The 72,089-nt window shown below is 37.1% G+C and overlaps 3 protein-coding genes, 2 long non-coding RNA genes and 3 other non-coding genes across 8 annotated transcripts; 4 read left to right on the plus strand and 4 right to left on the minus strand.

Annotated features, from left to right (window-relative positions):
* Positions 1-23,143: 23,143 nt before the first annotated feature.
* LOC111454518 lies at positions 23,144-35,373 on the plus strand. Its single transcript, XR_002712436.1, has 6 exons — positions 23,144-23,155; positions 24,264-24,265; positions 24,556-24,563; positions 24,830-24,836; positions 34,537-34,541; positions 35,051-35,373. It is a non-coding gene; the product is annotated as an uncharacterized LOC111454518 (long non-coding RNA).
* A 788-nt stretch (positions 35,374-36,161) lies between these two features.
* On the minus strand, positions 36,162-36,815 carry LOC111454655 (probable transcription factor At1g66420). The gene has a single exon (XM_023096147.1). It carries the CDS (start codon positions 36,813-36,815, stop codon positions 36,162-36,164), a length of 654 nt encoding a protein of 217 aa, XP_022951915.1.
* Positions 36,816-37,194: 379 nt separating this feature from the next.
* LOC111454656 (STOREKEEPER protein-like) lies at positions 37,195-37,797 on the plus strand. The gene has a single exon (XM_023096148.1). The coding sequence runs from the start codon at positions 37,195-37,197 to the stop codon at positions 37,795-37,797; it is 603 nt and encodes a 200-aa protein (XP_022951916.1).
* A 1,145-nt stretch (positions 37,798-38,942) lies between these two features.
* LOC111454659 lies at positions 38,943-40,139 on the plus strand. The gene is made up of 4 exons (XM_023096150.1): positions 38,943-39,191; positions 39,254-39,417; positions 39,489-39,956; positions 40,040-40,139. Exons 1-4 carry the CDS (start codon positions 38,943-38,945, stop codon positions 40,137-40,139), a joined length of 981 nt encoding a protein of 326 aa, XP_022951918.1.
* A 25,886-nt stretch (positions 40,140-66,025) lies between these two features.
* Positions 66,026-66,478, plus strand: LOC111454433. Its single transcript, XR_002712424.1, has 2 exons — positions 66,026-66,106; positions 66,216-66,478. It is a non-coding gene; the product is annotated as an uncharacterized LOC111454433 (long non-coding RNA).
* LOC111454765 lies at positions 66,385-66,467 on the minus strand. Its single transcript, XR_002712498.1, has one exon. It is a non-coding gene; the product is annotated as a small nucleolar RNA snoR77Y (small nucleolar RNA).
* A 71-nt stretch (positions 66,479-66,549) lies between the features above and the next one.
* Positions 66,550-66,691, minus strand: LOC111454773. Its single transcript, XR_002712505.1, has one exon. It is a non-coding gene; the product is annotated as a small nucleolar RNA snoR2/U65 (small nucleolar RNA).
* A 198-nt stretch (positions 66,692-66,889) lies between these two features.
* On the minus strand, positions 66,890-66,957 carry LOC111454774. Its single transcript, XR_002712506.1, has one exon. It is a non-coding gene; the product is annotated as a small nucleolar RNA U49 (small nucleolar RNA).
* Between the last annotated feature and the right edge of the window lie 5,132 nt (positions 66,958-72,089).

A 72,089-nucleotide genomic window follows, 5' to 3' on the forward strand; every position in this document is an offset into this window, starting at 1 on the left:
CCTACTGTGAACCCGGTTATGCTATGTAATGCGGCGAGGGGATGGAGCGTCGTAGGTGTAATGCCATGGAGGTAAACCTTAAGAACCTCATGCACGCTATGGTTATGTACTTGGGGCACTCCCCCGTTATGCTACTGATGGTATGGATGCGTATATTCGATATTGTGTTCGCCACGATATCATGCAGGCCCTCCTTTGTCCGTGGCGTCCGGTATTGTATGTCATACGTACCCGACCAAGCCAGGCCCAGGGAGTTCGCTTGCGAGCTTGCCTGGTGGGCCCACAGTCACACACGTGGGCCATGTGTGGGAAATTACCATGCATCCACCCCCGCCCGGACAAGGCAAGGGCCTAAGGCCATGGGAAGGAATGGAAGACAAACCTCTCTCTCAGTTCCGTTCTTCTAGCAGTGTGCGGCATGTATGGTAACGATGTGTGACATGTATGGGTATTTCTGTGTGACATGTATGGGTATTTTCTGTGTGACATGTATGTGTGTTGCGTGCGTCATGTATGTGTATCATGTGCGACATGTAGATGTACTGTGTGCGACTGCTTGTATCCGAATGTATGAATATATGCTTAACCCCAACAGTGGGGCGACTTACTGGGTATTTTTATATAATACTCAAGCCACGTGCTACCAATATTTTTCAGGAAAGGGCAAGGCTCCCATGTACGGGTGACGGTGGAGGAGGTGAAGGGCCATGGAAATCTTGAGGAGAGCTTGTTGTGTCGTAGTGCCTGTTGGATTCTCTCGGGTTCTTAGTTTTGCGAATTGTTTCCTTTAGTCTCTGTTGATTACTTCTAGGTTAGGTTGTCGCAAATTGATTTTCCTAGGTAGGAACTGCTTAAACTGATGAATGCATTTTCGTGAACGAGACTGTTCCATGTGAACCCTTATCCTGTTGATTTGACGAGTATAAGGTAACGTCGCTAATTAGGGTGGAGAAAATTAGGGGCGTTACAGCCTCATCAAAGGACTCTGATTCTCCTTCGTCAGTCAGCAACAGATAATGTAATGAGGCTGAATATCTATCTGGTGCTCTGGTAGTTCTGGATGATCAACACCTGCTCAGGTGCAACTTGCTCCACGCCTGGTTCTTCAGCAATAGGATCAGGAGTTTCTTGAGCTTCTATTGTACCATCACTGCGTGAATTTTCCTGCCACTCAAGTTCAACTCCCACTTGCTTCGTAGTCTCAGAGTTTATCTTCTCTCTGTCCTTGTACATGACATTTTCATCAAAGGTCACATCACAGTGTCTTAGGATCTTCATATTTTTCTCATCCCAAAACCTATACCCGAACATGTCAGAGCCATAGCCTATGAAGTAGCATTTCACAGCCTTAGCATCAAGCTTATCTCTCTTCTCTAGATCAACATGAACATACGCAGTACAACCAAAGGTTCTTAAGTGAAAGTACTTGAGTTCTTTTCCTGTTCATACTTCTTCGGGCAATTTGAACTTCAAGGGTACTAATGGCCCTCTATTAATCAAATATGCTGCTGTGTTCACAGCATCAGCCCAGAATGTCTTTGGTAGTCCAGAATGAATCCTCGTGCTTCTTGCTCGCTCATTCAATGTTCTGTTCATCCTTTCTACAATGCCATTTTGTCTTGCCTTACTGGGAATTGTTCTTATTAACCTAATTCCCTCAGCTGCACAAAATGTTATAAACTCTAATTTGATGTACTCTCCTCCATTGTCAGACCTCAGGCATTTGATCTTCAAGCCGGTCTGATTTTCAACTTCAGCTTTCCACTTCTTGAAGGTGGTGAACACATCTGACTTGTGTTTCAGAAAGTAAACCCATACCTTCCTGCTGAAGTCATCGATGAAGGTGACATAGTACCTTGATCCACCAAGTGATGAAACTAGAGATGATCCCCAGACGTCTGTATGGACCATTTCCAACCGCACTTTCTTCGGTTCTCTGGCAGCCTTTGTGAAACTAACTCGTTTCTGTTTGCCCATAACGCAGCTCTCACAAAGACCCATATCAACAGATTTTAAGCCTTCTAAAGCTCCTTTCGTAGTCAGCATCTTCATTCCTTTGACGCTCATATATCCAAGTCTATTGTGCCATAGACTTGAATTGGAAGCACTCTCAGCAGCAGCAGTCATGTTTATACACTCTGTAGTAGTGTATAAGATTCCGGATTTTGTGCCACGTGCAACAACCATGGCGCCCTTCACAATCTTCCAGGAACTCTTTCCAAACTCTGCTGCATAGCCTGTGCTATTCAACTGACCAATAGAGATCAGGTTCTTCTTGAGACCAGGAATGTATCTGACATCTTGTAATGTCCATTGATTTCCTGCTGGAGTTTGTATGGAGACATCTCCCTTTCCTTCAATGTCCAAGGTTTTGTTGTCGGCAAGATACACCTTCCTGAAATTTCCTGATTTGAAATTTTGAAACAATTCCTTACTTGGAGACGAATGGAACGATGCACCTGAATCCAAAATCCAGGATTCAGCTGGGTTGTCCACACTAAGGATTAAAACGTCCTCAGCATCTTCTGTTGTATATATAGAATCATCATCATCTTCAGATTTATGATTCTGCTTCTTCTTCAGTTTTGTACAATCTGTCCGAAAGTGTCCTTTTCCCCCATAGCTCCAACACGTTACATTGGGTTTGTTTGGAGATTTTCCCCGGTTCTTTGATTTTGAACGCCCATGTTTGTTTGAGCTCTTTGATTTGCTTCTTCCCCTTCGATCAACACTGAGAGCATTGCCTGATAAATCTCCAGTTTCCCGTTTGCGAATACTTTCGCTGAGAACTACATCTCGAATTTCATCAAACTTTAGTTTATCAGATCCTCGGGAACTGCTGATTGCGGCAACAACAGTATCTCATGACTCGGGTAAGGATGACATCAAAATCAACGCTTTAATTTCATCTTCGAAATTAATTTCCACCGAACCCAGTTGACTTATGATCATATTGAATTCATTTATATGATCAGCAACACGTCCACCTTCAGACATCTGTAGATTGAACAATCTACGCATCAAATACACCTTGTTCATAGCCGACGGTTTTTCATACATATTTGACAGCGCCTTCATCAGATCTGACGTTGTCTTCTCCTTGATGATGTTAAACGCCACGTTTCTGGATAGCGTCAACCGGATCATCCCTAAGGCTTGTCGATCCTTGAGCTTCCACTGTTCCGTGGTCATGATATCCGGCTTCACCCCCAGCAGAGGTTCGTGAAGATCTTTCTGGTACAGATAATCTTCAATCTGCATCTTCCAGAAACCGAAATCGGATCCATCGAACTTCTCAATTCTAATCTTTGAACTTTCCATCTTACAGATCATGGTGAATTTTGCCTAGCTCTGATACCAATTGTTAGGATCGCACAACAACGCACACGCTTGATCTAGATGAAAACAAAGAACAGGATAGAGAAAATTGCAAGGAGAACTCTGGCTAAAAGGATTTTTATTGATGACTTCAGGTATGTACAACAAGAAAGAGTACAGAGAATTGAAAGTACATTTTCAAAGCTCTATTGGACGGGATATATATATGGTTCAGTCTACTATATATAGCTTTACCAGATTTAACCATCTACTATATATAGCTATTTACCATATATAGCTTTACCAGATATAGCTTTACCATATATGGCTTTACCAAATATAGGTTTACTGAATATAGTCGTTGACCAAGCTATAAATACAGGGAGCAGACTTCATAACCTAACACCCATGTGACAACGACGACGGCATCGGACACCTTAGGATCGTGGCACATGCATAGGGTAGTTGGTTGTTTTTTTTCCATTTCTAGTATACTGTAGAATATGATGAGATGTATTTGCATAATAAACCTTAGGGTAGAATAAATTATTCATTCTTGGTTTTGTTGCTTTTCCTGTCTTTCAATAATGTTTCCCTTTTTCCCTTGTAATCTTTTTTTTTTTTTTTTTTGAGGTAATAAAAAGGCGAGTGCGAATAGCATTCATGAATAGGGCCCATTAAATGTACAACGGGGACAGAATTTTCTCAATTACCTCATTTCAAAGTATAGTAATGACCTTAGACTAAATAGGTAAAATATTAGGGTCGTTACATCACAAACCTATCTCTTTCTACCCATAACCTAACCGTATTCTTTCATCAATCTCTCCTATCCATAGCACTCCGGTATGTAACCTAACTCTAACGTTTCATGAACGTATCTTACTCCTATCGTTACATTTCGTTTCGTGCATCCTTCTCGTACCCTATCTCAAACATATCCTTGAGCACATCGTACCATAATTATTATCATACAAACCACATATTATAACATAACATAACATGTAGGAAGCATATCGATCCACAGACAATTCACACATATCAATATATATGACACGTGCAGAACCACAGGGCACGTGTCAACATCAAATATAACCATGCCGATAGTAAGGTCACTTACTGAGTATTTCTTTAAATACTCAAGCCATGTGCTACTACATTTTTCAGGTTAAGGCAAGGCATTCCTGTACGGCTGACGACGGCATCGCAACTCAAGATCATGGCACATCCATAGGATAGTGGTATTTATTTTCTTAGACTTAGGATAGAATAGGATGTTTTAAACTTAAACGCTTATTTATTTTATTTCGGGTCTTTTGTTGTGTCGTTTTAAAGATGTTTTCGAAATACGTAAGTCCATGGCTGTGTTTTAAGATAAAGGTTATGTTTTATGGAATTTAAATGAAGTCTTCTGCATTCAATGTTTATGGTATGTATACAGTAGCGACCTTAAATTAAGTAGAAAATTTCGGGTCATTATAGTTGGTATCAGAGCCAGTCATTGGACGATGTGTCGGCCTTCTCGCTGTTCCTCGAAGGGGGGTAGACACGAGGCGGTGTGCCAGTAAGGACGCTGGGCCCCAAAGGGGGGTGGATTTGGGGGCGGTTCCACATCGATTGGATAAAGGAACGAGTGCCAGCGAGGACGCTGGGCCCTGAAGGGGGGTGGATTGTGATGTCCCACATTGGTTGGGGAGGAGAACAAATCACCATTTATAAGGGTGTGGAAACCTTCCCCTAGCAGACGCGTTTTAAAACCTTGAGGGAAAGCCCGAAAGGGAAAGCCCGAAAGGGAAAGCCCAAAGAGGACAATATCTGCTAGCGGTGGATCTGGGTCGTTACACATTGACTTAAGTTAACTAGGTAAGTGGCTTTACTATCGGCATAGTTATATTTGATGTTAACACATGCCCCGTGGTTATGTACGTGTCATATATATTGATATGTGTGAATTGTTTGTGGACCGATATGCTTATGATATGTTATGTGTAAGTTATAATATGTGAACTATATGATAATAATTACAATACGATGTGTTTAATGATATGTTTGAGATAAGATACGAGAAGGATGCACTACATTCATGAAACGTTAAAGTTAGGTTACATACTGAAGTGCTATGGATATGAGAGATTGATAAAAGAATACTGTTAGGTTATGGGTAGAAAGGGATAGGTTTGTGATAGATTGATAGAACGATAGTGTCAGGATACGTTACTGTGATGATATGACTAAGGTACATTCATGTAACGATATGACTGTGATAGGTATAAGAACGTTAAGGCTATGATAAGTTAGGGAACAATATGACCATGAGGTGTTTACGACATGATATGATTATGGTACGACATGTGTATGACGGATATATATATGTTATCATATGATATGAAAATGATATGAAACATGTTATGCTACGAAATATGTGATAAATTGAGATGTTTATGATATAATACATTGTGATGCAATATGTTATGGTATGATATGTATATGATGAACTGTTATATTAAAAGCATAGAACGTTATGTTATGTCTCTTAAATTGTGTGTATACAACATGATATGAATGACATGAAATCATAATAAATGACATAAAATATAACCCCGTTATAATTATGTATGATATGAGAATTGAAGAATGGGAAACGATATGATATGAATGATGAATGATATCTAAAATGATATGAAAGACGATATAATATGTAAAGAATGCTAACGGGGTTGTATTGAATGATAATGAAAACATTTTCATTCATATCATTTATCGTGATTTCATGCCACTTATCGTGATTTCATGTCATTCATATTATGTTGTATACACACAATTTAGGAGACAGAACGTAACGTCTCATGCTTTTAACATAACATTGCATCATATACATACATACCACATGTTGCATCACAATATATCATATCATAAACATGTCAATTTATCACATATCTCTATCATAACGTATTTCATATCATGTGACAACATATATATATATCCGTCATTTACATGTCTTATCATAATCATATCATATCATAAACACTTCGTGGTCATATCGTTCTCTAACTTATCATAGTCTCAACGTTCTTATACCTATCACAGTCATATCGTTACATGAATGTACCTTAGTCATATCATCACAGGAACATATCCTAACGCTATCGTTCTATCAATCTATCACAAACCTATCCCTTTCTACTCATAACCTAACCGTATTCTTTTATCAATCTCTCATATCCATAGCACTTCAGTATGTAACCTAACCTTAATGTTTCATGAATGTATCTTACTCATATCGTTACATTTCGTTTTGTGCATCATTCTCGCATCCTATCTCAAACATATTATTGAATACATTGTACCGTGATTATTATCATACAATTTACATATCATAACATATACATAACATATACATAACATATCATAAGCATATCGATTCATAAATAATTCACACATATCAGTATATATGACACGTGCAGAACCACGGGCACGTGTCAATATCAAATATAACCATGCTGATAGTAAGGTCACTTACCTGGTTAACTTAAGTTATTGTCACGAATATATCCTTAATGAAAGTTCGATTCTGTCCTTTGAAATCCAAGTCAACCTATGTGAGCCCATGACATCAATTTCAAGTTTAAATTCTATAAAATTATTTTTCTGATTTACATTGGTCTATTGTTAAAAGTCTTGAAATTTTATATCTATAATTATGTTTTTATTAAAAATCTTATTTGCTATGGTTATTATTATATAAAAATGTTATAGAGTTATCTCAAGTCATTCCTGCTTTACTGCTATTTACATTTCACCTTATATTTAGTTTAAGTTTTTAATTATGGAATCTTTCTTCTTTTTTTTCCTTTATCTATATTTACTCTATTATCTTTTAATTTTATTCACATGTATTCCAAATTTCTATATTTACTCTATTATCTTTTAATTTTATTCACATGTATTCCAAATTTCTAAATTTTTAGCGGATCCTCTTTCCAAATCTTTCCTTGTTTCCTTTTCTTCTCATTTGGTTAACACTTAATTTTATTCACAAATTTTCTTGCCATTTTATTTTTAATCAATTCATTTGTCTACTCTAACTATTTACTAGAATTCATATAAATGATTGACATTTAGTTTCCAACTCAAAGCTAAATACTTTTGAAAGTGATCCTAACTTTTTTTAGTGGGCATTTGAAGAGTTGGAAGTTTGTTTTGTGTAGAGATTATAAATAAGCACAAATGATATATAAAAGACAGTTTTTTTTTTTTTACGAATGAAATTAAGCTAAGCTTAGACTTTTACCTTTAGAAATTTGAGCCTCATCTTTGCCATTTCTGAGTTCAATGCAATTTTTGTGGTAGATTGCATTTAAGCCATTCAATAAGTGTTGATGAAGTTCGATTGTGGAGTGAATTAATTTTGTATAAAGTGTTAATTTTTTTTTTATGGAAAGGTTCTTGCTTTGAAAAGTTTGGATCATTGGGCTCAGGATTAGAATTGTTTTATAATCACTTTCCTAATTTTCTAAGAGAGTGAGGGTAGTTCTTAAAATCCAAATTTTGTATAAGTGTTAATTTCTTTGATGAAAAGATTCTTGCTTTTTGGATCATTGAACTCAGGCTTAGAATTGTTTTATCAATCTTTCCTAGTTTTCTAGGTGGAGTGAGGGTAGTTCTTGAATTTGCCAAAAAAAAATTTAGGCTAATTTCTCAAATTCCATATCTTTGGTGCCATTTTTAGAATCCAAGGCTATTTTTCCAACTTCAAGCTGTAGGGCTACTTTTTCTAAATTCCTTTTTTTTTTTTTTTATAAATATATATCCATTTCTTTCCCTATTTTCAACTTTCTCTTCTACAATGCCTAAATTCTCAACCAAATTAAAAATAAAAAGACATTACTTTAATCCATTAAAAATTGAATTACATAGAAATTTAGATATTTTAGAATGTATAGTAGGATAGAGTCACATAAACTTGATGATTGAGGTACAACTAGAGAAATCATAAGATGTTATATTGAAAAATCTAGGGTCGAGACTTTAGATTATTTTTCGCAGAAATTTATGAACACATATGTTGAGTATATGAGTGAAGTAGTGTGTAATTGTAAGGAGCTATAAAAAAACAATAACATTCTAAGTAAAGAGCTATAAAAAAGTAGAAAAAAAGGGATCCCAACCCATTCCTGTTCATCTTTATTAATAATAATTTGAATATATCTTTTAATAAAATTAGGAGAGGCGCCTTCAAAAAGACAAAAGATAATGGAGATAGGGAAAAAAATGGTGTCGTTCCATCGTTCATTTCCCTTCATTCAAGCTTCTCTTCTTTCTTCTCCCCTTCATCTTCATTTAATTGTTCGAGCATCTTCATGGTTTGAGCACATTAGATGAGCATCCGCTATCCGAACTTCTCTTTTTGAGCATCTCTACGATTTGAGCAACTCCACTGACGATCCATCTATTACTCAAGATTAATCTCTTAAGACATTAAAATTTCTCATTCTTTCTTATTTTTCTCTTCTTTTTTTTTTTTTTTTTTAAACCTTTCTCCATTTCGGGCTTTACTTTTGCCAATATTGACTACCATTTTTCGTCTCTCTTTTAATTCTCTCTCTATCGATCTTTTCAAGTAATGGTTCAACTTTATTGTTTTCTCCCTCATTTCATTTTCTTCATAAAAGGTGCAATAAAAATTAATTATAAAAGAAATCTGTATGCTTAGTCAACATCAGTTCAATGTATAGCATCATTAGGTCGAAGAGATTGCGAGTTGCAAAGTTAACATCTAGTTTTTTTTTTAGTATTGTTATGAGTTTCTCAACCACAATCTATAAAGATTCTTCGTTCCTTGTGATAATAAAAACATGCATGCATAAGGGGAGCTTGGACAACTGAAAAATAGACTCAAGAAACAATGAACTACTTGGAGCAGAAATATTAAGATTTACCATTATTAATCTTTTTTTTAAAAAAAAAAAAAAAAAAACTATGAACAACTTTTCCATTTCCAGTTTTTTGGCATGTTAGAATGGTTGTGTTTGTCTGATTGAATGCTATATTTTAGTTGTTGATTCACCATTTCGATTTAACCACTTGTTAGCGAGTAATTTCAAGTTTTATTACAACTTTCTTTTACTTTTAACTTGGATTGGAATTAGTTGTTGTACAGCTCTTCTCTCTAAGGGAACAAAATTAATTTTACACCAATCCCTCAATGTACCTGTAACTTTTTTTTTTTTTTTCCAAACTTGTTAGTGTACTTTGTATTCCATTCAATTTTGTTTGATCTTATTCCATCATCTCCCTTCATGTTAAATACAATTTAAACATGAAAGTGGTGATAATAATATTTTCTATTTCGTGTAGTTAATGGATAAGCATTCTAGGAAGGAAATCATTGATTTAATAGAATTTATCTCTTTTTTAAAAGGTTGAAATCATTGATTTAATAGAATTTATCTCTTTTTTAAAAGGTTGAGTTAAGAACTCTTTAAAAAACTTTTTAATTTCTTATTTTCAATAATCCAAGAATGATGGTTATTTTTAGTGATTTTTTCATTTGATTTATGTACTTCAAAGATTGTTGTTGGGAAGATCAAGTGGTGATTTTTTCATTTGATTTATGTACTTCAAAGATTGTTGTTGGGAAGATCAAGTGTGTTCTAAGACAATGAGATGTATGTAGGTTCTACTCGTCATAAGATTATGCTTTTTTTCTTCTATTTTGATCTTATGTTTGCTTAGATTTGATGAGTTATTTCTATCCAGAAGATTTGGATGGATGACTAGATTTTGTGTTTACTAATGGGATTCTATAATTGTGTGTTACATGGTAATAGCTCCGAGTTTCTATTTTAGACATTTGTGTGATACTTAAGAAAGATTAGTCATAAGGTTAGATATGTCTATTTGCCAGGAATGATTTCAATTTCTTGATGGCATTTTAGTTTACAATTTTTTTTTTTTTAATGCTTTTGAATAATCTACCTATTTTGAAATGTACTATCTTATTCTTTTTCCTTTGAAATCCGAGATTTGGAAGTGCTAGTATATGGGTTTGAATTGCACATAACCTTAAAAAAAAAAAGACCGATAATATACCAAACTTTCTAGTATCTAGGTTTAAGTTCTAAGTTTTCTCTTACCGTCGGTGACAGATTGTTCCAAAATTTGATTAGCTTGCATATGAGTATGGTTTAGAATCTTTACTATTTACCATATCAACCGGCCCTTCTTTTCTGTATTCTCCTACTTCCAAGATTTTCATTTGTCCTAATACTTAATTATTTACCTGAGAAAGCTTATTAAATTTAAATGATTGTGTGTGGCTCCTTTAAGTGGGAAGACAAAAGATTGTGATATATTCATAGTCGGAATATTTTTATAACTTCATAAAAGATTATTTTCACTTGCATATACTCATTACATAAAATAAAATCGATTTGGTTAACTAATTTGAAATATCTTGTATGGTCGTGAAGTGCATGTGAAACTCATTTTCATGTATAGAGAAAAATAACTTATTAACTATATGGATAATAATGTTTTAAAAATTACATGACACAGAAATAAATTATTGTGTCAATATATATTTTTTATTTCACTCTCATTTTTTGGATTAGGATATATATTTTAATTAATAGCATGTAATTTTAAATCTTAAATAAATAAAAAAACAAATATCCATCTAAAAAAAATGTTAAATAATTTTCTTAAAGACAACCTAGTAAAAGCTTGAATATGGGTACATATATGATACTCCCAAGCTTTTAGGTAAACACATAATTAATGGTAATACCTTATTCTTACAAATATCAAGTTTTGTTAACCGATTTTTTGGTATCTCAACTGAAACATTTTTTATGTTCACAAAGATTTGAACTCTGATCCTGCCGTCATTGGACTACCGGCTAATATAATGTCAATTAGTTTCACTTTAGGATTAATTACCCTCGCAATTTCAGCTTCAATTCTAACTCGTTTTGACCACGATAATTTTCCTAATTAACCACGATAGTAATTCAAATATTAGAACAAACCTTTTATAAATACTTAGACTATAATAATTAATTTTAGAATTGAATGAACTAAAGGAAACAATTTTTAAGGACGAACATCTTGTTTGTGATTAGAACCAAATGTAATGGCTTAAAAAAAATAATAATAATGGAAATAAATAAACAAATAAAAATAATTATAAAAAATATATATACGTCAAAAAAATAATAATAATTCATAAATAAATAACTAAAAAATGATTACTTAAAAATAAAAATAAAAAATAAAATAAATTTACCCCTCTCCGCTAACCTCTCTTCCCTCCCCCACAATTATCTCTCCTCAACTCATCCTTATGTCAGAAAGTAACCATTACTCCAAAAAAACAGAAAAAATGTTAGATTTGAGAGAAAAGTAAAATGACTTTCAACATGGAGATTCAGATAAAAAAAAACGGTTGTCGGTAGGACCAAAAACTCTGGAACGTCGGAGTTTTCATTCGCACACGACCCACAAAGGGTGCCCGACGTCGGGGTCACCACGGAAACCAAACCCAACCTTCAGCCACCTCCAAGACACCTGCAGAGAAGAAAAATAGTGAGAAAACAAAAAAGACAGTGAGAAAATCCGACGAAGCCCCGAAAAAGCCAAACCCTATGAAATCGACATTGCAACCTCCGTTTTACGCAACGAAAGTAATCTCAAAGACTTTTACACACACCAGGGGTAGATTTAGACGACTCCTACACGTTGAACACCGTCGGGCAAGGGAAACAGAACGTCGGATTTTCGAACCCTTAGATCCGGGAGTGTTAGGCCTTGACGAACCAAACAAATACCAAAAACGAAATTAGGGGGAGAAGGAGACTCGGAAACAGAGTATAAAGGAGGGAAAAAGGACGTCAAAACAATGTTATCGAGGAGAGAGAGAGGTCGCCAAAAAATTTTGTGTAACCGGGCGAAGAAGACGAAATCCGACCCAAGGACCGGACTCCCGTGACCCGAACCAAGTCCAACCCACTCCAGGCCAAACCTCAGCCGATGACACCCCCGCGACCCAATCGCCTCAGCCCAAACCAGAAAGCCCAATTATGGCCTAACCCATCAGCCACGACCCGAGAGCAAAAAACCCAGCCGACCTAAGAACCACAAGCCCAAACCAAAACCCGACGCTCACAGCCCAGCCCACCTGCAGACCTTTCATTTCAGTCCAGGCCCGATCCATCACTCGTGGTCAACCCAGACCCGCGACTACAACCGAAAACTTGCGCGCTCGACTCAATAACCCGCGCCTCGACCCGAGACTGCTGCACACGCGTCGCCCTCTAGTTGTGCCATGTGGCACGTCTGCAGCGCGACACCCCTCGGCTCTGGTGGCTTAATCGGTTCGGCGGCGGCTTATTCAGCTCGAAAAACCTGTTTTCGACCTGTTTATCACCGTTTCGACCCTCCCGGACTTAGTTTCGACCTCGTTTATGGTAAAATAGATCATTTTAAAGTTGTATTTCACAAATTCAAGTTGGAAATTAATTATGTTTGTGAAATACTAAAGAAGGTGTCGAATGATCGAATAGGAGCCAACCACCAACGGAAGCGTAGGATGTATACAAGGAGTTAGGAGCTTACGTTTATATTTTAGGGAGTACTTCGGCTAAGGCCTACCAAGTAAGTAGCTCACCTGTCGTAGGTTATGCGTTGTTTGTTGTATGTTGGCACGTGCCCGTGGATTTGCACGTGTCATTAAATTGCATGCTAGACTGTTGCGCTTAAGTACGTAATCTTGTGAACGTGAATGTATGCTATTTAGTATGATTTGATATGTAGTGCTTATGACGTTTATGATGTTCTTAAATGATTATGACATGATTGTATGAAATATTTGAATGTAAATAGCATGAAATGTATGACATGAAATACGGTAAAGTGCTTGAAATATAACCCCGTTAGGAATATATATGATACGTAGACTGAAAATGAAAAGTGACATGTTAAGCATGAAAGATGATAGTGGGGTTATATTCATTAATGATAAAAGTAGAAATATTTGGGACCTCATGCATTATATGTGCTCATGCATTTGGGGGATACCCTTATTCCATCACGAGGGTATGGACGCGTACATCTAATGGCAGGACAATGATCGTTATGTTTTGCATAGCGCTGTCGTGACGGTTACTAGTTCTAACGGGTGTCCAGCCTAAGGAGCTCCCAGAGTATGCTCACCCGACAAGGAAAGTTGCCCAGCGATGTGCGAATTGGCTGGTGAGTCCATACTCGCACGTATGGGCTGTGTGTAGAGTATATGGTACACGTCCAAATTTACCCGTTAGAACAGCACTGTAGGAAGATAGATTGAAAGATAGGTCCCATCATCTCATTGCATGTGATTGTTGCATAACCCCGATAGGGGGTCACTTACCGAGTATTCTAGAAATACTCAAGCCTCATGCTACTATAATTTTCAGATAAAGGCAAGGCACCCATGTGAGATCGACGACGGCATCGCACACCCCGAAACTGTTGCACATGCTTAGGATAGTTGTTTTCCATTTCATAGTATAGGTTAGTATAGGTTGAATTTTGTTTGCATTCAAAGTATAGGTTAGTTTAGGTTGAATTCCCGTTTGCATATTAGTATAGGTTAGAATAGGTTGAATTGTAATCTCATAATAAACCATAGGGTAGTATAAGACAGTGGTTTCAGTGTTCGTTCTTTTTCCTTTCTTTCCCTTGTATTCATTTTTCACGAGGTAATAAAAGGCCAGCGTAAGTCACATTTATGATAAGAGCCCATTTAATGTAAATTCCGCATTTCAAGGTAAGTGAATTTTACTGTAACGACCCTAAATTTCCACATACTCAGAGTCGCTACTAACGTCTCATGCTCATCTATAATGCAGAAATAAAACTCTTACATGAACATAATTTATAACGTAAACTTCAAAAACACTTTTAAAACAACTTCTTCTCCGAAAAACACAATCATGGTCTTACGTGTTTAAATATGAATTACTGAAATTTAGAGAAAACAAAAACAAATACAAAATAATTAAAAACAATGAAATGCAAAGCAACCTATTCTAACTTAAGACTAAAAATTTAAATATGAATCTACCCTATGCACGTGCCACAGTCTCTGCTCGCGATTCCGCCGTCCTCCGTACAAGTGCGCCTTGCCTTTACCTAAAAACTGATGTGGCACACGGCCTGAGTATTTCAAGGAATACTCAGTAAGTGGCCCCACTATAGGGGCCATGCAAATGCAAACACATACAATCATGATTTAGGGACCTATCTCTAATCATCTTAGGGGTGGCCTCCAGTCTCAGACAAATTGGATGTGTAGTACTTCCCTACACACGACTCACACGTGCGAGTGTGAATCCCCAGGGCGCTCGCACACCCCCTGGACCCTCTGGTCAAGCTAATCTGTAGCGACGTCCGGAGGTCAGCGGAACCCCATAGTGTCATGCACCTCATGAACACCCGCATCTGTGTGCTTTCGCACCTGTGCGCATTCGCGCTCATCATACGGTGCGCGTCCGCACTCATCATCTCTAGGAGAAGTAGCCCTATGCTTATGAACATACAATATGCATGAGGTCCCTCTAAATCTATTATAATGTCTCTTCTGACACAACCCTTGATATGAACCACGACCAAGGAATTTCCATACCTCAAGGTCCAATTACAAGGACGAGAGCCAAGAAGCTACAACAAACTTTATACAGTTATATTCAAGCTATGGTGAGCTCATCAAAGGAAATTCTAGAAGACGCTGGAGACCTCCCTTATATGTTGTGCAAAGTTGAGGTTCAAGAAAGAGATGAATTAAATGCACTTTAAGTTGCATTTAATGAACTCCGCTGAATTTATCAAATAGTCCAAGAATGACTAATAAGCACATTTTATTATTTGCATTATTTAATTATAGTTTAACTATTTGTTTGTCATATTTAAGCTAGTTTTAAATATAGGAGTTAAGGTTATATTGTAACCCACATAGGTTACTATATTCCACCATTAACTAGCCATTTAAATGAGGAGGTTATGGGTATTTCTCATTTACTAGCCCATTTAATTTGGGAGTTATGTATGACATAGGTTAAGGTTGTAAAGGCTATATAAAGCCTTCTTTTCTTTGATTAGACATCAGATTTTGGAATTAAGAATAGAATTTTATTTTAGCTTTGTTGAGAGCTAAACTTTCTTTGCAAATTCTTGTGTTTAGAACTTGCATGTAGAGTCATTCAAGTGGTATTGATCAAACCTCTTGTGGAGTGATTCGAATCACGAGTTTAGAAACGAGTTTTCTTTACTCTTGATCTTGATCATCAAGGTAATCCGTTCCATACTTTCCCTTGGGTTGATTTCCATATCATTTTGGTATCAGAGCTTTAGGCTCACGATCGGATATATGTTTCATTGCGCTTATCTCTTTTAATTTTCTTATAATTTTTTTTTTCTCCGTTTGTGTAGAATGTTCATGTTCTATCACAAAAATATATAAAAAAAAAAAAAAAAAAAATTCTTATGTTCTTTAAAGTGTTAGATCTGGATCTTATCAACACTTTGTTCTTCTTTAAGATCTTCTAAATCAATTTTCTTGTTGGTAAATTGTTTAGATTTTGCCAATCAGAAGAAAAAAAAAAACCATTGAAATAAAGAAAGCATATGATGTTAAATGTCTTTCTTTTTTCCTCTTGATTACTATATGTAACTCTCATATGTTACTACGTCTAAATTAGTCCTTAATCATTTTCTTTCTTTAATTCGTTTCTTTGTCGTTATTCGGATTGCTCCTTCAATACCCTTGTTTATGTGTTGAGTGTGCTGTCTATTCACTTTGAATTGCACTTAGCTCTATAACATAGCTTGTCTCACATCCCAATTTGTTTTTTTTGGAGTGTGATTTGTGTGTGCTCAATTGTGAGGGTGAGTTTGTAAGGGAGTGACACATTGCTTCGAGTGTTGAGTGCTAAACACGAGTGAACTACATTTACGAGTGAATACACGTGAGGGAGCGCTTGTGAGGTCCTTTTTTTTTTCTTTTACCTTTCTTTTGTAGCATGGAAAATCCAGACAACAATACTAACATTACTGATGCACGATTGAGAGAAGCACAACAACGAACTATGGAAAGACTAATTCGAGGAATAGAAGAGTTGACTGATCGAATAGGAAAATTGGAGATTCAAAATCAAGCACGACAGAGGATTCCACAACCTACGCCCTCAACCGATACATATGAAGGCGACAATTCTGATCACCACGAGGATAATCCACATGCGGTTGGTCCTGGCTTGATGCGAGGGAGAGACCATGGAAGAAGGTATCATAATTTACAACAACGAGTTCCTTATGATGATAGAATTGATCGTAACGTGGGGAGCATCAAATTAAAACTTCCCAAGTTTTATGGCAAAACCGATCCAGAGGAGTATCTTCAATGGGAGAAAACGGTGGAGTCAGTGTTCAACTGCCATAATTTTAGTGATGAAAAGAAGGTACTGTTATGCATTGCTCAATTCAAACAATATGCTCAAATTTGGTGGGATAAATTGATGTCAAGTAGGAGAAGAAATCTTGAAGCACCAATTGATTCATGGGTCGAGTTCAAAGAGTCCATGAGGAAGCGTTTTGTTCCACAATATTTTCAACGGGACATGGCGCAAAAGCTTCAAGCGTTGAAACAAGGACGCAAATCTGTGGAGGATTATTACAAGGAGATGGATACATTGATGGATCGACTTGAACTCGATGAGGACATGGAGGCTCTCATGGCGCGGTTTCTTAATGGGTTAAACATAGAGATTGCAGACAAGACTGATTTACAGCCTTATTCTAATATTGAGGAGTTGTTGCACATTGCAATTAAGATCGAGAGGCAAATCCAACGAAGGTCTCAACGGTATTCTTCTAAAACTTTTCCCAATTCTACTTCTACATGGAAAAAGGATAGTAAGAACATTGATTATAAGCATAGAAATCAAGAGATTAATGAGAAGCCTCAAGCTAAATTTGAGAAAGGGGAGAGTTCTAGAACAGGGAAAGAAAAAGTAGAAAAGCCTAATGTTCGAAATAGGGATTTAAAGTGTTGGAGATGTCAAGGGGTAGGACACTATAGTAGAGATTGCCCAAATGCAAGAATTATGACCATCAAGGAGGGAGAAATTGTTACGGATGACGAGGCACATGACGACATAAATGAGGAAACAGATGAGAGTGAGGAGTTTAGTGAAGAGGACCCTACACATATATCTTTGGTTACTCGACGAGCTCTAAACACCCACATTAAGGAGGACGGCCTAGACCAAAGGGAGAACTTGTTTCAAACTCGGTGTCTTGTTCAATCTGTACCTTGCAGTGTTGTCATTGATAGCGGTAGTTGCACCAATGTTGTGAGTTCCATTCTGGTCAAAAGACTTAATTTAAAGACACAACCACATCCAAGACCCTACAAGCTTCAATGGTTGAATGATTGTGGGGAAGTACGGGTAACTCAACAAACTCTTGTTTCTTTTACAATTGGAAAATATGTTGATGATGTTTTATGTGATGTTGTATCCATGCATGTTGGAGATTTACTACTGGGGAGGCCATGGCAATTTGATCGTCGGGTAATGTATGATGGGTATGCAAATCGATACTCCTTTACTCACAACGGTAGAAAAACTACTCTTATCCCATTGTCTCCAAAAGATGTATTTATTGATCATTGCAAACTTGAAAAGAAAAGGCAAGAGGCTGATGCAAAAGCAGAGATTGAAAAAGAATCAAATGAAAAAAAGAGCTTGAGTGAAAAGCAAGAGAGTAACACTCAGCCTAGAGAAAAAAAAGAGAGAAAAGCCAAATCAGTAAGCTTGTATGTTAGATCAAGTGAGGCTAGGAATGTTTTGCTCTCTAACCAGACTATTCTTGTACTTATGTGCAAGGGGTCTTGTTACTTTACTAACATGCTTAACCCTTCTTTGCCTAGTGATTTTGTTGTGCTTTTGCAAGAGTTTGAACATTTATTTTCCGAGGAGATGCCTAGTAGTTTGCCACCACTTAGAGGGATTGAACACAAGATTGACTTCATTCCTGGCGCGCCCATTCCAAACCGACCAGCTTATAGGACTAATCCAAAGGAGGCTGAAGAGATACAAAGGCAAGTAAGTGAACTCCTTGCTAAAGGGTATGTACGTGAAAGTTTGAGTCCTTGTTCTGTTCCAGTTATTCTTGTACCTAAGAAAGATGGATCTTGGCGTATGTGTGTTGATTGTAGGGCTATAAACAAGATAACTATAAAGTATAGGCATCCAATTCCCAGATTAGATGATATGCTTGATGAATTGCATGGATGTAGTCTTTTTACTAAGATTGATTTAAAATCGGGTTATCATCAAATTCGCATGCATATTGGGGATGAGTGGAAAACAGCTTTTAAAACCAAGTATGGTCTTTATGAATGGTTGGTTATGCCTTTTGGATTAACTAATGCACCTAGTACATTCATGAGACTAATGAATCATGTCTTACGAAAATACTTAGGTAAGTTTGTGGTTGTTTATTTTGATGACATCCTTGTTTACTCTAAATCTTTAGATGATCATATTATCCATGTACGCAATGTTTTGACTACTTTAAGAAACGAATGTTTGTATGTAAATTTAAAGAAATGTAGCTTTTGCATGGAAAAAGTTAACTTTCTTGGGTTTGTAGTTTCATCTAATGGTGTTGAGGTTGATGAAGAGAAAGTGAAGGCTATAAAAGATTGGCCTACTCCGAAAAATGTAAGTGAGGTAAGAAGTTTTCATGGTCTTGCAAGTTTCTACCGTAGGTTCATTAAAAATTTTAGTACAATTGCTTCACCCTTGAATGAACTTGTTAAGAAAAATGTATCCTTTATATGGGAAAAAGATCAAGAACTTGCTTTTAATACTTTGAAAGATAAATTGAGTTCTGCTCCCTTGCTTGCATTACCTAATTTTGAGTCTACTTTTGAAATTGAATGTGATGCTAGTGGAGTAGGGATAGGTGCTGTATTAATGCAAAATCAAAGACCTTTAATGTTCTTTAGTGAGAAGTTGACTGGTGCATCTTTGAGATATCCAACTTATGACAAAGAGCTTTATGCTTTGGTTCGTGCATTGCAAACCTGGCAACATTATCTTTGGCCTAAAGAGTTCATTATTCATACGGATCATGAAAGTTTAAAGCATTTGAGAGTACAAAATAAACTCAACAGACGACATGCTAAGTGGTTAGAATTTATTGAAACATTCCCGTATGTCATAAAATATAAACAAGGAAAGGAGAACATTGTAGCAGATGCTTTATCACGAAGGTATGTCCTCCTCAATACTTTGAATGCTAGGTTGTTGGGTTTTGAACACATAAAGGATTTGTATCAACATGACATGTTCTTTGCTCCTTTTGTTGAATCTTGTGAAAAAGGACTCATTGTGGATAATTACTTGTTGTTAGATGGATTTTTGTTCCGAAAAGGAAAACTTTGCATACCATCTTGTTCCATCCGTGAGCTACTTGTGAGGGAAGCTCATGGAGGTGGTTTAATGGCACACCATGGAGTTTCTAAAACTTATGATATGCTCTCTGAACATTTTTTTTTGGCCTAAAATGAGACATGATGTTCATAAAGTTTGTGGTCGTTGCATAGCATGTAAACAAGCTAAGTCTAGGCTTCAACCACATGGTTTATACTCCCCATTACCAGTTCCTAATGGTCCATGGATTGATATATCAATGGATTTTGTTTTAGGTTTACCTAGGACTAGGAAAGGTTATGATAGCATTTTTGTTGTGGTGGATCGATTTAGTAAAATGGCTCATTTTATTCCTTGTCACAAAACTGATGATGCAAAACATATTGCAGACCTGTTCTTTAGGGAAGTTGTACGATTACATGGCATTCCTAAAAGCATCGTTAGTGATCGTGATGTAAAATTTTTAAGCCACTTTTGGCGTGTTTTATGGGGTAAGTTAGGAACTAAGCTAGTATATTCAACTACTTGTCATCCTCAAACGGATGGACAAACTGAAGTTGTTAACAGAACCATGACTGCTATGCTTAGGGCTATTATTGATAAGAATCTTAAGACTTGGGAGGATTGTTTGCCATTTATAGAATTTGCATATAATAGGGTTGTTCATAGCACTACTAAATGCACACCTTTTGAAATTGTTTATGGCTTTAATCCTTTAACCCCTATTGACTTGTTACCCATACCGTCAAAAGAGTTTGTGAATTTTGATGCAAATGCCAAGGTTGAGTTTGTTCATAAACTGCACAAGCAAGTGAAAGAACAAATTGAGAAACAAAATTCCAAGGTTGCCACCCGAATTAATAAAGGACGTAAGATTGTTATCTTCAAGCCAGGAGATTGGGTTTGGGTGCATTTCCGAAAAGAAAGATTTCCTACTCAAAGAAAATCTAAGCTTTTACCACGAGGAGATGGACCTTTTCAAGTTCTTGAGCGCATCAACGACAATGCTTATAAAATTGATTTACCAGGTAAGTACGGTGTTAGTGCAACTTTTAATGTTGTTGATTTGAGCCCTTTTGATGTAGGTGATGGCTTGGATTCGAGGACGAATCCTTCTCAAGAGGGGGAGAATGATATGAACCACGACCAAGGAATTTCCATACCTCAAGGTCCAATTACAAGGACGAGAGCCAAGAAGCTACAACAAACTTTATACAGTTATATTCAAGCTATGGTGAGCTCATCAAAGGAAATTCTAGAAGACGCTGGAGACCTCCCTTATATGTTGTGCAAAGTTGAGGTTCAAGAAAGAGATGAATTAAATGCACTTTAAGTTGCATTTAATGAACTCCGCTGAATTTATCAAATAGTCCAAGAATGACTAATAAGCACATTTTATTATTTGCATTATTTAATTATAGTTTAACTATTTGTTTGTCATATTTAAGCTAGTTTTAAATATAGGAGTTAAGGTTATATTGTAACTCACATAGGTTACTATATTCCACCATTAACTAGCCATTTAAATGAGGAGGTTATGGGTATTTCTCATTTACTAGCCCATTTAATTTGGGAGTTATGTATGACATAGGTTAAGGTTGTAAAGGCTATATAAAGCCTTCTTTTCTTTGATTAGACATCAGATTTTGGAATTAAGAATAGAATTTTATTTTAGCTTTGTTGAGAGCTAAACTTTCTTTGCAAATTCTTGTGTTTAGAACTTGCATGTAGAGTCATTCAAGTGGTATTGATCAAACCTCTTGTGGAGTGATTCGAATCACGAGTTTAGAAACGAGTTTTCTTTACTCTTGATCTTGATCATCAAGGTAATCCGTTCCATACTTTCCCTTGGGTTGATTTCCATATCAACCCTCTAGTCTCATCTCTTTGTTACTCTAGGTAACACATACTCGTGGATATTTATATTAATATCATTTTCACGCTCTTAGGGTTGTGTCCTATGTCGATCTAACAACATGATGCAATATGACACTCATCATCATATAGCATGCTCAATATGAAAAACATCATCATATTAAGGTAAACGTCACGCAATCATCATACTCATCATATTGCCACAAAGTGCATCAAACATATCAAGTACGACATTCATCAAAATATATATATATTGAGCACATCATCAAGATATCGTAACTCACACATCATCATAACTCATACATCATCATAACTCATATACTGCATCGTACGACATAGTTCATACATCATCGTAACTCATACAATTTTTAGTCTATCCTATAGTAAGACCACTTACCTGGTTAGCTTATACGGGTTCACCAATTTATCCTTAATGAAAGTTCGATTTTTCCGTTTGTATCCAAGCCAACCTATATGAATCCATGGCATTAATTTCATGTTCAATTCTCTAACTCTTACAATTGTTCATGTGCTAAACTTCATGGGAGCATTAAAGGCTTTGCATGGATAAAGTCTTGGAACGTTATAATATACATCTAAATATATATACATATTATATATATATTCTATTTATATTAAGATTTCATTTTCTATTTTTTTATTTCAAGTTACTACTTTATTGTCTTCTGATATTCTTCCTATACTTTGCTTTTTCTCTCAATTTTTGTTCAAGACATATTCTTGACCAATTTTTAATCGAGTTTTATTAATCATATTATTGGGTATCGATTCTTACTCCCAACTCTTCCCTTTTATTTTTCTCTTTTTCTGTATTTTTTTTTTTCTTTTCATTTTGTATTCTGGCTTCTCTGTATTTTCTCTTTTATTTCTGTCTGGCTCTCTTTATTATTTTTTTTCTTCGGTATGTCTTCTCTGTACTTTCTCTTTTAGTTCTGTCCTCCCCTCTTTATTTATTTTTTTTTTTTCTTTTCTCTACATTTCTTCTTGTCTTTCTTTCCTTTTGATTTTGTTTGGGGTATTTGGCCTCCTATTTGATTTTGTTTACCGTAGTTGGCCTCTTATCTTTATATGTGTATATATATATTCTTTTTTTTTTTTTTTAATTTTGTTAACAATATTCTAGCCTTTCTCTCTCTCGCCTTCTCCCTGTATTCTTCTTTCCAAATCTTTCCTTTCTCTTATTTTCTCTTTTTTTTTTCTTCGGTTATCATTCAAATTCACAAATATCACAGATAGATTCTTCTTCTCAGATCTTTAGTCTTCTCCCTGTATTCTTCTTTCCAAATCTTTCCTTTCTCTTGTTTTCCCTTTTTTTTCTTCTGTTATACAGATATCACAGATAGATTCTTCTTCCTGGATCTTTCCTTTCTCTTTTTTTACTTGTTAATTTTTTTTTAAATCCAATCTTTTCTTTCCTATCTATTCTGTATTTACTTCTTATCTCCCATTTTTCTCTCTGTTCTGTATTTTTTTTTATTCTATTACAGATATTAGCCTGATATTAGCCTCATAATTAATTTTCTATAACCTCATAACCAAAATCAAAATAAATGGACAGGTACAGGGAAGGAGATCTGATTCTGAATAATTAGACCGGAAAAGGAAATCTGATTTTGATAGGATAAATGAAAAAGAGATATGAAATATAAACTTACCGTGATAACAAAGCAAGATCTCTCTCCAATAATTAAATCTCGAGCTCCTCTCGTTCGTTGTTGGTATTTTTTTTCTTTTTTTTTTCATTGTATGAACCACCCATGATTTGGGATTTTGACGGATGAGTTGGTTGAGGAGAGATACTTGGGAGAAGGAGGAGGGTTAGGAGAGTAGTAGAGGGAAAATGCTATTTTAATTTTTTAATGATTTAATTATTTATTTTTTTTTTGGGTCCATACATTTACGATCATTAATCTAAATCCAATAAACTAAGAACACTCTGGCTATAGTATGATTACTTGAACTATATGTAGAGACATAAGAGTGAATCAAGTTCAAGTATATAGTCAAAATGATCTATAATACAGGGATAAGGCTGAGTACTTTATTCTGGGGACACTTTGGATGCGGCCCACTTTTGTATATGATATAAACAATGTGATCACTAAATTGTAAATGTGGAGACATGTGAATGGGGGTGTCCTATGCAATGAGTATTGCATAAGATCTGACCATGAAGAAAACCACTCTCGCTTTATAATGTCGTTTACTGTTGAGACTGATTTTTTCATTCGATGACCTAGGTAACTCGATCTTAATCCTGAGCTAACTATGAACTCCTGTTTATTCGAAGTTATCCTTAGATTTGCATGGGTGAGAGTGGCCCAAGTTCGCCGACTCAATAAGCCTCCCATTTCAAGGGTAAGACTGAGCGAATAGCTGGGGACATAGGGTGTAAGATGGAACTCACTCCTACACGTTTTTAGGGATAGTACAGAGGTTGTTCCCTTAAGTACTAACTCCAAGTCTTGAACAAAGGGCCCCACCCTCTCCTTGGCCTGAGAGGGATTCGGTTTGGTGGTTGGACCACAAACCAATTATTCATTAGAGGATCAATGGGACTTAAGGAACAAGAAGTAACTTTAGGGGTCAAACGGTAAATTGACCAAACTCTAGTTACGAACAACCTGTGAAGGATCGACTTACTAATCATGGTTATATCAAATGGACAGAAATATATCTATAGTGAGGGGAGTGCAACTACTAGGCTATAATGGAGTGTCCTAGTAATTAACGAATGTTGGTTAACAAGGTTAATGAGTCTAGCGAGTTAATCTCGGATTATTGGAGTCCATGATCTGTAGGTCCATTAGGTCCCCCTGCTAGCTCATATCGGACTAAACCTTAGAACAGCGTGACGAATGAGTTCGAAGTGTTCGAATTCAAATTAGGGAATATACGCTAAATATATACGATATATTTAATTGCATTTTGTTTTAATTATGAATTAAACAAAATCAGAGAATTTGAGATATTTAAATAAGATTTAAATATTTTAGTTATGAATAGGGATTCATAATCAATATGTACCGAATTTGATTGGGATTGACATTTGATTTAATGCTAAATATTAATTAAATTGTTTAATTAATCATTTAATATTATCTTGATTTGAAATTAATTATTGAATTAAAATAAAGTCAAAATGTTGACTTCACTTAATGGAAAAATACATGTTTGAGTTAGTGGGATTGAGTTAGTGGGATATTGAGTGTCCACATGTTTAACCAAACTTGCATGTTTGCCACATACTCCCACAAATTTGAGTGGAATTTTGAGTGTCAAAATTTGGTTTAACCAAACATGCATGTTTGTCAAATAAATCCCACCAATTTAGGTGGAATTTTGAGTGTCGTAATCTCAAATTTGCACGAACATGCAAATATGATTCTATAAATAGAGTTATCAAGTTACATGGAAATTCATTCTTGAAAAAAGCTTGAGAAAGTCCCTCACAAATTCTCTTTCACATATACTCCATGCCTTCCAAACTTAGTCACTCACCAAATTCCACAATCCCATTCTAAGGTTGGAGACTAGTAGAGAAGACACTAGTGGTGATTCAAAATCGGTTCGTGAGGAAAAAGAAACTTGAACTACAAAAGGTTAGTACTCAAACTCCTTGAGTTTTAATACTTATGAACATGCTAGTTAATTTACTACAATTGATGTACTTAGAGTGCCTAAGATCCAAATTACTTCCGCATGTGTTATAATAACACTATCAAAGTGTACCTAAGATAATATATGCGGTGAAGGCAGAGAGACTAAACCAAGGAGCATGGAGATTGTTAGCTAGTGTGGCAAATGTTCGATACACGAATGGAGACATCTCCACAATCCCAATTGTGAACGAATTCTTAAATGTTTTTCTTGAAAAGTTGTCAGGACTACAACCTAGAAGGGAGGTCGATTTTAGCATCGAGCTAGAGCCTGAGACAAGCCAATCTTTAAAGCTCATTATAGGATAGCCCCTGCATAACTTAAGAAACTCAAGGAGCAGTTGCAAGAATTGTTGAAACAAGGCTTCATACGACCGAGCGTATCACCCTAGGGGGCCTAGTGTTGTTTGTGAATAAAAAGGATGGGTCTATGTGCCTATGCATAGACTACAAGGAACTGAATAGAGTCACTGTGAAGAATAAGTATCCGTTGCCGCTAATAGACGATCTATTTGACCAACTGCAAGGGCAATGGTGCTTTCAAAGATTGACTTACACTTAGGGTACCACCAGTTGAGAATCAGGGAAGAAGACATACCCAAGACGGCTTTTAGGACTTGCTATAGATATTACGAGTTTACAATAGTGTCCTTTGGACTAACAAATGCCCCCCCTATATTCATGGACTTGATGAGCAGGATATTCAAGAATTTTGTTGATACATTTGTTGTATTAGCAAAATTCTCAAAATGTGAGTTCTAGCTTCAGGAAGTTGCCTTCTTAGGCTATGTGGTGTCAAAGGAAGGTATAGAGATGGATCTAGCCAAAGTTGAGGTAATGATGAAATGGCCTTGTCCGACTACTGTGATCGAGGTACGTAGTTTTCTGGGGATAGTAGGCTATTATTGTCGCTTCATACAAGATTTTGCTAAGATCACAGCAATCCTGACCATGCTAACCCAAAAAGGACAGTCATTCATATGGGATCGTGCTTGTGAAAGGAGGTTCTTAAAGTTAAATGAGAGGCTAGTGACGTCACCCGTGCTTATTGTGCCTAACGCCACTGGAAACTTTGTAGTCTATAGCGGTGCATCAATAAAAGGACTAGGTTGCGTGCTGATGCAAAACGGGAGGATCGCTTATGCTTGCCGCCAACTAAAAGAATATGAGAAGAATTACCCAACAAATGACTTGGAATTAGTCGCTGAGTTTTCGTCCTGAAGATTTGGAAGCACTACTTGTATAGAGAAATGATCCAAATCTACACAGACCATAAGAGCCTCAGGTATTTATTCACATAGAAATAGCTCAATATGAGATAAAGGAGATGGTTAGAGTTAGTTAAAGACTATGATGTGGACATTCAAGACCATCCTGATAAGATTAATGTAGCCGTCGACGCATTAAGTAGGAAGAAGGCTCACACATGTGCTATTAACGAGGCAAACTGAGATCCAAGCTGATATGGAGAGGGCTAGAATTGCTGTGATGGTCAAGGGGGCAATGACAAGATTAGCCCAATTGACCATCTAACCCACCTTGAAGGATTGTATCATAGTTGCACAAAAGGAGGATCACTACCTCGGAGAGGTTTATGAACAATTGAGATATGCAAAGACAGGAGAATTTTTGCTAACCTCAGATGATGGCCTCGTATGGAACGATACCATGTGTCTCAGACAACGATGAACTGAAGGAGTTGTGATAGAGGCTCATCACTCACCATTTATGGTACATCCCGATAGCACCAATGTAACGACCCTAAATTTCCACATATCTAGAGTCGTCACTAACGTCTCATGCTCATCTCTAATGTAGAATATAACTCTAAGAAATGCTCATCTTTATTAACGGAAAAATTTAAACCTTCAGAATACGTTAAAACATTAGAAAACACCGCCGGACTTACGTGTTTCATACATCATACTGGAGTTCAAATAAGATAAAAACAATGACAAGTTAAATAATTTAAATAAATGAAATGCAAGCACCCTATCCTAACAAAGTCCAGGAATTTTAAATATGCAACTATCCTATGCACGCGCCACAGTCTCTAATCACGATGCCACCGTCAACCGTACATGGGAGCCTTGTCTTTACCTGAAAAACAATATGGCACACGACCCGAAAAAATACTTAGTAAGTGACCCCACTATAGGGGTCGTGCTAATGCAAACACATGCAATCATGAATTAGGAACCTATCTCTAATCATCTTAAGGGTGGCCTCCAGTCTCAGACAAATTGGATGTGCAGTACTCCCCTACACACGACTCACACTTGCGAGTGTGAATCCTTAGGGCGCTCGCACACCCCCTAGACCCTCTGGTCAAGCTAATCTGTAGCGACGTCCGGAGGTCAGCGGAACCCCATAGTGTCATGCACCTCATGAACACCCTCATTTGTGTGTATTCGCACCTGTGCGCATTCGCGCTCATCATACGGTGCGCGTTCGCACACATCATCTCTAAGGGAAGTAGCCCTATGCTTATGAACATACAATATGCATGAGGTCCCTCTAAGTCCAATTATACATCTCTTCTGACACAACCCTCTAGTCTCATCTCTTGGTTCTACTATGTAACCCGTACTCATGGATATTTACATTAATATCATTTTCATACTCTTAGGGTTGTGTCCTATGTCGATCTAACGACATGATGCAATATGGCAAACAACATCATAAGGCATGTTCAACATGGAAAACATCATCATGTTAATAACATCATCATGCATATATCATACTCATCATAGAAGACATTAAGTGCATCAAATATAACATGTACGTCATGCATCGAAACATAAATAGCGTACATTTAACAGACATCACAACACAACGTCATACTTACACATCATCATAATTCAAACAATCTTTAGACTATCATATAGTAAGGTCACTTACCTGTTTGCCCTTAGCCGGAGTACTCCTTAATTTATTTAACGTAAGCTTCCGTTCCTCAAAAACTATACCAAATGTTGCCAAGGTTTGCTTCCTATCACATCGTTCGTCACCTTTTGTTAGTATTTCACATTTTAATTAATAATCCAACTAACCGTGTAAAATACGGCTATAAACGACCTCAATAAAAATCAAATTCCATGTTTTCATTGTTTCTAAATTATATAGGATAATAAAACTTAAAACTTAAATTAAAAATACGTCAATATTATTAATATTTTAGAATAATAAAACTTAAAACTTAAATTAAAGATATGTCAATATTATTAATATTTCAAGCTGATGTATAATTCAACCTTTAATGTTATATCCTATAGATACAGATATAATAATTTCTCATATCTTTCTTCTTTCACTTTATTTCTCTTTTATGTTATATTTTAATTTTGTTTACCGTACTTACCATCTTGACATCTAAATAGTATTTGCCATCTTCAAAGGGTTCTATTTTTTTTTTCTTTTTTTTTTCTTTTTAACTCTAATTCGGGTAAGTAGTTCAATTCTACTTCCCTATATAAATTTTAAGTCATTTAAATCTAATTCTTTTTTTAAAAAAAAAGAGTTTTATTATATAATTCTTTTAAAAAAAGAGTTTTATTATATAATTCTTTTAAACGGTTTCTTCTAACGAATTTAATTCTACTCCCCTATCTCAATCATTTAATTCTCTAAATCATATATTAAATCATTTAATTCTGTTCAGCATTCTAATTCTATTCCTATATTTTTTTTGGTACTATTTCCAAATCTAATCCTCTTCTCTTTCCATGTATCTAACTCTTGTATCTAAATCGATTAATTCTCTAAATGGTTAATTGGGTTTATGGTTTAATTTTATTCCTATATTTTCTTTGGTTTTACTATTTACAAATCTAATATTCTCTTTTTTTTTCTTTCTTTTGATTATGTTTTCCAAATTTGGTATTTTTTTTCTTTTTTTTCTTCATCTTTTCATCCTGTTTTCCAATTTTTTTTTTTTTTTTTTATTTGAATAGGTTTTCTAGATCTTAGTTCTCCCTATCTTCCTCTCTTTCTTATCTATCTATTTTTTTTTTTTTCTGACCAATTTTAATAGACTTGGGCTAAGATAGATAATTTCTAATTCAGATCATTCCAATAAAGATAATTTCTAATTCAGATCATTCCAATAAAGATAATTTCTAAATTTCTAATTCAGATCTAAATAATTGTTAATATCTAAAAAGGAGAACGTAAATCTGACTACTAACCTTTTCAAATGACATCTCTTTGTCTACCCACATCTCTCCATTATTGTCTAACCATCTCTCCATCACTATTTTCTAACCATCTCTCCATGGTATGCTTCCTCCCAAAAATATTTTCCTTGTGTTTCTGTTTTGTTTGCTGAATTATTAATACTGAATGAGGGAGGTCTTTTTAGGGGAGGGGGAGAGATTAGAGGAGGGGTGATCAGTTTTTTTCTTCTTTATTTTGTTATATATATATATATATATTAAACCTAACGGGGCGTTACAACCAAGATCTGAAAACATGCTACTGGTGGCCCAATATGAAGAGGGATGTGGGAAAGTATGTGACCAAGTGTCTGACCCGTAAGCAGGTAAAGGTGCTAAGACAGAAGTCCTCGGGATTATTGCAACCCCAGAGTACTCCACAATGGAAGTGGGAAGATGTGGCGATGGACTTCATTTCATAATTACCTACGACGAGGAAGGGCTTCACAGTAATTTGGGTTATTATTGATAGACTAACTAAGTCAACGCACTTTATACCTAGTAAGATGACGTACTTAGTGAATAAGTGGGATCGATTATATCTAGAGGAGATAATGAGGCTGTATGACATGCTCGTATCAATAGTGTCAGATTGAGATATCCGTTTCACCTCAAAATTTCGGAAGAATTTATAAAGGGCACTGGGTACTCAGTATAGGTTCATCAGAGCATTTCACCCTTAAACTAATGAATCGACTAAACTGTTGAATAAGATTTTAGTAGATTTGTTGAGAGCTTCTACCTCGAACTTTGCCCGTAACTGGCAAATAGGAAATCTAGTTAGCTACTTACTTATCTTAATCATGTGTTTCCTACAAAGACAAAGCTCAAATAGGAAATCTAGTTAGGTACTTACTTTGCTGAAACTAGGGTTTTTTTCTTTTAAAATTCTCCAAGATATCTCAATTATGCCATAAAGTCATATTTAATATTAATAGAGTTGTAATCAGCTCAAAAACATAGAAAAATGAACTTAATCGACCTAAAAAACAAAATCTTAAAAACTCACCTCACCTTGGGAGAACTCCAACCACGACTTAGGCTGGCTCTTCTCACAAATTGAGACAACAATTAGGTAGCCTATTTCTCAATGAAGAAAACCCCCAAAACAATATTACTAATCTCCTTTTAAATTCTCACCAATCAACTAATCAAAACCTCTTTGTTGAGGGTTCTTTAAACCATCACTTTCTTCACCTAAAATTGTCGGGAATAAAGTCATCAAGAGTTAAATTTGAATTTTAAATCTTTGTCTCGAGGCATTATATATGGTATCAAAATGAAACATCTCATAGTACGATGGTTCAAGGACAAAGTAAGGTAAGAGTTTGTCGACACGTGACACTTGAGTTATAAGAACTACATGAATGAATTGACGCCCATCTGATAACTAAATTTACCCTACTTCATAATCCTATAATCCTAAATTCAAAAAGATAAGAGGCATAATTAGAAAATAAAATAATTATGTAGCTCTTATATTGAATGTGGGGTCAATTCATTACATTTAAAAGTAAAAGAGGATAATTAAATGGGGGGAGATAGAAAAGATATATAAATAAAATAAAACATAAAAAATTTGATAAATTTAAATTAGAATAGAAGGCCAACAATACTAAAATTAAATACAAAATTAAACCCAACGTTGAAAATATTAAAAAAATGGGAAACGAGTTTGAAATACAAGTCAACAAGACTCCAAAATGTAAAAATGAACTAATGCTCTAGAACGACCCCTTCTGTAACCGCACAGTTTTCGAACACTCCTCTACCTCCATGAACAACCTGTGAATACCAGAAAAATAAAGAGAAAAGGAGTGAGTATAAAAATACTTGTATAATGTCATATACTAGTACATATGATGTATGAGTTATGATGATGATGAGTTATGATGCATGATGATGTGTGTAATATATATATATTTCGATTTATGACGTACTTGATATGCTTAATGCAATTTATGGCGATATTATAATGACTCGAAATTTTTCACTTAATTTAAGGTCGCTACTATATACATACCATAAACATTGAATGCAGAAGACTTCATTTAAATTCCATAAAACATAACCTTTAACTTAAAAACACAGCCATGGACTTACGTGTTTCGAAAACATCTTTAAAACGACACAACAAAAGACTCGAAATAAAATAAATAAACGTTTAAGTTTAAAACATCCTATTCTATCCTAAGTCTAGGAAAACAAATACCACTAGCCTATGAATGTGCCATGATCTCGAGTTGCGATGTCGTCGTCAGCCGTACAGGAATGCCTTGCCTTAACCTGAAAAATGTAGTAGCACATGGCCTGAGTATTTAAAGAAATACTCAGTAAGTGACCCCACTATTGGGGTTAAATGCAACAATCACATGCAATGAAATGATGGGACCTATCTTTCGTTTCGTTTCGTTTCGTTCCGTTTCTTTTTCGTTTCGTTTCGTTTCGTTTCGTTTTCCCAACGGTGTAACCCTAACAGGTAATCGTGGACGTGTACCATATACTCTACACGCAGCCCATACGTGCGAGTATGGGCTCACCAGCTAGTTTGCACACCGCTGGGCCACTGTCCCTAGCCGGTGGGCATGCTCTGGGGGCCCACCGAGACCCGTTAAAACTAAAACCGTCACGGCAGCGCTATGCGAGCATAACGGTCGTTGTCCTGCCATTTGGATGCACGCGTCCGTACCCTCGTGATGGGATAGGGGTATCCCCCAAATGCATGAACACCCAATATGCATGAGGTCCCACTAGTCCTACAGTCATCATTTAATGAGCATAACCCCGCGCCACGTTTTCATGCTTACATGTCATTCTCATTCTCATTTCGTTACATATCATACATATTCCTAGCGGGGTTATGTATCATGCAATTTACCGTATTTCATGTCATACAATTCATTCAGTTACATTTCAATACCCATACAACAAGCCATAATCGTACAAGGGCCACACATCGTCACATGCATTCATATCACATCAACTAAGCAGCATAAATAACATACATTCACGTTCACATGATTTCGTACTTAAGCACAATAATCTAGCATACAATGGATCATATCATAACCAAGTCATAACGTAAATACTTCATAGTCATATCGTTCTCTAACTTACCATAGCCTTAACGTTCTTATACCTATCACAGACATATCATTACGTGACGTACCTTAGTCATATCATCACCAGAACGTATCCTAACGCCATCGTTCTATCAATCTATCACAAACCTATCCCTTTCTACCCATAACCTAACCGTATTCTTGCATCAATCTCTCGTATCCATAGCACTCCGATATGTAACCTAACCTAACGTTTCGTGGACGTATCTTACTCCTATCGTTACATTTTGTTTTGTGCATCCTTCTCGTATCCTATCTCAAACATATCCTTGAGCACATCGTACCATAATTATTATCATACAAACCACATATTATAACATAACATAACATATAGGAAGCATATCGATCCGCAGACAATTCACACATATCAATATATATGACACGTACAGAACCACAAGGTACGTGTCAACATCAAATATAACCATGCCGATAGTAAGGTCACTTACCTGGTTAGCTTAAGTCGTTGTCACGAATATATCCTTAACGAAAGTTCGATTCCATCGTTATCCTTGATGAAAGTCCATTGAACTCCAAGTTAACCTATGTGAGCCCATGACATCAGTTTCAAGTTTGAACTCTATAAAATTATTTCCCTAATTTACATTGGTCATTCTTAAATTCTGATATTTTCTGTTAGACGAAATTGATGGAGTTCCTTGCTCTCTTAGGTTTCCTGTTTTATTTCTTTTAAAATTATTTTCAACAAAATCTTTTCTCAATCTTCCATCTTCCACTGTAATTATTTTGGAGATATTATTGGCCAATTTTGTTAATCTATTCTTCCTTCCAATTTTTTTTTTCTCTTTTCCGTGTTAACAGTATTCTGGATTTCCATCTCTTCTTTCCTTTGTCTTCCTTCTGATTTAGTTAACAATTATATTCTTAGCTTTTAATTCAATCGATTCATTTGGTTAGGTTCTTTTTCTATAATTCATATAAAATTATTGACAGCTTGAATCATTGCAACAATTCAGAAGATCTGAACAGTTCAGGAGATCTAAAATATAATTGGTCGTGATTTCCTAAAACTCATACAAAATTCTTTTCATTTAATCTCTAATTCAAACCTAAATAATTGTAACCAAATTAATATTACTTAATAAAACAAGAGGAAGATTTAACATACGACTACTGGCCTCTTCAAATGATGCATCTTCTTGGCCCAACAAAATCTGCTAAAACCTTTTGTTTTTTTTTTCTATTTGTTTTGGTAGGAATGAAGAAATTCTGGGTAAATCTTCCCAGAAAAGAATTCTTGATTTATTCCTAAATTTATTTTTAGGGAAGAAGTGGTGAGAGATTGAAGGGAGGAGGGATCCGTTCACAAATGTTTTTTTTTTTTAATATATATATTTTTTTATTAGTTATTTATTTATTTATTTATTATTATTATTATTATGATTATTACTATTTTATTTTGTTTTTCCCGGTTGTTACAGATATGATGAGTATGATGATTGCATGACATTTGACTTAATATGTTGATGTTTTCTATATTAAGCATGTAATATGATGATGAGTGCCATATTGCATCATGTTGATAGACTGATATAGGATACAAACTTAAGAGCATGAAAATAATATTAATATAAATATCCAACGAACATGTGTTACTTAATATAATAAAGAGATGAGATTAGAGGGTTCATCAGAACAGATGTTAAGATAGGAATTAAAGGGATCTCATGCATATTGTATGTGCATAAGCATAGGACTACTTCCCCGAGAGATAATGAGTACAGATGTGCACAGTATGATGAGCAGGATGATCATGGGGAGCATGACACCAGGAGTTTCGCTGACCTTCGAACGTCGCTACATATAGCTAGCTTGACAAGAGAGGGTCCAGGGGGTGTACGAGTCGCCTAGGGATCCACATTCACACATGTGGGTTGTGTGTAGGGTAGTACTATACATCCATAGTATTCTGAACTGGAAGCCAATGAGATAGACATAGGTCCCAAGAACATGATTGCATATGTTTGGATTTGCATGACCCCCTATAGTGGGCTCATTTACTGAATTCTTCGAAATACTTAGGCTGTTTGTCACATCATTTTTCAGTAGAGGCAAGACGCACATGTATGGATGACGACAGCTAGCAGAGACGGTTTCCTGTTTCCAATGGGTTGGGCTGTTGGCACAGTTTCATTTTTCTTGGTATGTTTCAACCTTTGAATGAGCTAAAAAAAAAAAAAAAAAAAAAAAAAAAAAAAAAAAAAAAAATTTNTTGGGTTTTTTTTTTCTTTTTTTTCTTGGGAAGATGCTTTACTTGCGTGTAAATAATGATGTGAACAATGCCTACCATCAAGTTCTCTGAGATAGATTGACCAGTGTGCTTCCTTAATAACTTTTGACCCCAGACCCACCCTGTGCATTGGTATTTCACTTCAGCACTTCCACGATCATTACTTGCTGGATATCCTCTTTTTCTGGTGAGTCTTTCTGAACCATGTTAACAGAAGACATTACGTCTGAAACTTCTCATCTTGTTTTCTTATGCCTGTAGACTCGTATACCAGTTTGGAATGCTTTTCTGGAATCTTGTTCAGTGTACTATTAACTTGTTAGTTTCTAGAAATTCAACAGTTAATTTCACAATGATAAAACAAGATTTTATAGTTTCTGTATGGCAATATTACTCATTGAAATGTGACATTTGTGTAAAAAAAAAAAAAAAAAAAAAGTACATAAGCCGTTCAGCGTCATGATTTTCTTGAAATTAGTTGCCAACTATTTGCTTATTTTTCCACACACACGTGTTGTGTTAATTGGAATGTACGTATATTCTATCAGGCATGTAAGTGGCCTTACCGTGTAATTTTCTTAGGTTAAACTACAAAAAAAAAAAAAAAAAAAAAAAAAAAAAAAAAAAAAAAAAAACTTTGATCGTATCTGAACTTTATAATATAAATAGTTTGTATTTACATGCCATTAAATTAAATATAGATGGTTATCTCCAATATCTTATTACTTTTTTTATTTGAGAAGTGAAATTAATTGAATATAAAATTGAAAGAATAATAAGGAATTAATAGAGAAAACATAACATCAAATTTTAATTTCGTATTCCTTAAATTCTTTATTATTATTTGATTTTGTCCATAAATAAACCAATCACATCCATTGCTACCATAATTAACCCATTCATACATTCATGCCAATGCTCTATTTATGGATTCTTTTATTATACCTTCATTTCATTCTTTCTTTTTAAGGAATAAAATTATAATTCTTTTCTTTATTATTATTATTAATATCAGGAATTAATGTCAAATTTGTAACTGCCAAAGCAAATTCTATATTAATATTTTTCTTACCCATAAACTCGAATGAGTACAAGTAGAAGAAATTCGTGGACTTAATAGTTCGTAAAATTCATTTAAAATAAATGTAACATTGATGATAATAACAAAAATTTCAAAAGAATTAGAACGCCTTGATCTAACTTAAGAGCTACCCAGAAATAAAAAATTAATTAGGGTGCGAAGACTTTGTAAACAACAATTCCATAAGCTTAGCATCAAACTTGGACTTCTTAGACAAAAGCTCAATGTACATAAGCAACTGAACTTCCCACTCTTTCTTAAAATGTTCCAAACACGAAGGCGTTAAACAATCGATATCGATATCCATTTCTTCCAGATACTCCAAGAATCCTTTTGCATACTTCATCCTACCTCCATTGCTTTTGCTTCTCTTACCTCCCCATATTCTCCTTGACAACATAAACACTTCAAATTCATGGTACTCCGAGAATTTCAAATCATTCTCTTTCTTTCGACACTCGTTCTTCAGATATTCCTTTTTGAATCGGTCGATTTTGTTACTCAGTTGATGCATCGACACTTGGTTGTTGTTTAATCTCTTCTTCACGAACTCGTAGAAGGCCTTTGAATATGAAGCATTGCTTCCTCCGAATTGGTAGAGTTGTTGCAACACAATGATTTCATCTTCTTCTTCCCACTCCAATACTCTCCTTTTTATTCTTTTTTTGCTGCTATTGTTGTTGCTCTTTGATTGCTCCTCTGATTCTTCGCTACTTTCCTCTTCTATTTTGTACTCTGAATCTGAATTGTCTTCACTTGAATAAGAATTCAACGTTCTTGAATGGCGTTTAGAAGCCATAAACAAATACTTTGGAAGACTACAACCAAAACCAAAACGCATACCAATCAAATCCACATACACAAATGATATCGATCACAAATATTTGATACCTATGTCACTTACTACGTTCTATGTTTCATTATATTTATATGGAAATTTTATTTTTCTTAAACAACATGCTTAAGATAATATTTGAACAAGGAAAGTATATTAAAAAAATCCAAACTTAATTACCCATTCATAATTCATGTCAACGCTCTACTTATGGAATCTATTATTCAAACAAATTCTATACGTATATATATGTGTGTGTGTGTGTGTGTGTGTATGCATGCAGAATAACAAAAGTGAGCACAATTCTCTCTTTTGCCCTAATTTTTTGTGGGGGTAGTGAGTTATGCAAGAGGAGGAGGTGGAATGTCCCAATGAAGAAGATGGTGAAGAAGAGATGAAAGAAACAAAGAATGAGAGTGGAGCCAAGTTTCCAAAGCTATGGAGTGAAGAAGATGAGATTAGTTTGCTAAGTGGGTATTACGAGTATCAAGGAATAAAAGCCAAATCCGACATTGGTGGATTTTATGAATTCATAAAGCCTCGACTCCTCCGTAGCTGTGTGAAGCAATCTCAAGTTTCAGATAAGATTTGTCGTCTAAAGAAGAAGTTCATGGAGCATTCATCCAAATTTGAACACAATACCCACAACACTCCTCACCTCCAAACACTATTTGAACTGTCCACCAAAATTTGGGGCAGTATGGTATGTTCGAAGTTTGAGGTGTCCAATGATTTAATGTGCGAAGAATTTGATGGCTTCCTTTTCCATGAAGGAGTGGATGTTGAGTTGTTGGAGAGTGAGAGAGTGAGAAGCATGAAGAGGAAATTTGGGGAGGTCCAGCTTTGTAGAAGCAGATTCGAGTACAAGCAAGCCAAACTAGCCAAGAACATGGAAAGGCTGAAGTATGATCATTATAATAGGGCGTTGGTGAAGTTCTTTCCTTGATTTTTCTTCTATAAAATAATATCCAAAACCCTTGTATTCTTTCTTATCACTGTTATGCAAACTTTATTAATTTTGGGATTACTGTTTTGATTGCTCAATTAAATCCTCTGATCTCCATTATTCCACCACCCACATCCATTACAATCCACGAGGGGCCCAACGTCCTCGCTGGCACTCTTTCCTTCCTCCAATCAATGTGAATCGATGTAGGACTGCCCCTAAATCCACCCCCTTTGAAGCCCAACATCCTTACTGGCACACCGCCTCGTGTCTACTCCCTTCGAGGAACAGCGAGAAGGCTGGCACATCGTCCGTGTCTGGCTCTAATACCATATGTAACGACCCAAATCCACCGCTAGCAGATATTGTCCTCTTTGGACAATTCATTTCGGACTTCCGCTCAAGGCTTTAAAACGCGTCTGCTAGGGGAAAGTTTCCACACCGTTATAAATGGTGATTTGTTCTCCTCCCCAACCAACTTGGGACATCACACTTTTAATTATTATTCCAATCAAAATCTTTTGACTCTCTTTTTTTTTTCCTTAAATATTTATCTAAATTCATATATTTTTTTAAAAAAATTAATATCATAATACTTTGTAAGCTAATTATTAAAATTCATCGAACATGAAAAAATTCCTATCAAGACCTAATTTTTAAAGTTCTAAATTTCGGACCGTGACTACGAATACAAAAACAAAAGGCGAATAAAAATAGGATCGTTATATCTACTCTATTTAAATTTTTTTTGGACAAACTCCTACTAGGTGTACTCATTTGAATTCATTCCTAAAAATAATAATAATATGTAAGAAAAAAAAGTTTGTTTGAACATCCCATATGCAGGATTAGCAATATATAGAATTTGTAATCTTGCCCGATTTTATTATAAATTTGACCAAAACTATAGAGATGGTATGAGTTTGAGTGTGAATTAGTACTAAAAAAAAAGTATAATCATCCCTTAAAAAGAAAGAATGAAATGGAGGGATAATAATAGATTCCAAAGTAGAGTCTTCCCATGAATGTGTGAAAGGGTTAATTATGGTAGCAATGGATGTGATTGGTTTATTTATGGACAAAATCAAAAACTAAAAAATTATATTAAGGTCGGAAGGTGGGAAGAGGTAGAGAGAAAGATGAAAATGATTGAATTGAAATTAGGAGTTGGAGTGAGTGATTTCAACCTTGAGAAAGCTGTGTGTAATCATGGTGCGTTTATGATGGCACCAAACCAATGGATTCCTTCTTCCAAGACACTCCAACGTCCACTTCGTCTCTCCAATTCAGACACTTCCCTTTTGGTCTCTATCAACCAATCTTCTTCTTCTCTACTTACCCTTCAAATCCACTCTCCTCGCTCCCTCCCTCCTAAAGATGAAGTGGCTATATTGGTAATTTCCAACCTTCCTCTTTATCCCTTTCTCCACGTTCTTGATGGGTCTGTCTTTTGTAGGATCAAGTGGCTCGGATGTTGCGACTTACAGAGAAAGATGAAGATGAGATTAGAAGATTTCAAAATCTGCACCCCACAGCCAAACAGATTGGATTTGGTCGGATTTTTCGATCTCCATCTCTCTTCGAAGATGTGGTCAAGTCCATCCTTATGTGCAATACCTCGTAAGTAGCCCTATTTGATTTAATTTGATTTGATAATATTTTGTGTTTCTTAATTATAAACCCATGATCAGGTGGAGAAGGACGCTGGAAATGGCGGAGAAGCTATGTGAGGTACAAGCCAAAATGAGGGAAAGTAAGAAGAGGAAAAGGAAAGGGAATAATGAAAGAGGCAATTTTCCAAATGCAAGGGAGGTTTGTAGGATGGGAGTTGAAGCGTTGAAGAATCATTGCCTTGGTTATAGAGCTAATTACGTGGTTAAATTTGCTCAAAGTGTTGAGAGTGGGAGAATTAACCTCCAATCATTAGAAAAACCAGTGTCCTCTCCGGATGCATTCCCTAAAATCAAAGGGTTTGGTCCTTTTGCGACAGCCAATATATTCATGTGCCTTGGATTTTACCACCAACTCCCAATTGATACTGAAACCATAAGGCACTTAAAACAAGTGCATGGAATCCAATATTGTACCAAGAAGACAGTTGGGGAAGATGTGAAGCAAATTTACGACACCTATGCTCCTTATCAATGCTTGGCTTATTGGTACCCTCCATAAATCACTTTTTTAACCTCATTTCATGTTTTCTTATTATATTCAATTTCAAATGTTTTTTGTTTCCTCCTAGGTTGGAGCTTGTCCAGTACTATGAGACCAAATTCGGAAAGCTCAGTGAATTGTCTTCCTTTGACTATCACAAGATTAGTGGCTCCACTCTCCACCTTTGATTTTATGTTTTTCTCTATTAATTTCTTATTATTATATTATAAATGAAAGTTAGGGTTTGGATGGGCTATTTTAATTTTGAGATGTAATTTGTTTTAATCTCTTATTATACTTCAATCATCAATTTTTATATTTTATAAAGTTGAGAGGATTTGCATAAATTCTTCAAATTACAATTGATACGATTTTAAATTTTAATATTCTAACCTCTTTTTTTTTTTTCCAATTTCTTTTTGTTAAGTTTTATCAAAATTATACCATCAATTTCAAACCATCTACTAGAGGTTGTAACAATTCGAACAATTCCACTATATCAGTATTTCGTGCCATTAATCAAATTAAAATTTGAGTAGGTGGGAATTTTTTTAGTTAAAATTAGTAGATGAATGGACCAAATTAAAGGTGAAAATTTCATGAAAATGGGGATAATAATAATAATAGATTACATAAGTAGAGTGTTGGCATGATTGTATGAGTGGGTTAGCTATGGTATTAATGTATGTGATTGATTTATTTATGGACAAAATCAAATAAAATAATGATAAAGAATTTAAGGAATACGAAATTAAAATTTAATTTTAGGTTCTCTTTATTAATTCCTTATTATTCTTTCAATTTTATATTCAATTAATTTCATTTCTCAAATAAAAAAGTTATAAGATATTCATAATTAAAAACAGATAACAATCCATATTCAATTGAAAATCAAATGATTTAAGGTTTGAGGGACAATAAGGCGTGTAATACAAAATACTTGTACTTACGATCTAAGTATTCTTCAAAATTTAGTTGTGGAGTTTGCTCTAACAAATGCATTTCAAGTTCTTATTTTTGGATCATGAATAAGGCACACTATAATTTTGTTACGAGAGCATTTAATTAATTTTGAGAAATTGAAAACAAATATATCATTTACGAGATCTTATAGATATTTAGAATAAATATCTCTTTGTCCCCATTTTATAAAACTTTCTTCTCAATTGCAAAAGTCCACTGTCAAGAAAAATGCGATTATGACAAGTGGTATTAGAGCTTTGTTATCTTCTTGATGCATTAAGACCGAAACAATGTCGATGACAAAATAGACACCCAATCACAAGCCGATCGTCTTACCTTGATAGAGGAGGAAATGTTGTTCCTTAAAGAAGTCTCTGATATTGTCTGCTTTCTAGAAGCCTGAGTGACAGAAATAAATGAAAAAGTTGAGGGAATCGACGTAATGGGTAACTGTCTTTATGGGTTGCCAATCAAAGAACTGATTTTTAGAATGGACTCGCTATAAGAAAAAGTTGCTCAAATGAACAACTCAAGACTTGTTGGTAGCCCTGGCAGCTCTGTCGCGCATAAGAAGAAATGTGGAGAAGAGTTCGACGAGCTACAAAATACCATGATGATGTTGTGTTCTATGTCGATCCAACGACATGATGCAATATGACACTCATCATCATATAACATGCTCAATATGGAAAACATCATCCTATTAAGTTAAACGTCATGCAATCATCATACTCATCATATTGCCATAAAGTGATTCATCGAAATATATATATTATGCACATCATCAAGCATCATTATAAAAGTTAATTTAATGTAAGCTCTCGGTTCTCAAGAGTTGCTCCAAAAGTTGTCAGGGTTCGCTTCCTATGGCATCGTTTGTCACCTTTCGTTAGTATTTCACATTTTAATTAATAATCAAACTAACAATGTGAAATATTGCTCTAAACCGGCCTCATTTACCTTAATTGAGACCAAAAATAGGTTCAAGAGGGTCGAAACGGTAAAAGTCGGGCCAAAATTGGAGAAGTCGAGCCAAATAAGCCGAGGAGCCGTCGGAGCCGTCGGAGCATCGCCGGAAGCTGCTGGAGTCACCACGCGTCGCCAACTCGAGCCGAGCCGAGGGGATACTCACGCTGCTGGGTGCAACGTGGCGGAAGTAGGGAGAGCCACGTGGCATAGTGTCGTCGGGTCGAGCGTGGGTTGAGTCCCAGTTCGGGTCACGTTCGGGTCGCGTCTACAAGCCGGTTTACTGTGCTTCGATTCGCAGTCTGGGCTGTAGGCGAGTTGGTGGGCTATTGGGCCGAGGAGACTTGGGCCTCGGGTTTGCAGGTGGGTTTGGTCTCGAGTTCTCAGGTTTGTAGAGCGGGCGCGGGCGCGGGTCATGGTTCGGGTTTGGTTAGTGGGTCGCACGTGGGTTGCAGAGGGGGTTGGACCGAGATTTGTTTGGGCCTCGGGTCACGGATAGATCCGACTCGGATTCATCAGATCACTTCTTCCTTACCCGACTTCCTACGTGATTTTCTGGGGACATTTCTCTCTCCTCTGCGGGGTGGTTTTCGACGTCTTTTTCCATCCTTTTTCTTCCTCTTCCTCTTTCTTGCTTCTTCTCCTCTCTCCCACGAAATTTCATGGTTGATGGACGTCAGGGAAGACGGATCTCGTTTCCTTCAAATTCTAACTTTTGGGTTCTTCCTCCTCCAACGATGGTGACAACCACGACGTAGATCTGCTCTGGGTGGATGTACCACGGCCAGTGAGTGTTTTCCTGGTTGATTTGTTTGGTTTTGAAGTTGGATTTGAGGTTTGGAGGTTGTGGGTTTTGGTTCAAGTTCTTGTCGAAAAACTACGAGTTCGATTAAATGATTGATTGAATTATGGAGAACAAGAATGATGTGTATATATATAGAATACAAAAATATATTGAGAAAATCTACCTAAAAAATTTGCAAGAAAATCGGGTAATAAACCAGTAAACAAATCAAAAGTAAATCAAATCTAAACTAAATCTAATTGGAGATTTAATTAGATACTAACGGCAGCAATCTAAACAAATATGTAACGACCCGGGAAAGAAAGAAAGAAAAAAAAAATATAGTTATAATAATAATAAATAAATAAAGGAAAACAAGAAAACGAAAAAAAAAAAAAAAACTCAGTTGCCGGAAAACCCACGAGTTTTTCGGCGACCGCCGAGTTTCGCGGAACCCACGCGAAACGACGGCCACAGCACGCCCACCCTCAGCCCACGACACCCTGCAAAGTTTCAGAACAGCTGCAAAGGGAGAAAAGAGAGAAAATTTCGAGAGAGAGAGAGAGAGAGATTTCGGACAAACGTCGGCGAGTGTCCAGTTTCTCCGACGAGCCCTCAAACCACCCTCAAACCGACACCAAACGACCTGTTATCACCATAAGAGGGATCCCTAACGAAAGCACAATAACTCAGGGTGCGTTTTGTGTTATTTCGTAAGCGTCGTCGTCGGTAACCGAGGTCGAAAAATTAGGTTTCTTAATCGATTCTTAGATCTGTGGCTTTTAGGAGCTTTTAGGCTGCAAAACTCCTAGAAAGGAAAGAAGGACGACGAACAAAGAGGGAAAGGAAAGGAAGAGGACCGAAATCGGAAACGCTGCGGGAAGGAGAGAGAAAGCTCGCCGGAAAATCGGCAGAGGTCGGGTAAGGAAGACGAGATTCACGGATCCGGGTCAACCCGAACCCAGAACCCAGGAGAGCCAGCCCGTGCCTCCCTTGGCCTCTGCCTTCGGCCCAGCCCAACTACAGCGGCCCAAACCTCAAACCAGCCCAGAAGCTACGGTTCAGTTGAACCAACCCAGACCAGACCCACAGTCCAATTGAGCCGGCCTGCAAACCAAACTCCTGCGGCCCAGCCCAGTAAGCTGAGGCCCAACGATTAGTCTTGGCTCAGTAGCCTTCCACAGCCCACGACCCGAACCACGACTCGAACCGGGCTGCGACCCGCGCTTCGACCCGACACTGCCGCCCGACGTGGCTTTCTCTGCTACTGCCACGTGTCACACAGTGGCACAGGCAGTCCCTCGGCTCGACTCAGCGCAAACGGCTCGGGCTCCCTCCGGCGACGCTCCGGCAGCTCCTCTGGCGGCTCCAGCGGCTGTTCGGCTCGGCTCACCTATTTTCAGCCCAATTTCCACTGTTTCGACCCTCCCGAATCTGTTTTCGGTCCCGATTAGGGTATCCGAGGCCGTTTCAGAGCCGTATTTCACATTTATTAAATTATAGGTAAATTAATTATGAAATACTAACGGAAAGTGGTGGACGGTGTGATAGGAAACAAACCCCGGGGACGTAGGGAGCAGCTTTCACGGAACGGGAGCTTACGTTTAGCGATTTAGGGAGTACTTCGGCCAAGGCCAACCAAGTAAGTGGCCTTACTATAGGATAGGCTAAATAAATTGTATGATGCTTGATGTTATGTGCCAGTATATACATATTTTGTTGAGTGACGCTTGATATGTTTGACGCACGTTGTGGCATTATGATGAGCATGATGATTGCATGATTTTTACCTTAATATGACGATGTTTTCCATATTGAGCATGCTAGATGATGATGAGTGCCATATTGCATCATGTCGTTAGATCGACGTAGGACACAACCCTATGAGCATGAAAATGATAGTAATATAAATATCCACGAGTATGCGTTACCTAGAGCAACAAAGAGATGCGTTACCTAGAGTAACAAAGAGATGAGACTAGAGGGTTGTGTCAGAAGAGACATTATGATGGATTTAGAGGGACCTCATGCATTTTGTATGTTCATAAGCATAGGGCTACTTCCCCTAGAGATGATGGTTGCGGACGCGCACCTTACGATGAGCGCGAATGCGCACAGGTGCGAAAGCACACAGATGAGGGTGTTCATGAGGCGCATGACACTATGGGGTTCCGCTGACCTCCGGACGTCGCTACAGTTTAACTTGACCAGAGGGTCCAGGGGGTGTGCGAGCGCCCTGGGGACTCACATTCGCACGTGTGAGTCGTGTGTAGGGAAGTACTATGATTAGAGATAGGTCCCTATTCATGATTGCATGTGTTTGCATTAGCATGGCCCCAATACTCAGGCCGTGTGCCATATCGTTTTTTTTTTCAGGTAAAGGCAAGGCGCCCATGTACGGTTGACGGTGGCATCGTGATTAGAGACTGTGGCGCGTGCATAGGATAGTTGCATATTTAGTTCCTAGTCTTGGTTAGGATAAGGCGTTTGCATTTCATTCATTTATATTAATTAATTTGTAATCGTTTTATTTTATCTTTTTGAACTCCAGCACAATGTTTGAAACACGTAATCCGGCAGTGTTTTCCAATGTTTTAATGCATTCTGAAGTTTAAATTTTTTCCGCTAATAAAGATGAGCATGTTTAGATTTTTATTCTGCATTAGAGATGAGCATGAGACGTTAGTGGCGACTTTAGATATGTGGAAATTTAGGGTCGTTACAAAATACGTGATCTTTAAAACTCCTCCTTGTTTAGATGCTGTGAACTCCAAGCTTTTTTTTTCTGAACACCCATCTTGCTCCAATTATCTTTCTGTTTAGAGGTTGATCAACCAACTCCCAGATTTTGTTTTTTTCGATCACCAAAAGCTCCTCCTCTGACAGGTGCATCATCAACCAAAGCATCTTGTTGTTCATCTTCAGAATCTTTTAGTCGTTCATCTTCAGACTCTTCTAACATGCTACCAAAGATTAAATTGTTTGGTGCATTAGAAATCTTATTCACCTTCGTCAGTTCTTCCCAATTCCATTGCTCATTTCCAGCAAAAGGAACATCTCGGCTCACAATAACACAACTAATGTGTGGTTGAAAAACTTAAGCTTTTGATATAATGCTATACCCAACAAAAATGCTAGCTTCTGCCTTTTTGTCAAGCTTATCACGCTTGACCTGTGGAATGTAAGTGAAGCAAAGACACCCAAATACTCTAAGGAACTTTAAAAAAGGTTTGTAATAACCATACCAAACTTCAAATGGTGTGAGGTACTTCACAGCTTTTGTTGAAATTCGATTTTGCAAGCACACAATAGTGTTTGCTGCTTTTCCCCAAAAACGTTTTGGAAGATCCTTCTCATGAAGCATGCATTTTTTCATCTCCATTATGAATCTATTCCTCCTTTCACTGACGCCATTTTGTTGAGGAGTGTATGGTGTTGTCAATTGATGTTCAATTCCAGCCTCTTCATAAAACTTGTTAAAAGTTTCTGAGGTGTACTCCTTGCTATTAACTGATCTTATAGTCTGAATCAAGCATGCATCTTCATTCTCAACTTTGGCTTTGAATTTCCAAATACACCCGCAACTTCTGACTTTTGCTTCAGCAAGAATATCCAACACATTCTTGTTAGATCATTAATAAAAGCAATGTAATAAAGATTACCATTTAATGATGGTATTCGCTGAGGACTACAAAGCTCAGTATGAACCAGCTGCAATTTTTTCGAACCTCTCCATGCCTGTTTAGGAAAGGGTTGCCTATGTTGCTTCCCAAAATTACAAGTACGGCAAGGAGGCATGTCCTCATCAATATTAGTGAGTTCTTCTACCAGCTTCTTTGATTGCATCTGAAGCAAGCCTCGATGATGAAAGTGTCTAAGTCATTTGTGCCAAATCTCAGTGGCGTTAACTCTGGATATAAAGGCCATCGGATTTAGAGCAAAGCTTTTTCCTTCCATTTTGACATCGAACAAGTCTTTGCCACTAGCATCTTTGATCAAGCACTGCTTATTCTCAAACAACACTTTATAGCCTTTATCAAGTAACTAACCAACGCTTAACAGATTTTGATCAATTTTAGGTACAAATAAAACATCTGGAATAAATTTTGTACCTTCGTAGCTTGTTATAGTTACTGTGCCTTTTCCCTTGACTTCCAAGTGTTCACCATTGCCAATCTTCACTCTCTTGACTTCAGTGTCTCTTAATTCCTCAAAATCATGTGATTTGTGCACCCACTGTCAATCAACCAGCTCTCACTTGATTCTTTGCCTGAGGAAGAAGTGACCATAAACAATTGATCTTCTTCTTCTTCTTGATCAACTACCTGTGCATCTACTTCTTTCACCTAACTTTTGGCTTTATAGATCACAGCTTCATGTCCAAGTTGATTGCATTTGGCGTCAGGTCTTCTCCAACACTTGGTGGATGACCTTTCTTCTCACAATGGCCGCAAGGTGGATAGGATTTTTTGAAACCTCCTCCTTTTGTCTTCTGATAATTGGCAAATGAATCTCCATACGTCAATTGATTTTTGAAATTTTTGTTATTTTTATACCTACTGCTGTCTTGATGCTTAACAAGTAAGGCACCTTCAATCACCCCTTCTTGCCTCATAGACCTTCTTTGCTCTTGTGCTTGTAAAGCATTCAAGAGCTCTGTAAGAGAAATCTTTGACAAGTCTTTGGTGTTCTCTAGAGTAGTAATGGTGGCTTCAAACTTCTCTAAAACAGTGACTAGCAGCTTTTCAATGATCCTGAAATCATTTAAAACAGAACCAAGCAATCTCACCTTGTTAGCAATGCTGAGAAATTTGTCAGAGTACTCTTTCACCGACTCGGACTCCTTCATCTTCTGCAACTCGAAATCCCTAATCAAATTTAGAACTTTCATTCCACGAATCCTCTCATCTCCTTCATATTCAGCCTTGAGATAATCCCAAATTTCCTTTTCTGTTTTGAGGGACATTATTTGCATGAAGATCATTTGAGATGCAGCGGCAAATAGGCAAGCTTTCGCCTTTGATTTCCTTGTCTTATTTTCCTTCTGTAATTTGATTTCTGCTACAGTAGAATTTGCTGGAAGCGGAGGGAGCTCGTAATCCTCTTCTATTGCTTCCCAAAGATCTAAGGCCTCCAAATAAGTCTCCATACGAACTGCCCGCATTTGATAATCGTCTCCATTGAAAACGGGTGGTGCAACAACGGAAAAACTGGATTCTCCTTCCATCTTGATCTCACAAATCCCTTAAGAAGATAGCTCTGATACCAATTGTTAGTGAAAGAGGGAGTGATTGAATAGTTGATGAGAAGATTATACTATGAAGAGCAAGAATGCTCTGTATATATAGAGAGAGAATACAAAAAAATATTGAGAAAATCTACCTAAAAAATCTGCACAAAATTTGGTAACAAATCAGTAAACAAATCAGAAGTAAATTAAATCAAAACTAAATTTAACTCTTAATTGAGATTTAATTAGATACTAACTGCAACAATCTAAACAAATACGTGATCTTTAACAGTTACTCCTCTCTCTCAACGTTTACTCTTTTTTCTTTGTTGCAGGCAATTCTGGGAGGCTTGGGGAGCGTGGCAAGAGGTTTGGGCTGAGTTGTGGGGGTTGAGAGACTTCCTACCACTGGATTTTTTTTTCTTCTAATTAATTCTAATTCCTTACGATAGACACCCAAGTCACATGCAATGGACAAGCCTCACTGGTTGTCCTCAACCCTTTTTTAAAATATTTTGTGTTTGTTTATTATTTTTGTGTTGTAACTGTTGTGTAGTGTTTTAATTACTCGTGTATGAACACTATTTTGTTATAATGAATGTTATATTTTAAATACTGTTTGTTTTATTTTATGAAAAATTTACGTCTTTTTGGAGTCATGGAGTTAGCTCGGTCCTTACAGAGTGGTATCAGAGCCTAAGGTTTCTCTATGGCCCAACTCAAGAGGACGTGCTACTAAGACCAAGTAAGTATGCCCTTAAGACTCTAAGTTTAAGTATATCTAAGACTTAAGTTATTGGGTGCATGGTCATAAGGGGACACTTTTAAAAGATATATAAATATATATGTGTGTGTGTGTATATATATATATATGTGTGTGTATATATATATATATGTTTGTGTGTGTGTGTGTGTATAGGACACTTTTACAAGATATATATATATATATGCGTGCAGAATATTACTCTTAAAACTTCATCATTTAAGTAATAAATTTCGAACATAAACATACTATATCAATGAAAACACCGTCATGGTCTTACGTGTTCAAAACATAATTCAGAAATGAAATTGAAAATGATAATGTAATAAGTGAAATGCATAACAACCTATTCTAACATAAGTCTAGGAAATTAAATATGCTTCTAGCCTATACACGTGTCATGGTCTCTGATGATGTTGTCGTCAACTGTACATGTGCGCCTTGCCTTTACCTAAAAAATGATGTAGCACACGACCTAAGTATTTTGAAGAAGGGTCGTGAAAAAGATGCAAAAACATGCAATAATGCTCTAGGTGATGGAAGAAATTTGGATCTTAGGCACTTTTAGAACATCAATTATTATAAATAACTAGCATGTTCATAAGTATTAAAACTTAATGAGTTTAAATACTAACCTTTTGTAGTTCAAACTTCTTTTGTCTCACGAACCGGTTTCGAACCACCACTAGTGTCTTCTCCACTATCCTCCACCCTTAGAACGGGATTGTGGAATCCAGTGAGTGACTAAACTTGGGAGGGATTTTGTATATGTGAAGAGAGTGTTTGTGAGAGGTTTTTCTCAAGGTTTTTCACCAAGATGAAGAAGACCTTCCATGTACCATGATCACTCTATTTAAAGAGTCATCTTTGCATGATCATGCAAATTTGAGATCACCAAATTTTGACACTTAAAATTCCACTCAAATGTTTGGGATTATGTGGCAAGCATGCATGTTTATGTAACGACCCGAAATTTTCCACTTAATTTAAGGCCGCTACTGTATACATACCATAAACATTGAATGCGGAAGACTTCATTTAAATTCCATAAAACATAACCTTTAACTTAAAAACACAGCCATGGACTTACGTGTTTCGAAAACATCTTTAAAACGACACAACAAAAAACCTGAAATAAAATAAATAAGCGTTTGAGTTTAAAACATCCTATTCTATCCTAAGTCTAGGAAAACAAATACCACTAGCCTATGCATGTGCCATGATCTCGAGTTGCGATGCCGTCGTCAACCGTACAGGAATGCCTTGCCTTAACCTGAAAAATGTAGTAGCACATGGCCTGAGTATTTAAAAAAATACTCAGTAAGTGACCCCACTATTGGGGTTAAATGCAACAATCACATGCAATGAAATGATGGGACCTATCTTTCGTTTCGTTTCGTTTCGTTCCGTTTCTTTTTCGTTTCGTTTCGTTTCAATTTCGTTTTTCCAACGGTGTAATCCTAACAGGTAATCGTGGACGTGTACCATATACTCTACACGCAGCCCATACGTGCGAGTATGGGCTCACTAGCTAGTTCGCACACCGCTGGGCCACTGTCCCTAGCTGGTGGGCATGCTCTGGGGGCCCACCGGGACCCGTTAAAACTAAAACCGTCACAGCAACGCTATGCAGAGCATAACGATCGTTGTCCTGCCATTTGGATGTACGCGTCCGTACCCTTGTGATGGGATAGGGGTATCCCCCCAAATGCATGATCACACAATATGCATGAGGTCCCACTAGTCCTGCAGTCATCATTTAATGAACATAACCCCGTGTCACGTTTTCATGCTTACATGTCATTCTCATTCTCATTTCATTACATATCATACATATTCCTAGCGGGGTTATGTATCATGCAATTTACCGTGTTTCATGTCATACAATTCATTCAGTTACATTTCAATACCCATACAACAAGCCATAATCGTACAAGGCCACACATCGTCACATGCATTCATATCACATCAACTAAGCAGCATAAATAACATACATTCACGTTCACATGATTTCGTACCTAAGCACAATAATCTAGCATACAATGGATCATATCATAACCAAGTCATAACGTAAACACTTCATAGTCATATCGTTCTCTAACTTACCATAGCCTTAACGTTCTTATACCTATCACAGGCATATCATTACGTGACGTACCTTAGTCATATCATCACCAGCACGTATCCTAACACCGTCATTCTATCAATCTATCACAAACCTATCCCTTTCTACCCATAACCTAACCGTATTCTTTCATCAATCTCTCGTATCCATAGCACTCCAGTATATAACCTAACCTTAACGTTTCGTGAACGTATCTTACTCCTATCGTTACATTTTGTTTTGTGCATCCTTCTCGTATCCTATCTCAAACATCTCCTAGAGCACATCGTACCATAATTATTATCATACAATCAACATATTATATAACATAACGTAACATATAGGAAGCATATCCATCCACAAACAATTCACACATATCAATATATATGACATGTGCAGAACCATAGGGCACGTGTCAACATAAAAAAAAAAACCATGCCAATAGTAAGGTCACTTACTTGGATAGCTTAAGTCATTGTCACAAATATATCTTTAATAAAAGTTCGATTCCGTCCTTTGACATCCGAGTCAACCTATATGAGCTCATGACATCAGTTTCAAGTTTTATCCCTATAAAATTATTACTCTAATTTACATTGGCCATCTTAAAATTCTGATCTTTTCTGTTGGACAAAATTTGAAGGAGCTCACTGCTGAAAATTCTGAATGTTTTCTGTTACACAAAATTGAAAGGAGCTCAATGACGTCTAATATTTCCTATTATTGTTAAATACTGTTTAACAAATCTTTCCTTACTCTCCCTTCCTCTCTCCCTAATCTTTTCATTCGTTAAATAGGTTTTAAAATTGAAAGGAGCTCACTGCCGTAAGATATTTCCTTTTATTGTTAAATACTATTTAACAAATCTTTCCTCAATCTCCCTCCCTCTCTCTCATCTTTTTCATTCTGTAAATAGGTTTTTCAATTGTGTAAACTGATATTACTGACCAGACTACGATCTTTTAGTTTATAGATTTGCCACCTAGAATTTTATTGAATCTAACTTATAACCTTATTTTGTAAGATTAAAATGCTAACAAAAATCTAATAATTGTATATGGATCTGATTATTACATACTGTCAAAGATAGGAAAGAAAATTTGATCCTAAATTAATTTCTTATCACCATAACTATAAAATATAAAGGAAAAGGAAATATGAGATAGGATTTTACTGTAATAACTGACAAAAATCTCTAAATCTGCAATAGCCATTGTATTTTTTCTGAGATCTGACCATTGTTGTTTTCTGTTTTTTCTTTTTCTTGTGCAGTTTTCTGTTTCTCTTTTTTTTTTCCAGTTGGCATAAGAGGGGTAGAGGAGAGATAATTGTGGGAAGGGATGAGAGGTTAGTGGAGAAAGGTGGGGGAATTTTTTTTTTTAATTAATTAATTATTATTATTTTAACTTTTTTATTTGTTTATTTGTTTATTTATTTTTGGGCGTTTGAGTTAAGCAGACACTCAAAATTCCACTCAAACTTGTGGGGTTTATTTGTCAAGCATGCAAGTTTGGTTAAACCAAATTTTGACACCTCAAAATTTCACTGTGCATGGATTTTTCCATTAAATGAAGTCAACATTTTGACTTTCTTCATTTTAATTCATCAACTAATTTGAATAATGAATTTCAAATTAAGGTAACATTAAATGATTAATTAAACTATTTAATTAATATTTAATATTAATTCAAATGTCAATCCCAATCAATTCCGACACATAATTGATTAAGATATTTGAATCTTATTTAAATATCTCAGATTCTCTCATTTTGTTTAATTCGTAAATAAAATAAAATTGCGGTTAAATATATCGTATATATATAACGCATATTCCCTAATTTGAATTCGAATACTTCGAACTCACTCGCCACACTGTTCTATGGTTTAGTCCGATATGAGCTAGTAGAGGGACCTAATGGACCTATAGATCATGGGCTCCAACGATCCAAGATTAACCGGCTAAACTCATTAACCTTGTTAACCAACATTCGTTAACTACTAGGACACTCCACTATAGCCTAGTAGTTGCACTCCCTTCACTATAGATATATTTCTGTCCATTTGATATAACCATGATTAGTAAGTCGATCCTTCACAGGTTGTTTGTAACTAGAGTTGGGTCAATTTACCGTTTTACCCCTGAAGTTACTTCTTGTTCCTTATGTCTCACTGATCCTCTAATGAACAATTGGGTTGTGGTCCAACCAGTAAACCGAATTCCTCTCAGGCGAATGAGAGGGTGGGGCCCCTTGTTCAAGACCTAGAGTCAGTGCTTAAGAGAACTACCTCTCTTCTATCCCTAAATGTGGGTAGGAGTGAATTCCATCTTGCACCCCATGTCCACAGCCATTCGCCCAGTCTTACCTCTGAAATGGGAGGCCTATTGAGTCGGCGAACTAGAGCCACTCTCACCCATGCAGATCTAAGGATAATTCCGAATAAACAGGAGTTCATGGTTGGCTCAGGATTAAAACCGAGTTACCTAGGTTATCGAATGAAAAGAAAATCAGTCTCAACAGTAAACGACATTATAAAGTGAGAGTGGTTTTCTTCATGGTCCGATCTTATGCAATACTCATTGCATAGGATGCCCCCACTCACATGTCTCCACATGTACAATTTAGTGATCACATTGTTTATATCATATACAAAAGTGGGCCGCATCCATAGTGTTCCCAGAATAAGGTACTCAGCCTTATCCTTATACTATAGATCATTGTGACTATATACTTGAACTTGATCCACTCTTATGTCTCTACATATAGTTCAAGTAATCATACTATAGCCAGAGTGTTCTTAGTTTATTGGATTTAGATTAATGATAGTGAAGTTAACTTTATTCAATAACAGTCTTTACTAAATAAACAACAATAATACTTCATTGAAAATAGAATATGCTTTTGTTTACAAAATATGAGTTTTAGGACATAAAACCCAACAAACTCCCATTTGGACTAAAACTCTAGTGGAGTTTTATAACGTTGAGTAGAGAGAAATACAATAAACTAAGGCATCACATACTCATGCCTTTTCTCCCACTTGCCATAGATTACATAACTCGTAGTCCTAGACTCGCTTATGGCTTCTTGGTTCTTTTGAATTTGCAACTGTTCCACTGTTATCACAATAAAGAGTGACGGGAAGATGCATATTTGGAACGACTTCCAAATGAGTTAAGAAGTTCCTAAGCCATACAGATTCTTTCGCTGCTTCACAAGCAGCAACATACTCAACCTCCATGGTGGAATCAGCAATGCAACCTTGCTTTATGCTTCTCCATATTATTGCTCCTCCATTCAGAGTGAAGACAAATCCTGATGTTGATTTCCTCGAATCTACATCGGTCTGAAAATCTGAGGCAGTGTACCCTGTAAGGATCAGATCCTTAGCACCGTACATTAGCATATAGTCCCTCGTTCTCCTAAGATACTTGAGGATATTTTTAACGGCAGTCCAATGAGCACGTCCCGAATTGGACTGATATCTGCTGACAATTCCCACAGCATAGTATATGTCGGGTCGGGTACATAGCATGACATACATCAGACTACTGACCGCTGATGCATAGGGAATGTGTTTCATATCCTCAACTTCTTGAGGTGTCTTAGGACTTTGTTCCTTCGACAAATGAACTCCATGCCTGTAAGGTAATAATCCTTTCTTGGAGTCCTGCATCTTATATCGAATCAACATTTTGTCGATGTACGATGCTTGAGACAATGCTAGTGTTTTGTTCTTGCGATTCCGAACAATTTGGATTCCAAGAACAAACTGAGCCTCTCCCAAATCTTTCATTTGGAATTGTGTCGCTAGCCAATGCTTAATGTCAGTTAGAAATCCCACATCATTTCCAATGAGTAGGATATCATCAACGTACAACACCAGGAAAGCTACTATAGAGTTGACTATCCTTTTATAAACACAAGGTTCGTCAACATTCTGTTTAAAGCCATAAGATTTGATCACAGTATCAAACTTTATATTCCAGGATCGAGATGCTTGCTTCAACCCATAAATGGATCTTTTAAGCTTGCAAACCCTTTGCTCGTGATCCTGTTCAATGAACCCCTCTGGTTAAGCCATATAGATACTCTCTTCAAGATTGCCGTTTAGAAAGGCTGTCTTAACATTCATTTGCCAAATTTCATAATTATAAAATGTGACAATAGACAAGAGTATTCTAATTGATTTAAGCATAGCAACAGGAGAGAAGGTTTCTTCATAGTCCACCCCCTCTCTTTGGGTATAACCCTTTGCTACTAGTCGAGCTTTAAAGGTTTGTACCTTACCGATTTGGTCTCGTTTTCTCTTATAGATTCATTTGCAACCAATAGGTTTTATCCCATCTGGTTGATCTACAAGTTCCCAGACTGAATTGAAGTACATTGACTCCATTTCAAGATTCATGGCTTTAATCTACTGATCTCTATCTTCATCATTCATTGCCTGTTTATAGGTCAATGGATCCTCAACGCCATCATCAGGTATGATGATTTGAGTTTCTGCCAAACCCAAGTAACGATCGGGTTGAGTTATAACCCTCCCACTACGTCGAGGCATTCTCAACTCTTAAGAAGGATGTGATTGACCAGAAGTGTCAGCTCCATCAACAACTCTGGTTGAAGGACCAGCTTGATCAACAACTCTTGTTGTTTTATCAGTAGCTTCTTTAGAAATCTCAGTTTGCTATGAGGTTGATGATTTCTTACGTGGTCTTCCTCTAAGAATGTGGCGTTCGTTGATACAAACACTCTATTTTCTTGAGGATCATAAAACAAACCACCTTTCGTCTCTTTGGGGTATCCTACGAATAGACATAATTTTGAACGACGTTCTAATTTCTTGGAATTTTGCAACAACACATGTGCTGGACATCCCCAAATTCTGAAGTGACGTAAACTACCTTTACGCCCTTTCCATAACTCATAAGGTGTTTCTGAAACACTCTTAGTAGGAACCATGTTCAAAATGTATGTAGCAGTCTCCACTGTATATCCCCAAAACAGATCAGGTAATTGAGCGAAACTCATCATAGACCGAACCATGTCTAATAGAGTTCTAGTTCTCCTTTTTGATACACCATTTTGTTGAGGCATACCAGGGGCTGAGAGTTAAGACCTTATTCCATGTTCTATCATATAGTCCTAAAATCTTAAGTCCATGTATTCTCCTCCTCGATCTGATCGAAGTGTTTTAATAGTTTTACCTAATAGATTCTCAACCTCAGTCTTATCCTCTCTGAATTTTTCAAGAGCTTCGGACTTGTGATGCGTTAGGTAAAGATAGTCATACCTTGAATAATCATCAATAAAACTGATGAAATATTCATACCCTCCTCGTGCTTTGACATTCACTGGATCACAGAGATCTGTATGCACGAGTTCTAAGGTTTCTTTGGCTCTATAACCTTTTTCGAAAAATGATCGTTTAGTCATTTTACCCTCAAGACAAGACTCACATGCAGGTAAAGAATTGTCTTCTAACTTATTTAGGAGTCCTCTTTTAACCAATCTCTCAATCCTATTGAGATTAATGTGGCCTAGTCTTAAGTGCCAAAGATAGGTATTAGGAGAAATCTTTTGTCGTTTATTTTGAGTTTCAGCTGTTTTAAACATCTCAGTATTTAAAATAGCTTTTGTTTTGCTCGGTTTTAACATATATAAGTTGTTTTCTAGTTTTGCAGAACAAATATGAATACTTCTTTTGCAAATGAACACTTCATTGATTTCAAAAGATACTTTATACAACTGTTCTAATAAATAAAAGATGAATATTAGATTTCTTTTCATTTTAGGAACAAAAAGTACATTATCTAATATAATGAATATATCTCCAAAAAACAACTTTAAATTTCCTACTGATCTTGCTGAGACAACCTCTCCTGTTCCAACCCTGAGTGTTATCTCACCGTCCTCAAGCATTCTCTAGGAGCTAGTTTCCTGGTAAAAAGAACAAATATGATTAGTCGCTCCTGAATCTAGTATCCAAGTTGAGTTGTCATACTCTACTAAACATATTTCTACAACGAGTAAATCATATTTACCTTGTTGTGTCTTTTCGGCTTTCTTCTTTGCAAGGTATTTTGAGCAGTTTCTCTTCCAGTGCCCGTTTTCGTTGCAATAGAAACATTTTCCTTTATCTGCTTTTTGAACCTTGTTCTTGCGGTTAGTAGGAATCTTATTTTTCCCTTTTCCCTTCTTCTTCATCAAAACACTTTTAGAAGTTGAAGGTCTAGACTTATTTTTGGAGGACGATCCTCGTAGTAATTTCTTGGAGATAGAAACATTTGCTTCTCTTGTTTGTCCCTTGTTCGTTAAGAGGGACTGATAAGTCTGTAGCTCATTGAGAAGAGCAGTCAAGTTATATTCTATTTTGTTCATTACCACATTGGTGCGGAACTGGAAGAAGCTCTTTGGAAGAGACATCATGATAAAACTGACTTGACTCTTCTCATCAATGACAGCTTCATTTTCTTCTGCCACATTGAAATGGATCATCATGTCCAGGACATGTTCTCTAACTAAGGTCCCTTCTTTCATACGGCAGTTGTAAATGTATTTTATGGCTTCATGTCTAAGGGAGAAGGACGGTTGTCCAAATATCCCTTTTAGAGATTCCATAATCTCTTTAGCAGTACCCATAACATCGTGTTTCTTAGCCAAAACATCAGATATGCTGGCTAGAATGTACACTCGAGGTTTGTCATTTTCCTTTATCCATCTGTCATATGCATCCCGAACTGTTTGGTTTGCATTTGAGTTGGGGTTTGGAGGACACTCCTCAGTTAAAACAAACTTTAAATCATCAATGACCAGTATTGTGTTTAGGTTTGATTTCCATGTTGTGTAGTTGTCGCCGTTTAATTTCTCAGAAGCGAGTAATTGTACTATTGAGTTTGTCATGCTGTGATATAAAGAAAATTCTATTAGTGATTTGACTTAATCCTGTTTAATCCAATCAGTTTTAGCAAATGTAATAATGTACCCAAATCATTATTAATTTGCAACGGTACTTTAGTGAGTTAGAGCAACTGCTACCGAGGGGCAGTCAATTACTCATTCACTAAACCAAGACATTCTTGACTTAAACACTAATCCTAGAATAACTCTTGTTCCTATAGTGTTCTTAGTTATCGCTATTTTGGTCAAGAATATACTAACTCTTAGTAATTCTTCGCAAGTGTGACCCACCAATTTCAGACCTCAGAGATCGGTCCCAACAACGCTATCGAATGAAAAAGCCAAAGTTGGGAATGGACCTAAGAAATCCTATCCATTTCTGGAGTTTGCATTGTTCCGACTCCCATGTTACGACCCTGCGAATGGGTAGTTGCTCTAGGGCAACATGCAGGCAGAACATGGGAATCTCACGGTGCAACCTATTGGTGGAGACCATAGGACGTGTTGACTTCCTTCTCCCACTTACTATAAATACTTTCTCTATTCACCTTGTTATTGACTCATGCAAATACCTTCCGAATGGAGGACGCTCCCAGGGCGACATGAGGCCGAGCATGAATCTTACGGTGTGAATTTTTCAGAGAGCATGAAAAGGAAAATGATGTATCTCATATACCTTTTTCCTCCCACTAAGTATTTTAGACGATTGGGTTTACTTATTACTTAGGTATATTCCGGCTAATTAAATATAACCTAAGTCTAGGTGATTTTTTCAAAACTTACATCACTCAAGCATGCTCATAAAACTGGGCTAACTAAGCTCAAGTACTGGTCCGATCTCCAGGTAGTAGGTGTTCCGAAAACCGTCAACTTAAGTACCTCCAGCCTTAGACAAGATCGTGCCAGGTGAGCTTTCTTGTGAGCACAATTTTACAAGACATCGACCTATTTTAACTATTAAAATTTGATCGTGCTCGGTTCTTAACCCTAAGTGAGCATGCACTTTTCTTTATTATAGATTTTAACGTCTATCTTGTTTTATGACGTTGAAAATAACCTATAACATGCATCTAACATGCTTTATATAACAATTATATAATCATCCATTCCATGCAATAATATAACAATTTATATCTATCACTCATGGAACCCTAAACATGCATACTATACATTATAACACTTATAACATACTTGGAATGCATGAAACATGCTTAGCCTATGGTGGGATTTTAAATCTATATGACATACTTTATGCATATACATATTCTATTTAATTAAAGCATACATTCATAATGCATAATTAATTAAAGACACTAAAGTGGGTTGGTTTTGGCATTTTAAAGCAAACAATTAACTAAATTATTACATTAATAATTAAAAATAACTTGAGCCGCTCCCGAGGACCACGAACTGGGCGAACCAACCCTTAAAAACGTTGAATCGGACCCCAACGGCAGAAAAAACACCCGAACCGCCTCTTCCATCTTCTTCGGTTCTATTTGCTATCTCTTCCATTTTCGATCAATTACAACGTAAAATGGACTCCAATGACTCCATAATTATTACAGACCTTTCTTCATTCATTAAAGCCCATACACATTAGGCTTATTACAATAATTGTATCAAATGAAAGCATAAAAAAAATGCCAAAACCAAAACCATCCACTTTAGCAACCACAAACTTCATTCATAAAACGGTACCCACCATGATCAAATTAATGTAAATAAAGTGCCTAAAACTTGCTCTGATACCAATTGATGGTGTTAATAGCAATTTGGATCTTAGGCACTTTTAGAATATCAATTATTGTAAATAACTAGCATGTTCATAAGTATTAAAACTTAATGAGTTTAAATACTAACCTTTTGTAGTTCAAACTCCTTTTGCCTCACGAACCGGTTTCGAACCACCACTAGTATCTTCTCCACTATCCTCCGGCCTTAAAACGGGATTGTGGAATCCGGTGAGTGACTAAACTTGGGAGGGATTTTGTATATGTGAAGAGAGTGTTTGTGAGAGGTTTTTCTCAAGGTTTTTCACCAAGATGAAGAAGACCTTCCATGTACCATGATCACTCTATTTAAAGAGTCATCTTTGCATGATCATGCAAATTTGAGATCACCAAATTTTGACACTTAAAATTCCACTCAAATGTTTGGGATTATGTGGCAAGCATGCATGTTTGAGTTAACCAAATTTTGACACTCAAAATTCCACTCAAACTTGTGGAGTTTATTTGGCAAGCATGCAAGTTTGGTTAAACCAAATTTTGACACCTCAAAATTCCACCATGCATGGATTTTTCCATAAATGAAGTCAACATTTTGACTTTCTTCATTTTAATTCATCAATTAATTTGAATAATGAATTTCAAATTAAAGTGACATTAAATGATTAATTAAACTATTTAATTAATATTTAATATTAATTCAAATGCCAATCCCAATCAATTCCGACACATAATTGATTAAGATATTTAAATCTTATTTAAATATCTCAGATTCTCTCATTTTGTTTAATTCGTAAATAAAACAAAATTGCGGTTAAATATATTGTATATATGTAACACATATTCCCTAATTTGAATTCGAACACTTCAAACTCACTCGTTACACTGTTCTATGGTTTAGTTCGATATGAGCTAGCAGAGGGACCTAATGGACCTATAGATCATGGGCTCCAACGATCCAAGATTAACCGGCTAAACTCATTAACCTTGTTAACCAACATTCGTTAACTACTAGGACACTCCACTATAGCCTAGTAGTTGCACTCCCCTCACTATAGATATATTTCTGTCCATTTGATATAACCATGATTAGTAAGTCGATCCTTCACAGGTTGTTCGTAACTAGAGTTGGGTCAATTTACCGTTTTACCCCTGAAGTTACTTCTTGTTCCTTATGTCTCACTGATCCTCTAATGAACAATTGGGTTGTGGTCCAACCAGTAAACCGAATCCCTCTCAGGCCAATGAGAGGGTGGGGCCCCTTGTTCAAGACCTAGAGTCAGTGCTTAAGGGAACTACCTCTCTTCTATCTCTAAATGTGGGTAGGAGTGAATTCCATCTTACACCCCATGTCCCCAGCCATTCACCCAGTCTTACCCCTGAAATGGGAGGCCTATTGAGTCGGTGAACTAGAGCCACTCTCACCCATGCAGATCTAAGGATAATTTTGAATAAACAGGAGTTCATGGTTAGCTCAGGATTAAAACCGAGTTACCTAGGTTATCGAATGAAAAGAAAATCAGTCTCAACAGTAAACGACATTATAAAGTGAGAGTAGTTTTCTTCATGGTCCGATCTTATGCAATACTCATTGCATAGGACGCCCCCACTCACATGTCTCCACATGTACAATTTAGTGATCACATTGTTTATATCATATACAAAAGTGGGCCGCATCCATAGTGTTCCCAGAATAAGGTACTCAGCCTTATCCTTATACTATAGATCATTTTGACTATATACTTGAACTTGATCCACTCTTATGTCTCTACATATAGTTCAAGTAATCATACTATAGCCAGAGTGTTCTTATTTTATTGGATTTAGATTAATGATCGTGAAGTTCACTTTATTCAATAACAGTCTTTACTGAATAAACAACAATAATAGTTCATTGAAAATAGAATATGTTTTTGTTTACAAACTATGAGTTTTAGGACATAAAACCCAACACTAGGGACCTCTCATTAAAAAATCCTTGGGGTTGCCTCTAGTCCGAACTAAATTGGATGGGTAGTACTTCCGTAAACACGACCCACATGTGCAAGGCATGAATCCTTGGGCAGTTCACACCCTCCTAGGCCCATCATCGTAGTGTACGTGTCCATGTTCATCATTATGAAAAGGAAAATATCCCGATGCTTATGTACATACAGAAATGCATGAGGTTCTTATGTTTCTCGTCTTTAAACGTCTTTATGACACAACCCTACTTTCATTCTTATATTACTAATAGTAATATATGTGCATTAGCTTTCCATCTTAACATCATAAATAATTTTTTGTAGGGTTGTTTCCTAGGTCGAGTTATGGACATAATGCAATATGGCATTCAGAACATATATCTTAACTTAATATAGAAAATAATGTCATATTAAGTTAATAAGATCATGCATAGTCATCATAATGCTATTGAAACGTGTCATAATAATCATAACACATCATCAAACATCATCACACAACATCATATAATTCATACATGTCATAATATATCATAGGTCATATGTCATACGTCATAATTATAAAGCATAAAGCATACATGTCAGTGCACTAGGCACATATTGTCATTCATCAAGCAAATTACTTCGTTTCCTATTACGCTGTTCATCGTCTTTGTTAGTATTTCACAATTACAATAAAATTCAACTTAAAATTGTGAAATAAGGCATTCTAATGACCTCTATTACTTCAATAAGGGTCAAAATCAGCTCTGGGGGAGGGGTCGGTGTCCAATTTGTGAAACCAAGTCGTCGGAGCCATTTTTTAGCCGAGAGGTGTTTTTCTGCAAGCATGACATGTGTTACCAAGGGAGAGGAATGCGTCACAGTACTCTTCTCGGATCGAAGCGCAGGTTCAGGTCAGATGACGCGGGTGCACGAGTGCTGCAGGCTTTAGCTGCAGTAGGTGGATTGGGCCAAACATTCAGTGTGGGCCTCGGGTTATTGGACTACTACAAGCGTACACGATTCGTCAACGGGTTAGACTACAGATCTGGATTGATGCATGTGTTGGGCAGAGTTAGTGGATTGTGGTTTGAGTTCGACCCGGATCCAGATCTGATGGATCCTTTCTTCTTCACCCGACTTTGCAGTTTTCCAATTTCCCTTCTCTCTCCTCCCCGCGGTCGTTTTCGATGTCTTTTTTGGTTCTTTTCTTCCTCTGTCTTTTTGTTGACCTCTCCTTTTCTCTTCCACAGAGTTTTGTGGCTCATAATCACCTACATTGATAGATCCATGAGATTTCTAAAAATTAAATCTATCTCTTGTTACCGACGTCAATGGACATTGGAGAGGCGCATAAACATATCTTAGGTGGTTGTACAGTCGTCGAGGTTGCCCGTTTCAGAAGTCAGGGTGATTGGTTTTAGGCTCGCCAAAAGATGCTTCGATTTTTCTCTCTCTAACTCATGTTTCTCTATCTTTTCCTCTCCTTGACATTGAGCAGGCGGGAGCGGTGTGGGGAGTGAGGGAGTGTGGTCTTGGTTGAGGACACGAGAATTTCGGCGGTTGCTGGAATTCTCACATTTTCTGGCAACTGCGCTCAATCTTTCTTTTATTTATTTATTTATTTTTATTATTTATTTTTCTTTTTTGTATATCGGGTGGCTATTACACGAGCCTTTGAATTAAGATTAAATATTATATATAAGTTATTCCAACGTTAATATCAACATAAAGGGTTGATTTCAATAAAAAGTCTTAACCTTAAACTTGCTTGCAGTTCTTAAGAATATGGACAAATAATTTAGCAAAGTTGAGGAAGACTCAACCATAGGCACATAAACTACTAAGTTAGGACTTCACACTCCTTAGAGTTTGTTTTTCTAGGGCAGAATTATGCGAGTTTCTGTGTAATATACATTGCTTATTACCCACAAAACATCTTACCCGGAATAGGAAAATGAAATCGGAGCATCCTATTTTTTCAAGGGGGGATTTGACCATGAAAGACTATTACTCACATAACATCTGACCCTGAATAGGAAAGAAAGAGGTGATCTGTGTTATTATCATTGCATATTACCCACAAAACCTCTTACCCAGAATCAGGAAAATCGACTCCGAATCCAAAGATAGAGACGCATCTGCTCCCGAATCACCTACAGAAAGAAAAAGAAAGAGGTTTTCCTTCCTTACAAAAAATTTAATACATAATCAAATATGGGGAAAGAGAGCGCAATAACTCTGGTCATCAAGAGGAAAGAATTGGCCTACGTGGCAATATATTCAAGAACTTTTGAAAGTTAAGGAAATTGCTGGCCTTAGACATTGTATAAAGATGTGTTTGATGATATATGATGGTTAGTAAAGTTTAATGATGTTATGAATAGATAACTAATTAGAGTACTAAGGCAACTAAAAAAAGTAAGCATCCTACCTCATATTTAGGAAAGAAACATGAGATTATTTATCTCATCCCTAAGTTGGATGACCTGACTCACGTCGTAGATTACGAGTCCTTATAGATAGGCCATGACCCAAGTTACAAGAAAAACCAATAAGAATTTTAGCCCGAGAAGTGTTGGTCTTCTGTACTTGAAAAATGGTCTTTAAAAAATCATCCCCAAGTAATTCGAAGTATAAGGGTCTTCTGTACTTGAAAAATGGTCTTTAAAAAATCATCCCCAAGTAATTCGAAGTATAAGACACTTTCGAGCTAACCGAAAGTTTTCATGCGTATGATGTAAGTTCCTTATAGATGAGGGAGAAATACCTCGAGTAATTTCAAGAATAAGACAATTCGAGAACGAAAATTCCTTTTAGATGTGTATGATGTAATAATCCAAAAATTTGAAATAAAAAAAAAAAAAAAAGAAACGGATTGCCTCATATTGCGGGGGTTGGCCTCCACTATAAAAGAAGGTCGTTCACATCATTTTAGTATCCTTGAACGATTCGAAGCCAGTCGGAGAATACATTTTGTGACGTCTCAAGGCATTTTTGCTAATCCGGCTTAGGTCTGATACGCTCGGATCCTTTCCTCCTACTTGTTGGAGTTAGGTTTTAAGTATTTATGCATAATTAGGCTTAGTTAGTTTAGTGAGCCAATTCCTATAATGAACTCTAATTTATTATGGTTGAACTCCTTTTGCAGAATTAAATTTGAGCTCCTACCTCCTTTTGCAGAATTAAATTTGAGCTCCTACCTCCTTTTGCAGAATTAAATTTGAGCTCCTACCTCCTTTTGCAGAATTAAATTTGAGCTACTACCGGAGTCAGGTTTTTAAAGTATTTATGCATAATTAGGCTTAGTTAGTTTAGTGAGCCAATTCCTATAATGAACTCTAATTTATGATGGTTGAACTCCTTTTGCAGATTAAATTTGAAAGAGAGACGTTAATCTAACATCAAAGAGTCGTAGTAGATTCGGCTTAAGCCAACCAAGTGACCTTACTATTGATCGAAATAGCTTGTCATTATCTTATGTATGACGACATGTGCCCAGTGGCCCTTACACATGTCATTGATGCTTTATGTTATATAATGATGTGATGATGTTATGTGATGATGTTATGTGACGATCTGATGATGTTATATGATCACATGATGATGTTAGATGATGATGTGATGATGCTATATGATAATGTGATGATATTATATGATGACTTGATGATGTTAGATAACGACGTAATGATGTTATGATATACATAATGATGATGATGCATAATAATAAGATGTTGCGTGACATATGATAATGATGCATAATAATAAGATAATGCACAACGTATGATAATGAAATGACTTAATATGATGATGTTGCATATTAAGATGATGTGTATGTATTAAATGTCACGATGCATTATGATGACGAGTTTTCAAAAACAATCCTAGTTAATATTAGTTATGATGAATGCATGAAGGCTAAGGCATGCATATTACTCAGAGTAATGTGTGAACAGTTATAGGGTTATGTCATAAAAATGATCTAACGGTTATAGGGTTGTGTCATAAAAATGAGGGTTGTGTCATACAAATGATCTAAAAATATAAATTATAGGGACCTCATGCATTTTGCGTGTTCATATACATCAGGATGCTTCTCTATTTATGATGATGAGTACAATGTGTACATTATCATGATGATAATGGTCATGCCTCGCATAACATTTTGGAGTATGTTGACCTCCGAAGATCGCTACGCTAGCTCGACTATGATGAGTCCAGGGGAGTGTGAATTACCTAGGGACTCACACTCGTACATGTGGGTCTTGTGTAATGTACTGCACCTCTAATTTTGTCTGGGAGGCCACCCCTACGATGGTATGGCGTGGTTTTTAAAATTTTCTGGAGGCCACCCCTACGATGGTATGGCGTGGTTTTTAAAATTTTCTGGAGGCCACCCCTACGATGGTATGGCGTGGTTTTTAAAATTTTCTGGAGGCCACCCCTACGATGGTATGGCGTCGTGGTTTTTAAAATTTTCTGGAGGCCACCCCTACGATGGTATGGCGTGGTTTTTAAAATTTTCTGGAGGCCACCCCTACGATGGTATGGCAAAGGCTATATTAGTTTTTCATCTTTCATAAATCCAAGAATTTCACCCTAACCATTCAAATAATAATCCATACTGCCTATCCATATGCTTCTTATAAAGGAACAAAGTTTCTTATCCAACCAATTGATAAATGTTCTACCATTATTACAATACTATCGTATTTGTGGTTGAGAAGGAACGAGCAACCAATGTATGAACAGACACATGTTAGGAAGCTACTGGTTTCAGGTACCCTAACAGGACTTCCCTCAATGACTAACATTTATTTACACCACATCACGTTATTAACAGGAAGAGTGGACTTCTTAGTGATATTTTTACTGATGCTAGGTTCTTGGTCTGCTTGCCTTCTTGGCCGAGGTAATTCTAACCCACAACAATATGCGTATTCAAATGGCAAACAATTCTAACACGCCTTTAAAGAATAGAGAAAATAGATCAAATTTTAGTGTTCCTATAAATCAAAGTTATGAAATAAAAATAAGAACACAACAAATCTTGTAAGCCTCAGATAGCAGTCTACTTGACATCAAGAAAATTCAGCCGGTAATTCCAACTAAAAGAACAAATCATCATTGGCTTTTGAAATCAATTAAAAAAACCGTCCCAGATCTGGAAAAAACTACTGACGAGCTTCATTTTTTTCTTTTTAAAAAAAAAAAAAAATTGTAATCACACAAAACGGCTCTGTAAATCTATGCAAAAAGATGAACAGATTCCTATCAAGATGTGAAAATTTTGGTTTTGGTTCAATCATAGCATCGTTGGTCACCGCCGTTGAGCTCTCGAAGACGTGGCATCGAACCGAATCAACAAAAACAAGAAAGAAAATCACAATATCCTCAGAGACCCGTTTCAAATCAACCACACAGGAGAATCACGAAAAACGGCTGAGAATTCCCAAGCAGAGCAGCAAAATGATCCAACAACCCGACCACTCCACGGTAGAAATGAATCGGCGTCGGGGTTCACTGCCTGATGGGAAACAACAGGCGTATCCACGGCTTCTCGCTGCGGTTTGGAGTGTCATACGGCACTTCCTATCAATTTTGGGAGTGCTTCTTCATTGGAATATTCACAGATGAACTTCAATAACCAAAATTAAACCCTAAACATAAATACAAACTGAATTCTATCAAAAAGAACCAAAACGTGAGGAAAATGAAGAACGTCGGACGATATTTATGGAGGCGAAGGAGGCCAAGGGATTAGCGGCGACGAATTTGGAACCCTAATTTCAGATGTTGCTTGCAATATGGGCCGAGAGTAGAAAATGAGCAAACAGGTCGAAAAATTCGGGTCTAATTAAAGGAGCCCAAGCAAAACGCATGTCACCAGTCATATTATTATTGTTGTTATTTTATCGTTTTTTTTATGAAAATGTCACAAAACCTCTTTTTCATATTTTGAGGTTGGTTTCATTTTCTCAACGAAGTTTCAATATATTTTATTTTGGGTCTTAATGTTGCCATCCATTTGTGTAACATGTTGTATTTACACTGCAATTAATAAAACAGTTGTTGAAACATTAAAATTCTGGTATAAAAGTCAAGCGAGCTCGTATTCTCTAAAAAAATTACAAGTGCATACAATTCAATGAGGATAGTTGAATTGTGTTGTCGTCTGTGTCAACATCTCTGTCACAATTATTTTATTGATGTCTAAAGGCGATTTAGAGAAACGGATCCAACACACTGACGCTTCATCGTCTTGGCTAGTCTCTTATGGTGATCAATTGTTGTTGCCACCATTCGATTGTCACCACCATATTTATGTTACGAGGGGAGGGGAGGGACAATGTGGGAGCAAGCATCATTTACTTATGCTTCATTAAACAATACATAGATAATATGTTCGAGGGGTTTCCCAAGCACATCATGCATCCAAATACACGAAATCTTAGAGTGTAAGCAATCAATGCGTGTTTCGCGACGACACGTGAAAAGGATGAATCGATACATGAAGCTGGCTTCTAAGTTCATCAAGCATTCAACGAAGGGTGCTGATAGAAGGGACTCACAAGACTCAATGCTACCGGTACGTGAGGTAATACTTTGGGATATACCAATGAGGAGGAGTTAGAGCCAACAGTTTGATGCCTAAAATGAGCTTGAGCAACGATCAACTATTCACACTAACTACAATGTGGGGTGCAAAATCTTTGTACGAAGCCAAACCCAAAAGATCGTGCGTGATCAAACAATTTTCTCTATGTTGAATAGGGAGAATTCATAAGGCATCTCATCTCAGTGAAAAGCAAACATCGACTAGCCAGCGTCAAACTACCATGTGCAAGCATCATCTAGGTAAGTCCACCATTTCAGCTTGACTTGGCTATCTCATTGTCTATCCCCACCCAACAAAGAGTCATGAGCATACACTAATTGCAGTCCAAGTGACATGTACAAAGGGGGAAGGAAAGTGTGGGTGGTACCTCGGTTGGGAACACAACACGTTCACCCAAAGGTTTGGAGGCAACACAACAACATTTGATGTCCAACAAGGCTCATGTCGCATGCCCAAAGGCACTCACCACCGCGCTGTCGTCTCCATAGGGTTTGACCGAGGCTAGGAGGCAACGCCACAACGTCCCACGCTTAATGAGGTTCATGGGACATTCTAGTGAGTCTCGAAATCAAGTTTCAGAATTTTTCCACCAACCAATTTTTTTTTTAATGAATTTTAAATATTAAAAAATAAAAAATTGAAAAAATAGTTAGATTTGTAAATAAATAAATAAATAAATAAAACTGAACTATTGGGCATCATTCTTTCATGTTAACTATAATTTACAACTCTACACAGGTACTTTCACAATTAACCGGTGATGGGTGTAATAACACATTCATAGTGGGTATCTTGGTGTAATGTACCTACTCTAGTATCAAAATTCTTCATTTTATTGTTTTAGATTACCAAAAGAAAAAATAATTAAATTTTACAAGCATCACTCTTTTCTTAGTTCCTAACAAAAAAAAAAAAAAAAAAATTCACAATAATACAAGCATTATAAATGTGCATTCACTTTTCGCGGCTATTGGGTGTGATGATATTTTTATAGTCCAAGGCTTTATACATATTCTCATTTTCCACCGATGTTAGTTGTGATGATTTATTGTAGAAGCTAACTACAAAGGCTTTGTATGTGTACTCACATTTCGTGGGTATTAGGTGTGATGATTGTTATGGAGGTAAGATCCAACACTTTAGTGGCTAGCCATGCGTGCCAAGGGGGGATGTATGCAATGGTGTGAACATGGACTTGTAGGTGTGTTTGCATTGGGGGGTGTTGGTGAGAATTATGAGTGTGTAAGGGTGCATGAGACATTGGTAGGGCATGTATCGAGCATAGGATGGGGTTTGGCATGAGCGAGTGGGCAAGCATGCGCGCATGCGAGGGGGATGGGCGAGCGTGTGGGGACCTTGGAGGCCTTTTGGGTTGAAGGCCATGTGCGGGGGTTTCGCACACTTGGGCGCCCACGGTCCAACCTATGCATCCTTCTCATTAACAACCAAAACCACACCAATCCTACACACCCATGCACTCAAGATGACCTTGCATCAAAGCTGGTAAAATATAGGAATTAAAAAAATAAAATCGTTCATGTATTTTCACTATTTATGTGTTTTGAGTGTCTTGATTTTTCATAGAGGTTAATCTCTAAGGGTTTTGTGGCTAGCATGCGTGCCTTGGAGTGGACATGTACACAAGGGTGTGAAAATGGACTTTAGCTGTGCTTGCATTTGGTGGGTGTTGGTGGGCATGACGTGCGAACAAGAGTGATATGGGCGTTGGTGTGGCATGGGGCTTGGCTCACACGCACTCAAGGTCATGAAGGGCTTATGCGCATGGGGCCAACAAGGCACGCGCACTCTCTCAGGAGCCACTAGGGCGCGCAAGTAGCGGTAAGTAGGGCGCCCTCATGTAGGGCTAGCATGGGGCGCATGCACGGGGGCCAACATTATTGCCCATGAGAACGCCTTGGCCATAGGCCTTAGCATGCACATGAGCGCTCAAGCCATGCTCCCATCCATGCATCATTCTCATTAACACCCAAACCCACACCAACCCAACTCACGCATGCATTTTTTATGCCCTTGCATTTGATGCGGTTATGAGTACGATCGGGCGTGGGAGGTACTTGGTGAAGGAGGCGCGCTTGCGGGCGACATGCAGGTGGTGCGGGCGTGGGGGACTGAGCGGGTTAGCCTCTAAGGGTTTTGGGTGTCTTGATTTTTCATAGAGGTTAACCAACAAGGGTTTTGTGGCTAGCGGGCGTGCCTTTGGAGTGGGCATGTAGGCAAGGGTGTGAACATGGACTTGTAGTTGTGCTTGCGTTAGGTAGGTGTTGGTGGGCATGATGTGCGCGCAAGGATGATAGGGGCGTTGGTGCGGCATGGGGCTTGGCGCGCATGCACTCAAGGTCATGTAGGGCACACGTGCACGGGGCCAACCAGGCACGCGTGCGCGCGCAAGCGGCAGCAAGCACGGTACCTTGTCGAGGGTCAGCACTGGCGAGTAGGACCAGCATTGGCGCACACAAGGGCGAACATTGGCGCCCATGAGCACGCCTTGCCCATAGGCCTTAGCATGCACACGAGTGCTCAGGCCATGCTCCCACCCATGCATCATTCTCATTAACACGCAAACGCATACCAACCCAACTCATGCATGCATTTTAGAGGCTTGCATTGGAGCATGTCCAATCATCAACACTTAACATTACATGTCTTATAACCTCCATGACACTTCAAAGAAATAAATTTGTTTATTGTGTGGGGAGGGATGAATTGGAGCGACGAATGGCTGAATCTCAGTGGATCATGGCAGCAAAACCACTCTACCACTTACAATACCCTATCGCATATTTAAGTCGTCTCCAAACGATTCTACCCATTGCTCAGTAGGAATTACGTTACAAGGCGGCCGTTGAGACTCATCCGTCACAAAGGCTTAGACAATGACACATGCCTTTAGGGGCCAAAAGGTCCCTACTGCTTGTCAGAAATCAAGCGATGGGCGCATGCGTCGCTTCTAGCCCAAATTCTGACTTAGAGGCGTTCAGTCATAATCCAGCACACGTAGCTTCGCGCCACTGGCTTTTCAATCAAGCGCGATAACCAATTGTGCGAATCAATGGTTCCTCTCGTACTAGGTTGAATTACTATTGCGACACTATCATCAGTAGGGTAAAACTAACTTGTCTTACGATGGTCTAAACCCAGCTCACGTTCTCTATTGGTGGGTGAACAATCTAGCACTTGGTGAATTCTGCTTCACAATGATAGGAAGAGCCGACATCGAAGGATAAAAAAGCAATGTCGCTATGAATGCTTGGCTGCCACAAACCAGTTATCCCTGTGGTAACTTTTCTAAGACCTCTAGCTTCAAATTTCGAAGGTCTAAAGGATCGATAGGCCACGCTTTTACCCTTTTGTTCCACACGAGATTTCTGTTCTCGTTGAGCTCATCTTCGAACACTTGCGTTATCTTTTAACAGATGTGCCGCCCCAGCCAAACTCCCCACCTGACAATGTCTTCCGCCCGGATTGGCCCAGCGAGGCAGGCCTTGGGTTCAAAAAGAGGGGCAGTGCCCTGCTTCCGATTCACGGAATAAGTAAAGTAACTTTAAAAGTAGTGGTATTTAACAAAGTTGGAGTAGAGTCAAGCTCAACAGGGTCTTCTTTCCCCGCTGATTCTGCCAAGCCTGTTCCCTTGGTTGTGGTTTCGCTGGACAGTAGACAGGGACAGCGGGAATCTCGTGAATCCATTCATGCGCGTCACTAATTAGATGGCGAGGCATTTGGCTACCTTAAGAGAGTCATAGTTACTCCCGCTGTTTACCTACACTTGGTTGAATTTCTACGCTTTGACATCCAGAGCATTGGGAAGAAATCACATTGCTATAGCATCCGCAGGGACCATCGAAATGCTTTGTTTTAATTAAACAGTCGGATTCCCCTTGTCCGTACCAATTCTGAGTTGACTGTTTGACGCCCGGAGAAGGCCCCCAAAGGAGCCGTTCCCAGTCCGTCCCCCAGCCAAAGGCACCCGATTCCAACCAACTGAACATGTTCTGGCACCACACGCCTTCAAAACATAAGGCTAGCCGAAGGATGGCCAAGCATCACCACAACGTCACACACTTAACAAGGTTCATGCCGCACGCTCGAAGGCACCTGACTCCACCCCACCTTGCATGT

The sequence above is a fragment of the Cucurbita moschata genome, unplaced genomic scaffold (genome assembly GCF_002738365.1).
Source record: "Cucurbita moschata cultivar Rifu unplaced genomic scaffold, Cmos_1.0 Cmo_Scf00016, whole genome shotgun sequence".
NCBI lineage: Eukaryota > Viridiplantae > Streptophyta > Magnoliopsida > Cucurbitales > Cucurbitaceae > Cucurbita > Cucurbita moschata.

Bases quoted from the DNA above. Each gene is read 5' to 3' on its own strand.
- LOC111454655 (XM_023096147.1), bottom strand. From the start codon at position 36,815: ATGGCTTCTAAACGCCATTCAAGAACGTTGAATTCTTATTCAAGTGAA.
- LOC111454656 (XM_023096148.1), top strand. From the start codon at position 37,195: ATGCAAGAGGAGGAGGTGGAATGTCCCAATGAAGAAGATGGTGAAGAA.
- LOC111454659 (XM_023096150.1), top strand. From the start codon at position 38,943: ATGATTGAATTGAAATTAGGAGTTGGAGTGAGTGATTTCAACCTTGAG. The intron at 39,418-39,488 runs GTAAGTAGCCCT...ACCCATGATCAG, and splicing joins ATCCTTATGTGCAATACCTC to GTGGAGAAGGACGCTGGAAA. The intron at 39,957-40,039 runs GTACCCTCCATA...GTTTCCTCCTAG, and splicing joins TATCAATGCTTGGCTTATTG to GTTGGAGCTTGTCCAGTACT.